Here is a 72,089-nt window from a genome sequence, read left to right as displayed (position 1 = left end):
TCCGCAGCGTTGTCCTCTGGTGAACTGGTAGAAGGGAGTGAACCGGCTGCAGCAGAGTCGTCTCCCCCCGTATCCAGGACTGATTCCTGGCCTGCGCTGGAGAACAGGCTAGCGAGATCTGGTACCACAGACTCTGTGGCCACAGCTGGAGGGGGAACCTCCGCTGGCGTCCATGCCTGGGCCTGCTCCATGACCCAGGCATCATCCAGGGGATCACGACTTCGGTAGGGCTTTAGCTGGTCGTGGTGAACTACCTTGACTTTGGTCTTTGGATTTTTCTGGATGCGATACACCAGATCATCAAGCTGTCCCAAAACGAAGTAAGGTCCCTCATAGGACGGAAGGAACTTCTTGACTTTGTTCTTGACTCTCTTCGTGCCCTTGATGAGGTACCACACGGCATCTCCAATGCAATATTGAGTGCGGCAGCAATTTTTGTCATATTGTCTCTTTGCGCGTTCTACCGACTCCCCAAGTGCATCCCTAGCTATCTGGTGTGCCAGCTCTAGTCGCTCACGGAGACGCTGGACATACTCTGGGGCAGTAGGAGCGTCTTCTGGGTCAGGAGGAAGGCCGGTCACCAGGTCTGCCGGCTCACACACTTCCCGGCCAAACATCATGAGATTTGGGGTAAGTCCGGTTGCACTGTGCCGAGTGGATCTGTAGGCCATGACCGCGTATGGAATCATAAGATCCCAATCCCAGTGGCAACGCTCAGCAGTCGTGGCCAGGATCTTTTGTAGGGTAGAGTTGAAGCGCTCCACCTGGCCATCCGACTGTGGTCGGAACGGGGTAGTTCGTGTCTTCTCGATTCCAAACAGAGCGCACATCTTCTGGAAAACTTCAGACTCGAAGTTTCTACCTTGGTCACTGTGTATGGTATGTGGGGCACCAAACCGGCATACCCACTCAGAGGCAAGTACTTCGGCCACTGTCTCGGGTCTTTCGTTGGGCAGAGGGAAAGCCTCCACCCATTTTGTAAAATAGTCCTGGATCACGAGCACATAGGAGTTTCTGCGCTCGGTTTCATTCAGTGGTCCCATGATGTCTAGAGCTACCCGCTCCATTGGGGCTCCGACTCTGACAGTTCCCATTGGAGCCTGGGGTGTTTTACGGGGCCTGGCTTTGGATGCACAGCTGCTGCAAGTGTGACACCAGAGACTGACATCTTCCCGCATCCGATACCAGTAGTATCGTGTCTGAAGCCTCGACACCATACGTTCTGTTCCGAAGTGCCCACCAACAGGACCTTCATGCATCTGTCTCATGACATTCGACCGAAAAACTTGTGGTAATATCACTTGAGGGTAGAACTGGGCACCATCCAAGCAGTAAAACCGCCTGAACAAGATGCCCTCTCGGACGAAGAGGCGCCTCCACTGGCTCCAGTAAGCTTTGGTCGCTGGGCTATGTGATGAGACAGTAGTCCATGAAGGCCGCACTCCACCAGCCTCCAGCCATGCCCTGATAGGAGAAATGTCTGGGTCAACCTCCTGCGCCTCTTGTAACTCTTGGGTGGACCAACCACTGAACTGTGGGATGTCAGGAGATCTGGCGTCTACCCGCACTGAACTCGCTCTTATGATTAAATGTTCGTCCACCCCCACTGGAGTTTGCACTGTCTGGATTTGGACGGGATCCAAGTTGCATTGTACGGCCTGATGGCGGACATTCTGTGGATAAGGAGATGGACCAGGCAGCTGACATGGGCATGACTGCCTACAGGGCTGGCGGGAGAGGCTGTCTGCATTACCATGCAGCCGGCCTGGACGATGGACGATGTTGAGGTCATACTCGCCGAGTCTCTCGAGCCACCTGGCCAGCTGACCCTCAGGCTCCCTCATCTTTGTCAGCCAACGGAGACTGCTGTGGTCGGTGCGGACCGTGAATGACCGTCCCAGGAGGTACTGGCGGAAATGTGATGTGAACTCGACAACTGCTAGCAACTCTCGGCGTGTTGTGCAATAGTTCTGTTCAGTTTTAGACAGACAGCGACTCCCATAGGCCAGCACATGTTCTCTGCCTAGCTGCACTTGAGAAAGTACAGCACCAATGCCAACATCACTTGCGTCTGTGTCCAGTACCATGTTCCCTTGGTCTAACGGGTAGCCCAAGACTGGAGCGGTGGTCAGTAGACATTTCAGTTGGTCGAACGCTTGCTGACACTCCACAGTCCACTGGAACCGAGCATATTTCTTGGTTAATGCATGGAGGGGTCCAGCCACTGTTGCGAAGTCCTTGACAAATCTTCGGTAGTACGACGCCAACCCGATGAACTGGCGAACTTCTTGAACCGAAGTGGGCGTAGGCCATTCCTGTACCTTCTGTATCTTGGCGGGGTCCGAAGCCACCCCTTCTTCGGAGACAACGTGCCCCAGGTAAGCTACCTGTCGCCGGAAAAGGCAACATTTCGCCGGCTTCAGTTTCAAGTTCACTTGCAGTAGCCTATCGAAGACTTGACTGAGACGGTGCAACATTTCGGGCACGTCGCGGCCTAGCACTATTATGTCGTCCAAATAGACAAGACAGGTCTCCCACTGCATGCCAGCCAACACCCGGTCCATTAAACGTTGGAATGTTGCCGGGGCGTTGCATAACCCAAATGGCATGACATTCCATTCGAACAGTCCGTTTCTGGTGCAGAAAGCGGCAGCTCGGCGGGCTCGTGGTGTCAGTTCCACCTGCCAGTATCCAGACGCGAGATCTAGTGTGCTGAACCACTTGGCAGTGGAGAGGGTGTCAAGGGTGTCCTGGATACGGGGCAGCGGGTAAGCGTCCTTAATAGTGCAGTCATTCAGTGCCCGATAGTCGACGCAGAGGCGGTAAGTTCCATCTTTCTTACGTACCATCACGAGTGGCGAGGCCCAGCTGCTGTTGCTGCGACGTGCCACGCCGGCCTCCAGACCCTGTTCTATCTGCTGGTCAGCATCCCGTTGTTTCTCCCAAGCCATGCGACGTGGATGCTGCTTCACAGCAGCACCTGGCCGGACCATGATGTCATGTTGCACTAGGCTTGTGCGGCCGAGGTCGGTAGGCCCCGTTGAGAACACCGTGCTGTACTTGCGTAGAAGCTGGGCGAGCTGGGGCTGCTGTTCCTGTTCAAGCTCAGCGGCACTCTGGTTGTAAAGCTCCCGAAGATGCTGGGGAACGTCACTGTGCTCTGGCAGTTCGCCCATGGCCGTGGTGGTGCTGGGTGGTAGAGCGTGTGCGGGCTCGAGGACGCCAACGATAGCACCCTTCTTGATGGTGACAGAAGTATTGCCAGGGTTAAATACACGGAGAGGCACTCCTTTAGCATGTTGGGCTTCAAGCAGCACACGAGCAACTAGCACTTTGTGTCTCCCTACGAAACCCCTGGTAGGAGTGAGCATCACCTCCCCTTCCAACCGCCTTTTAAACGGAATTTTGCCTCTTACGACATACTCCACCCCGGCCTCTACCACCACCGTCCGAGAAACTCTTACAGCCTGGATCTTTGGCTGGCTCACAGCGTGAAAATATGGCACTTCCTCGCCAAACAGGATGATGCGGTTGGTGCCAAAGTCAAGGCGCGCCTGGGCTTGAGTGAGGAATGGATGGCCTAGGAGGGCCTCTTCGCCAGCGATATCGGCCACAAGGAAATTCACGCTCACCTGCCGGTTGTTAAGCTGGACAAGGAGCTGAACCTCCCCGATCACTGGAACATCTCCTGGCCCGACCCCCAGCAGCGTCTTCACAGTGGATGGCTGAAGTGCAGGCCTAACATCCGGGTGAATGGCATTGTAACAGCGCAGGGGAAGCACGCTCCTCCGTGCCCCACTGTCCAGGACAGCACAGATATCCAATTCATACACCATCAGATGGATGTTCATTTCTTGACCATGGGTTTTGAAATGGAGGACAGTGGGTTCAGAGCTCTCGCGGGAGGTATTTGTGTACTGATGAGTTGCCCTGTTTGTTTTCCTGGGAGAGGGACAATTTCTCTTCATGTGCCCAATACCTGAGCAGTTGTGGCAGCGAATTTCCTCCCATTTAGTGTTTTTAAAGGTTTTCCGGGGAGCTGCTTGGTGAAATTCATGGCTAACCGGTCTATTGCTGACCCCTGGGATGGCCGTGAGGATATCAGTCTCCCCTCCTTCTGCTCTTTCTCTGACCATAGCTGCGGTAGGGGGTTTTCGTTCGGGAACACCCCGTGCCCCTGAGTGCATAAGAGTGGTGACATGTGATGCTGCTCGCTTAGTTGTTTCATAGCGGTGGGCAATGTTATAGGCCTGAGCTAAGATCTGGGGTCGCTTCTCTAACAGCTTTTGCACAACCTCCGCGTTTCCTATGGCATGGGTGAAAACTTCAACGGCTATTTTGTCTTGCTCTTCCTCAGTCCTATCACTATATGCCACTGACACTTTGCCATATATGTCATCCCTTAACGAATGGAGAGCTTCGCCAGACTTGCGAATGCGTTGTCTTAGTTCAATAGCAACAGCAGCTGCATGCTCTGATGAAGGGCCATATGCATTCTCAACTTCCTCCACTAGGCGGCAATAGTCCCACTGAGTGGACCGGGGGTTCTTATGCACAATTGCCCCTGCTGCGCCAACCAGACAAAACTTTAACTGGATGGCCTTAGTCTTTTTAGTCCAGTGATTTGCTTTGGCGCAGCTTTCAAAACGGTGTAAGAACTCTGTCCATGGCGTGGTGCCATCATATTGGCCAGGACGGAGGGTGGGGATTCTTTCCCTAGCATCATCATCATCCTCACTCTCTGAGGAGGGTTGGTAACGCACAGAGCGGGGGCGACGGTTATGCTTACAAGTCTGGCGTTGTTCACATTTTGGGGAAGGTGATATTAATTGCATAACAGGACTGTCATCTTGTAATAAATGTGTTTGGTCAGTGTCTTTAGATGCTTTAACATGGACAGGGTGGGGCAATGGCCTCGACTGGGGGTCGTGACTGGATATGGGAGTGCTATGGATGAAACTCGCTGAATGAGCAGCGGCAAAGGGGTTTGTGCTGGGGTATGCAATGGCGGCTGCGAATGGCGCCTCCACCTGTCCTCCATCAGTGTTATGCACATGGGTGCAGGGTTGTTTGCATCGCACGACAGCCTTATGATCTCTCTCCACATCAGCCTTAAATGGATTAGTATCCGACAATTTCAGTGATTGAATTTGTATATAACTCGTTGCACTTGCATTTACAATTCCTCCCTCACACGAGAAGGGATTACTCTGTGTGTTGTGAACATATTGTTTGCTTACATCCATTTTTATTTCGTATTCGTTCGCCGTAGTCATTGACATGGCTGGATTGGAGTGGCTGGTCACATCGCCGCGTTTATGTTTACATTCGTTCACGTGCACCTGACAGGGGGCCGCCATGTTGTCTTCTTCGTTGTTAATAAAGTACCGTGTAAAGTTAATACTCTGCATCTCCGGTTTCCTGAGCTATATTCCAGTATGCTCACCAGTGTTGCATGTGTAGTAACTGTCCCTTCGTGGTCGCCAGTGTTAACCTTTCCTGATAGTATCCGGACCGTGGTCAGGAGATCAGGGGAAATTGCCGTTTTCCAGGGCCGAAGAACGTGCTTAACTTCGGGGTTAACTTCCCTACTCTCGTAGTCTTTAAACAACAAGAGGACAGCTCCACAGGGCTTCGTGTAATCCTTTTATTCCAACAACAGTAGAAGAACAACTGCTCCGGTAGCCGCCTGACTGCACACACACATCTTCTCCGTCTCCTCTCTCCTTTTCTCTTCCCTCACGCCCCGCCCACACATGCACACATCGCGACTTATAGCATATCTCGCAACACTTGTTTGCTTGAGTGGTCATTGACTCAATGCAAAGGTGGGGGGGCTGCCGCAGTGGATACCTAAATGCTCCGTTCAGCACCAAATGTCCAAATTGTGATCAGAACATCTATAATTCACCCCAGACTACCTAAAAACAGGGCTTAATGTGCAAAATGGCGAACTACCCCTTTAAGCTGTCAAAATATTGCATTTAAAACATTGAGTTCTATCAAGGCAAGGCAAGTTTATTTGTATAGCACAATTCAACAACAAGGTGATGCAAAGTGCTTCATAGAGACATTAAAACAGTAGAAATAAAAAGCACGATTTAGAATTCAAACAAACAAAAAAAAAGAAATAAGAACAATAGATAAAATCAGATAAAATCAGTAGTTAAAATGTGATTAAGTTTTTAAACTCGAACTTCAGATTTGGAGCTTTTTTCAAAATGCAGCTGAAAAAAGGTGTGTCTTAGACCGGGACTTAAATACAGTGAGTGTTTCAGCTGATCTGAGGCTTTCTGGGAGTTTGTTCCAGACATGTGGAGCATAGAAGCTGAATCTCCCTGTCTGGTTCTGACTCTGGGAACTGATAAAAAAAACCTTGATCCAGATGACCTGATCTACTGTCATCTATTTACATCTCTTTCATTACGCTTTTGTTTTTCTCTGGTCTCCCCAAATTTGATAATGATAGACCACACAGTATGGCGTTGATTTGGTCAGGCCTTTATTTTTCTCATCTGGAAAAATTTTGTCGACAAAAATGAATTTTAGCTCAAATTTTAAGAGAGTTTGGCTAACACTAGTACTCTTTATAATGAAGACAAGTGTGGATCATTGCCTGAGGGGGATGAGGCAACAGAATGACAAACAGCATAACTCACAAAGTGACTCCTGTGAAACCAGTCATCTTTAATGTATTGTAATGTATTCATGAGGTTGCGCAGTAGTGATGGATCGGCCGAGCTTCAGAATGTGGGAGACTAATAAAATTTGTTAAGCCTTTATCTTCTTTTACTATTGCACTCAGGATTCTTCACAAACTAAAGCTCAAATAATGCTACTCAGACATAATGATTTTTTGCAATCACATCAAGATTTAACCAAGTTCAACTTTTTTTTAGCAAGTTATAAAGCACTGTTGTGCGTGTAAAAGGTGCACAGAGACCAAAGTTCATGGCATGTGGAATTATTCTCTCATACAGAAAACCCAGCCTGAAACATCTCTGCAGCCCAACCTTTCATCTGTTGCTTGCCCTCAAACAAATCTAGTTAGATTGATCAGCTGCCTCAGAGTCTGCCATTATTTTCTCACTAGATCCGCTTTTGCTAACTCTACAGAGTCTTAGCCATGAGCAAAGCACAGTGAATGGATTGTTTTTGGAGACAATAGCAAACACAATCATCGTGGTGCACTCCTAGCATCAAAGTAACGAATGGCCCGGTGGACTGCTTTGTTTCAAATTGTAATATTATCACAACTACAGGAAAATGGCAGATGTGTTGTTTTCTTCCTCCGGCTGCAGCTCAGGAGGAAGAGCAGTCGTCTGCCGATCGGAAGGTTGTGTTTGACTCTAGGCTTCTCTGGGCCGCAAGTTTCCCTGAATGTTCTCTACTAATGTGTCCACATATGAATGTGTGTGAATGATTAGAACAAAAAGCACTGTGAATGGGTGAATTTGACATGTACTGTGAAAGCGCCTCCCTGTGTATGCATGGGTTCTCTCCGGGTACTCCGGCTTCCTCCCACTGTCCAAAAACATGCATGTTAGGTTAATTGGTGTCTCTAAAATTGTCCCCAGGAGTGAGTGTAAGTGTGGTTGTCTGCCTCGTTTGTCTCTGTGTGGCCCTTTGATGGACTGGCGACCTGTCCAGGGTGTACCCCGCCTCTCGCCCGATGACTGCTGGGATAGGCTCCAGCCCCCTACAGTCCAATCACCATGATGTTTGATCACGTGCTACCATTCCAAAGCTGGCTCAAAATCAAAAAACTATGGAAACTTAGACCTATCTGAACCAAACAGATGTGGAGTGAGTGTGGGTTACACTTTCATGCCACCTTTTGTTTGACAGAACTTTAGCGAAGAAACATTAGCTTGGATCTTAGTATCCCACTCCTTTCTGCTAAGTGTCTGTGGTGGATCAATACTCGGCATTGGTCTTGAATACAATTTCAGAAATGATAATAGAGTTGTCAAGGATTTGTCCAAACAGCAAAACTGTTTGGCAACTATACTGAAAAAAATAACTCATAAGATTTACTTAAAAAACCCTTTGTAAGTACTTGCTCTCAAATGATTTAAGTAAGATTTAATGCTACAATATCAAATAACACTCACTGGCCAGTATCAAGTCAATTTTACTTACCATAAAACACAACAGTTGTGAAGATACTTGTGAAGTAACATTTACTTAATTACATCTAAGTTTGAAGTTATATTTATTTAAACATATTAAGTAAAGTCTACTTGTTTTTCATAGGCAGGAACATCATTTTACTCAAATTTTAAGTAAATTTTATATATCTGTAGTATTTGCTGTTATGAAGTAATTTAGTAGATTTTAATTATTTTCTTGTGCTTGACATTTTAATTTACTTGGTTGCATTACATTACATTAATCACTAAATTTAGGTAATCATTGCCATTATTCTTTTTATAAATGTTACCAAATAAATTTAACCAATACTCTATACATTTAATATATATTTATCACATATCACACAACTAAATTACAATGCAATTAAACTTTTTATTTTCATTTTAAACAGTTTAACAAGAACAGTCAAAGTAAATCCACTACTAATGTGGATTGAATTGCTCAATCTTTTATGGGGCAGCCATAAGTTTAACATTGGCATGACTGACATGAAAAGAACAGACACTGCATCCAATATACACTATTGGGACAAAATATTAGGAACACTGTCAACATAATGCACTATAATGGTAGACCACAACTTCAGTAATAAACATAAAGTCCAATTATCACCTTTCTGACAATGTAAATAATAACTGAGCATGTAGAAGCTTAACAAAAGCAGAAACTGGCAGAGCTGTGTACTGGAAATAATTGCATTAGGTTGTGTAGATGTCCCATTACTTTTGTAAATGCAATACAGATCTGGAATAGTGTTTTCAAATATGCAGTGAAAAACTTACAACCCTCTGAAACAGAGTTTCAACATTCATTACAGAAATATTATACTTAGATATTCAAGAACATTTAACCCACACAAACATGCTCAAAACAACTTCTGAGAGATGGTCAGGAATAAATATTCCTACTGTAGTCACAATCTTTAAAAACACAATTCACAGTTTCGAGTCCGGAGGTGTTCTAAATATTGCTTCTCTTTTTTAAAACTACATGAATTACATACAAGACATGAAAATTAAACTATCTGCCCTGACTGTTGAGTCTGTGTATGATTTCTAGACAAATGTGCATGAAGTGCCCCCCAACTTTTAAATAAACAAGGACAATCTGAGTACAAGCAGGGTAGTGACCGGCCTTGACCAGTGTGTGGATGCTTCAACCTATGTTGAATGTTTTATGAGCTCTAAAAGTTTTGATGACCTAAAATTGCATCTTTTGCACGGCCATTTCATATCACAAGAGGCCTACTCTTTCTCCCTGATGAATTCCTCCTCGACCTCCTCTTCCTAGACCTCAACTCCAACTGTCCACAAAGCCCACCGGCTCCTCCAAAGTGCCCCCTGAAAATGAAGAGACACAATTTGTGGTATTAAAACGATGGGCTAAAACATTCAGCCACAATTGTAATATTACGTTATAATGGATGAATAAGGGAAAATAACAAAACAATATTACATCATGCAGTCATTATTTTCTACTTGCCTGAATGATGAGAATAATGTTCTGTTCTGATTTGCTTCCTGTTGATAGAAAAATATTTAAAAAAAGACTTAATAAGGGGCTGTCTGTGGCGTAGTGGGTACAGCAGACGCCCCATGTACAGAGGCTATAGTCCTCGTGCAGCTGGCCCCGGTTCGAATCCCGCATCGGACGGCCCTTTGCTGCGTGTTATTTCCCTCTCTCTGCCCCTTGCTTCCTGTCTCTCTTCACTGTCCTATAATAAAGGCATCAAAAGCCCCCCCAAAAAAAAACTTAATAAGAAGCAAGGCAATTTTATTTATAGAGCACAATTCATACACAGGGCAATTCAAAGTGCTTTACAGCTACATAAAATCACAAGAAGGCAATAAAACCATTAAAAAGGAATAAAAAAAATAAAAGAAAGAAATTAAAAAAGAAAGAAATTTAAAACCCATTAAAATAATCATTAATTCATTAAAAAGTGAAGAGTGCAGATAAAATACTTTCAGGTGTCATATGCACAGCTAAATAGAACTGTTTTCAGCCTGAATTTAAACATTGTCAGAGTTGAGGCCTGTCTCACATCTTCTGGAAGACTGTTCCAGATGTTAGGAGCATAAAACTGAAACGCAGCCTCACCTTGTTTAGTCCTGACTCTGGGCACCAGCAGGAGACCCCTCCCTGAGGTTCTCAGAGCCCGAGTTGGTTCATATGGCTCTAACATGTCAGAGATGTACTTTGGCGCTTGACCGTGAAGAGACTTGTACACAAGCAGAGCTGTTTTAAAGTCTATTCTCTGAGCGACAGGAAGCCAGTGCAGAGACCTGAGCACTGGACTAATATGGTCGTATTTCCTGGTTCTAGTCACGACTCGAGCAGCAGCGTTCTGGATGTACTGCAGCTGTCTTACAGCCCGTTTAGAGAGCCCAGTGAGCAGGCCGTTACAGTAGTCTAACCTGCTGGAGACAAACGCATGGATCAGTCTCTCTAAGTCTGGTTTAGACTGACCCCTGGGGAACCCCACAGGTCATAGCCATTTGGTCTGAGACACAGTTACCAATTTCAACAAAATATTTCCTGTCCTCCAGAAAGGACTTGAACCAGTTTAAAGCACGACCAGAGATTCCCACCCAGTCTTCTAACCTCTGTAATAAGATCGCATGGTCAACTGTGTCAAAGGCAGCACTCAGGTCCAGCAGAACTAAGACTGTGACTGTACTTGCATCTGTGTTCAGGCGGATGTCATTTGTCACCTTGATCAGAGCTGTCTCAGTGCTGTGGTGGGGCCTAAAGCCTGATTGGAAAGTATCAAAAGCATTGTTAGACAGGAGAAAGTCACTAAGCTGTTGGTATACAACTTTTTCTTGGACTTTGCCTAAGAATGGCAGGTTTGATATGGGCCGGTAGTTGTTCAGTACTGTGGCATCAAGATTGCTCTTCTTTAGAAGAGGCTTAATGACAGCAGTTTTTAAGGCCTTTGGAAATGTTCCAGTCTGGAGTGAGATGTTGACTAGATGAGCAAGTTGTGGTAACAAACTGCTCAGCACAGACTTTAGGAATCTAGTGGGCAACTCATCAAGGCAGCACGTTGATGAACTCAGACTGCAGATGGTCTCTTCGACTGTTTTGTCAGTAACAGGTGTGAAATGTGTCAGCTCTAGGTGTCTAGCTGGCTGCAGAGTGGTTATTTGTGTTGTGGAAATTATTGCATTTTTAATGCCTTGAACTTTGTCATTAAAGAATATTGCAAACTCATTACACTTGGATGTAGAAATGAGTTCTAAAGGCAGTGAAACTGGAGGGTTTGTTAATCTGTTTACTGTAGCAAACAGGACACGAGAGTTGTTACTGCAGTTTTTGATGATTTCAGAAAAATAACTCTCCCTTGTTCTACGCAAAGTCTGGTTGAAGACACATAGCTTTTCTTTGTAAGTCTCATAATGAACCTGGAGCTTTGACTTGCGCCATTTCCGTTCGGCTCTCCGGCACTCCCTTTTCTGTGCCCTGACCGACTCTTCTTTCCTCCATGGCGCCCTTTGCCTACTTTTAACCATTCTAACCTTGACAGGAGCAATGGTATCCAAAACATTTAAGAGACTTGATGTGTAAGAGTTCAAATAAACTGTATCACGAACAAACGTAAATGAACATTTTGTTTTGTCTAGCTAAATAAAACAATTAACACATGACAGATTTATTTGCAAGTAAAAACTTGTAATGAACAATCGATTCTGACATTTAACTACAAAAACATGAATCCTGAGTAAAATGATAACCCCCCCACACACACAAACTCACACACACACACACACACACGCACACACACACACACACACACACACACACACACACAAACACACTTACAGGCCAGCACGGACCAATATGGCGTTATGCTAACTTTAGATTAACTTATGAACAATGACATATCTTGTGTCAAACTACATGCAGACTTACATATTATCACAAGATGGGATGAGCACCAATCCTGTTGTACTATGCGCATGCGTCGTGCATGCGTTTCAAAACAATACACTTTCAGAGTAAAGTTTATGTAGTATTTCTAGGTTTATGTAGAGTACATACAACTATTAAACATTTAAATTGTATGAGGAAACCTAAGTATAACTTACTCTTCCCCAATAATTCATGTATTACGTTAATAAAATGTTTAATTTTACTTAAGAAACTCTAGTTCTTACTGAATCTTAAAAATACAAGGTAGAAATGATGACAGTCACTCAAATAGAGTTTACTTCACCAAAAAGTCACTTTTTTCAGTGTACCGATGTGTCCACATATGAATGTGTGTGAATGATTAGAACAAAAAGTTCTCTCCGGGTACTCCGGCTTCATCCCACTGTCCAAAAACATGCATGATAGGTTAATTGGTGTCTCTAAAATTGTCCTCAGGAGTGAGTGTGAGTGTGGTTGTTTGTCTCGTTTGTCTCTGTGTGGCCCTGTGATGGACTGGCGACCTGTCCAGGGTGTACCCCGCCTCTCACCCGATGACTGTTGGGATAGGCTCCAGCCCCCTACAGTCCAATCACCATGATCTTTGATCACGTGCTAACATTCACAAGCTGGCTCAAAATCAAAGGGGTAATCAGAAACTGTGGAAGATCAATCTGAACCAAACAGACGTGGAGTGAGTGTGTGTTACATTTTCATGCCACCTTTTGTTTGACAGAACTTTAGCGAAGAAACATTAGCTTGGATCTTAGTATCCCACTCCTTTCTGCTAAGTGTCTGTGGTCAACAGATCAATACTCGGTATTGGTCATGAATACAATTTCAGAAATTATAATACAGTTGTCGAGGATTTGTCCAAACAGCAAAACTGTTTGGCAATTTGATTGTATGGAAGCCATGATTACAAAAAATCATTGTAATCATCAAAAATAAAAAATAAAAGAAATAAATGCAGTTCAATTCAATTGAATTCAGTTCAGTTCAGTGCAGCCATGTCTCGATGAACAAATCACCTTCCTTATATTCCTGCTGCGTCCTCATAGGGGGTCCAAGTTTGTCCATTCCATCCACCAGTGATCCCACACTTCCCACAACATCCTCCTTTTCAACTTATCTTCATTTGGGGTCTTATTCCAGGCATTACTTCAGTTTTGGAAATCTCAATTAGCTGCTCCTAAAGGTTAACAACTTCCCTGTTGCCATGGTTATGTAACAGCTGTAAAAAAAAAAATGCCAGAGATACCAGTATAAGTCATTTTAGCAGCAGAGCTGCACCCAAACCAGCACAGAAAAATGCTCCATTTCCTAAGCCCAATAATCCTCACCACGCTCCTAGAACTTTTTCATCTAGATGCACCTACTAGGTGCTTTACAACTGAAAGGAGAACCATATGTGATGTAAGAGTAGAGTGCTTGGTCGATAAATAAATGCAGTATAGAAAACGTTCCATTTAAAAAAAACGGTGAGTATAAAAACAATAATTTATACTGTTAGTCCCTAAAACCTTAAACAAAACACAAAGGAATGGATCAAAAGCCTGAGATTAATCAAGTTTATATGCTGACATGCCAGCTGGTTGTTATGTTTCTTTAGTGGTCTTGAAGTATGAATACAACCAGGGGAAAAGCCTGTGAAGCTATGTAGTCCTTTGGGGAGCTCCCCAGTTCCATAACCCTCAGATAGCCCCTTGAACGTTTTGGTCAAAATGCACTTGGAAAGTCTGGGGCTAAACAAAGCATTTAGAGCAAAAGAAGTGCTGCTTTAATATAAAATGTGGGAAAAACATTGGTGTTTTGTGAGCACACAAACCAAAGTAACATTATGAATCTGTAAGTCTTGTAAATGAGCACAATAGAACTCTCTAAAGGCCAGTTCTTACAAAATACTTTTGCAACAGAAGGCTATGAAAGGCTATGAAACCAGCACAATCAATTCACAACTTCAGAAGCAATTTGAAGCCAGGGGTTTATAATTAAGCATTTGTGGGGGGGGTTTCAGTTGAATAATACCGCTTATATAAACAACCCAATAAGCAAAATATACACAAAAGACCCTAAATTAACCTCATCATCACACAGTGAAGAGCATGATTGCAAACACAGGCAGCATTACACAATGTATTCTTTTTTTTAAAAAAAGGAGCTCTCACAGCTGTCTAAACAGGATGATTGCTGCTGGTCTGAAGGGTCCTTCAGTAAGAGGAGCTCTGAGACACAGTAGGAGGCAGCATATGTGGGAGGTGCCAAATAAAACATCACTGATTAACTTGTTCAGTTCTGAGCAGTGATTGTGTGTTTGTATTGTTGTACTTGTGCATACAGCTGCCTTGTGTGTTTCTACATGTCGTCATCTGGCAGACTTACTGCCGATTTGAGCAGCAAGCAGCGTTCATGACCAGGTGAACGACAGCAGCATCAAGGGAGGGCACGCTTTGTCGAAAGTGGCTGATCGAAATGATCCTTTAACAACATGACGATCTAATTATCACCCCATGTAGCTGCTGATTACGTAGCTAATAGCAAGCATTTATCAGTACGTACTAACAGAAGAAGACTACTACGGTTAATCACTTGTCATGTTGCCTATTGTTATGTGGCACATTGCTCTTGCACAGCCCAGTAAGGCTGCTGTTTTCTTCCCAAGCATTTGCAACCACATGATAATCAGTGCTTGACACATTTAAAACACTAATTCATGTATTTCAGAGGCATATCAAAGCTTTTTGAGCATTTTACAAAGCTCACTGTTAACCAAAGCAAAAGCAAAATGCATGGTAATGGATCTTTTTTTTCCCCAGGAAAATGATTAATTTACACTTTTCTGTGTTACACACGTTTCTTTTTAAATTTACTAAGTCTTAACATTTGCCAAAAAGAAAAGGGATGATATTTAAATGGTTGCTCAAGGGAGTCTACACGTTGACAGTGACATTCTGGTAAGTTCTGTTTTACAGTTCTCGTGAAATAGTGGCTCCAAATAAAGTACAGGGAACAAAAGTAAGACTCACTACATCACCAGTTTACTGTACGTGTTGTTTTCTGTTCCTGACTTATGGCAATGCCATGCAATGGATGATGGGACCATAGACTTATCAATAATGCATAAGATAGTGAGAGAAATGACAAGCACTCTGCTGGTAGGTTCTCTCCAGAAGCAAGCCATAAATTTGCAGGGCAATAATAATGACTCTTCTCAGGGAAATAAAGGCCACCCTCTGCTCCCCATAGTCATAAACCTGACTCACTCTTCCATTGGCTGGAAGAAAAATGCTTCCTCTCCCACCACACAGGAGTCATACACAGGAGGTACTTCAACCAGCCAACTTGATATGCAATCATCTCTCTTTACAGAGGAAAGAATACAATTTCAGTTTTTATATTAGCTATTTTCCTATTATGTCTGTGGAGGTGGGGAGAAAGAGTGAGCACCGTAATAATGAAATGAGGCTCACTTCGACAGTTTTGGCAGTATAAAAAAACCCAACATTTTTAGTCATTCTTTTAGTTTTGCAAATTTTCTCATCATGTTATGTAGCATGCCGCGTGGCAAAGGTTTGTCGTTTATCACGTTTTCACAATAGTTATTCATAGTCTATGTTTTCATTAGGCACAGGGTTGCAAACATACAATAAGTATTGTATTTGTATGATAATCTTATCATCTGTGCAATGTGTAATCACGATGCCGAAAATCCTTTTTTTTTTTTTTGAGCCTTAGTAGGTGTAATCTGTCTTCTCAATGTCATTTTTTGCAGTGTAAATATGGAGCATCTGTGTCTATTGATCAATTTGCACAGTAGATTTTGCATGTTGTGATGATGAATTTGATGACCCATCATTTTAATGTGTGGTAAAACCTTTCAAACCTTGTCTCACGGTAAACGAAATAGTTATGAATAATGCCATGTTTGGCAATGATGTTATGTTTTTTTTTGTTGTAATGAAGACAAATTCTACATCCAGTATATTTGGCTTGTTTTGCCAAGGGGGGTGTAGATCAGCAGCAAGTTGTCAGGGATAGGGATGTTTTAATGCCACGCATCACTCTAGCATTTGTTTTATTGCAAGCCATGATGTGTTTGTAACCTTAAGCAGTCAGTAAAAAAGCAAATGAATTTGAAAATGGCATTTTCAAAGTAAAGCCAGCTCATATTTCTTTAGAATTGATCTCATTCTTTGGCTGCCTCTGTCTTCATTAGTCATTGCAAATAATGACAGACACTATTCAGTAGCTGTGTGGCTCACTTAAACAGATATTTTTTTTGTGCCATTTTCAATCACTTTTTTGTTTACTGCAACTATTAAGGTGTGAGCTGCCCAGTCTTGTTAGAAAAACAACAATGCAAAGGAGTGCCAGTCCTGTGATTAAAGTGCACGCAAAATGTCCGACCTAATTGGTGTCAGCACCAGCATCTGAGGTAGAAAAATGTTTTCTCTTCTTACCGAGTCAATGAAGGAGAAGCTTCTTTTCTTTTCATGACCTGAAAACAAAATCCACAACTGGCATCAGTTCACTTTGAAATTGCTTTGCTGAATAACTCTCTCTGACTCTGGCCCGAGACTGGTCCCCTCTCCTGGCAACGGCTGCTGAATCTCATGAGTAAGCCAAGCCAGTTTACAGACGCAACATGATTTCTAACAAATAAAGTTGCCACCATTAAAGTTCTGCCAGTCCTATTTTAAATGTCTAACACCTGCACTGGTCGACAATACCAAACTTATGGGTTACACAATGAAGGCTGGAAAATTGTGACATGGCTTCATTTATTCTATTTTTTTCTTTTTTTTTTTCCAGTTTGCCTATATTCACATCACATGATTATTAACTTACTGTTTTTACAGATAGAAAAACATCCACAAAAAGGCTCCGAGATTAGGAGGTAGAGAGTGTTGGTGGTTCAGGTCACGGGACTTTCAGGTTTGCGATTTCGTTTAATTTTTTAATTGTGGTTCGTTGTCATTTTACCTTGCTTTGTGTTATCAATGTGTCTATAAGAATTACATTTGAACAAATTATTGCATCATTTTTGGAGTTACTGTTGTTTTTAATCCTCTTACATTTTCATTTAGACAGGATTTACATGTAACAGTCCCACCTTTCATTTCCTTTGAATAGCCTGATATTGCAGATGCATGGATTGTGGGTACATTTTCCCTTTACAAGCATTGCTCGAGGTGAAAATGAGGGAAAAGTTCAACTTTTCAAGCTGTTCCGCAGATCAAATTATGGCTGGCGCATCTCTGCAATCACAAATGTCAAGCACGCCCACGATCTAGCACTGCCACGTTGTTTATGTGTGAATCCTGCCCTTCGGTTTATCTGAGTTTTCAGTTACTATTAGGAGTGTTTAACTTTAGCCAGTAAAACTACTTCATTAGATTTGGGGGAAAAGGGTTTCAGGTTTGAATTCAGACATACCTTTTCACAGTGTTAACCATATGAGACAAAGTTCCATTTTAAAAGCAGTCTCTCAATATTACAGCTTTTAAGTGAACATTCAGGGCGGCATTCAGACATCGCAGTTTGATGTTAAACTTAACTGAAGATATCAGTAGAGAAAGAAACCCAAATATCAACACTTTCAGGGCACAAATTCATCATTCAAGACCGTTGTAGGGTGTGCTAAGGAATTTATTTTTTATAACAAATACAGTGAATACTGAAGACCAAACAAAAACAGATGATAATTATAGATTTCTCAGAAAAATAAAGTTTAGCTGGATTTATAAATAAAAGATGTTATTTGATTTTACTTGTGCGAGAGAACATCACAAAATCTTCCCAGAAAGTTCTTTTTTCTTCCATTTTTTTTAGCTGACCGCTGCCAGTGAGGTTATTCCAGCTGTTCAAGTCATATTCAGTCAGCAGTGGCCCAGAACAAATACTCTGGGATGGAGAGTGCCGGGGCAGGAATCCATAATCAACTCCACTGAGCTGCCTTTAGAGTGCAAGCAGCAGGTATCAAACAGTTTAGGGTCCATTTGTTGTCCTGAGTGCTTTCCACAAAGGTTGTATGAGACACTCTGACCTTGTTCGGGGTTGGACTGAGGTTTTTGCGAAATTCCTTTCAGGCTGCAGAAAAGAGCAGCAGCGATGTGACATATCTCTCTCTCTGATTTCTTCCAAGATTATCTATCTTTAGTATGCTGCGACGGAAACCCATCAAAGAAAAGAGCATATGTAGCGTTAGCTTTGAAAGAGTGAAATTACTTTTTTAAAAAGCTTTTTGTAGCTTTTTTGTAAATGTATCTGCTGTGTGCATCCCTGACATTTTGATCGTTACAGAGACATGAATGAAAGTTTACGTCCGTGGCATTAAGGTGCCAATGTAAACACCTGAAGAAGAAATGCGATTTCATCTGTGGAAATGAATAGAAAGAAGACTGGCAATTTCAATCACACGAACAACCACAATTTTGGCTTGACCTATGATATGATTGAGCTGGCATGACTTCACTGTGTCATTTTAACCACATGAACACAGTTGGACACAATAGAGGCAGAGAAAATGATTAATTGTGACTTTGAGGAGAAAATGTTCTCCTGCGAGATTTCTATCCTTTTCAAAATCCCTCAAGAAATTATAATCTCCCCTTTTCCAGTTTTTGTATCTGAGGACCAATCTTTGAGGAAGCAAATACAAGAATCATGCATCACATATGCTACATACTGTACGTTTAATCTCAATTATGTACAGAGCCTCTGCACTTAACTGGGATAATAGCTGACTGCTGATGATTTTCTTATATGAAAAGGGGGAAAAAATGCTCACGTTTTTTTTGCTTGTGTTTTTCTTCACCTGGATGGCATAAGAGAGAAAGAGCAGACTGGTACAGTAGCAAATCCCAGGAGGCAAAGAGGCACTTACTGAATTGGAACGGTGAAGCCCAGAGCCAGAAGGCAACAGCATCTGCTCTCTCTGGAGACTGTCATCAGCAGTTTGGGCTAAAAGAATGGCTACTTATGTTGAAATGTCTACATGCTAGCTCTGGTTTCTTTTTCTTTTTTTTTCTCTGACACAGCTCTCTTTGTTAATTTGAAAACTTGATAGCGTGTATGCAATGACATTTGATTTAATGGTAGGATCAAATAGGCATAGCTCCTGGTAAATGTCAGTCAGACTCAGGAAATGCTATTGGGGGCTGGGGGGGTTGTATTTCTAGTTTTAACTCAAAGCTTAAAAATATCACAGAACAAGACGTACATTATTCTTGCAAGTACAGTCCCTGACAAAAGTCTTGTCGCTTAGGTACAAGTTGACCTTAAGTGCCCCTCAAATATATGTCTAATCAATTTTTTTTACAAAAAATGGCTAATTTCAATCCCAACAGCTTTTGAAATAATGTTTTGGAGCCAAATGAAACTGCTGAAAAGCATTCTAACGTTTACAGCTTGGTAAAGCCCACTGAGTCAGTTTTTGCAAAGACAAAAGTCTTGTCACCTTGTCATATGATGTCCCCAATCCTAGATTACAGCCACACCTGTGATCAATAATTGATCAATCAATTAGTGGGTGTGTATAAAAAGAACCCCAGCACACCAGACCTTCACATCAACTGCAACTTGACCTCTGACAACATGCCTAAGATTCACCCTGAGACCAAAGCGTTGATTATCAAGAGGCTGAAGACCAGATCCACTGCTGAGGTGGCTGACACCTTCAATGTGTCTCAGCGTCAAGTACAAAGAATAAGAAAAAGATTTGAAAAGACTGGAGATGTTTTTGACAAGTCCAGGTCCGGCAGACCCCGCAAGACAACTGCTCGGGAGGACCGTTTGTTGGTTCGAAAATCCAAGGCCAGCCCCTTTTCCACTGCAGCAGAGCTCCACCAGGCCTGGTCACCTCAAGTCCCTGTGTCAACCAGAACAGTTTGTAGAATTCTGTCTCGAAATGGCCTCCATGGTTGAGTCAGTGTCCAGAAACCAGCACTAAACAAAAGGCAATTAAAAAAAACGTGTGGCCTTTGCCAAGGCCCACAGCCTGCTAAAAGGATGGACGCTGGAAAAGTGGCAGAAGGTGGATTTCTCAGATGAATCTTCGGTTGAATTACATCACAGCCGCCGCAAATATTGCAGGAGACCTACTGGTGCCCGCATGGATCCAAGATTCACCCAGAAAACAGTTAAGTTTGGTGGCGGAAAAATCATGGTCTGGGGTTACATCCAGTATGGGGGTGTGCGAGAGATTTGCAGGGAGGAAGGCAACATCAATGGCCTAAAACAGAGGTCTTCAACAGGGGGTCCGCGACCCCCAGGGGGTCCGCGGAGGTACTGCAGGGGGGGTCGCGAAATCTTTGGTTGATTAGACGATTTTTTTTTTTTTAAAAATAAACATTTAAAATTTTTTTTTTTTTTTTTTTTTTTTTTTTTCCAAACAGTTTTTTCTCACAAATTGTGTGCAAACATGTGCCATCCACAGATGGTTTGAGGATTCATTGTCCCATCTACATGCAAACACTCTGGAGTCTAAAACCCGCCGGCGGGATTTTTTTACACATCTCCAAAAACACATCTGTAACTCTGTGAGTTTTTGTCATTGAAACATATACGTGACACCATTAAAAACCTTGAAACTTCTAGTTTTCAAATATATATATATTAAAATAAATTATATAGGTGGCCCTTTTTAAAGAGAGTGAACACAAATCTTTGGATTTTCTGTAGTCTCATCTTGCGACCACACGGCAACGCGCTGCTGTAAAGACTCAGGTCCAGACGAAAACGGATGAAAACGATGAAACGATGCAGTACACACGCCACTGTGTCACGCCACGCTGTGAGACAATAGAGAAGTGTTAAAATTGGCTCACAGCGTCAACGTTTGACTGACGCAAAAACGTTTTAGCTGTAACAATGGAAACGAAACGACCTCATTTTCAAATCTTCCCACTCTGGAACCCGTTCTCAAAAACTATCGTTTTGGGGTAGTGGGAACGCCGGCTCCGTGTGGCCGCGACAGCGAAACGATAAGAAAAAGTATCGTTTACAGTGAAAAACGTTTTCGTGTAGCCGCAGCCTCAGACTTCACATGTAAAGTACCAGGTGATTGAGTGGCTATTCACAGGTGAGAACACGCCCCATTCAGCCAGCATGTGGGGGGAGGCAGCAATGTCCTGCCAGTGACAGACAATTATCACATGGAGAGTGACAGGGGGGTGGGGTGGGGGGAATCAGGGGTGTTACACACCCATCTAAGGCTGCGGCTACACGAAAACGTTTTTCACTGTAAACGATACTTTTTCTTATTGTTTCGCTGTCGCGGCCACACGGAGCCGGCGTTCCCACTACCCCAAAACGATAGTTTTTGAGAACGGGTTCCAGAGTGGGAAAGTTTGAAAACGGCCTCGTTTCGTTTCCATTGTTACAGCTAAAACGTTTTTGCGTCAGTCAAACGTTGACGCTGTGAGCCAATTTTAACACTTCTCTATTGTCTCACAGCGTGGCGTGACACAGTGGCGTGTGTACTGCATCGTTTCATCGTTTTCATCCGTTTTCGTCTGGACCTGAGTCTTTACAGCAGCGCGTTGCCGTGTGGTCGCAAGAATTTTCGTACCCGTTTTCAAAAAAAACCTCGTTTCGTTTTGGTGTAGCCGTAGCCTAATTTGTATTCAACTCTCAGAGACAATGCCTGGAGTCAGAATTACTTTTTTACAGTTTGTGTGAAAACAAAAAAACATTTCTGACTGCACTTTTTACTTTTATGCAGCCAACACTTTTGTTTACAAGGTTCAACCTTCAAAAGTCTTGGCTAGATATATTTATATATTGTTGTATAAAACTTGTTTTTTTGTACAGTTGTGTTTCCCCTCAATTTAAATAAAACTTGTTTGAACATTCACTTCACTCTCATATTGTTTTTTGTTAGGCTTTTCAGAACACAACCATATGTGTCACTTTTGCATAGATGTTTACAGTTAGTTGAAATACTTGAAAATGTCAAGGTGGTGACAACTGCCTCAAAGTCTCTGAAAAGGCCTTAGACCCCAGAGGGTTAACCCCCTGGAGTATTTGAATAGCTCAGTGTTGTATGCAAGATGTTTGTTTATAAAAGGCAGTGGCACGGCCACCCTGTACCTTGCACATGTTTAAAATAAAAACATGAATATATTAACCTGTGTATTATTTGAATAGCTTAGTATTGAATGTCCAATAACAGAGGACCTATGTTTATACACGGCACTAGGCCCCGTTAAATATAAAACACAATTGTATGCCATATAAATAGTAGGGGGGTCCCTGCTCCAACTCTCCATCAGTTTGGGGGTCCCTGGCCTGTAAAACGTTGAAGACCCCTGGCCTAAAATATCAAGAAGTACTAGCTACCTCTTACATTCCCAACCATAAAAGGGGTCAAATTTTGCAGCAGGATGGTGCTCCATCGCATACTTCCATCTCTACATCAAAGTTCCTCAAGGCGAAGAAGATCAAGGTGCTCCAAGACTGGCCAGCCCAGTCACCAGACATGAACATTATTGAGCATGTCTGGGGTAGAATGAAAGAAGAAGCATGGAAGACCAAACCAAAGAATCTTGATGAACTCTGGGAGGCATGTAAGACTGCATTCTTTGCTATTCCTGATGACTTCATCAATAAATTGTATGAATCCTTGTCGAACCGCATGGACGCAGTCCTTCAAGCTCATGGAAGTCATACAAGATATTGAATATGGATCTCACAGCACCACTACTTAATTCACTGATGTTATGCAACATATTTTTGTATTTGAAGTAAATTATTTGTTCAATTTTCACATTACTATCTGTAGGCGACAAAACTTTTGTCTTGTCAAAATCTGACCTTTCTGTGTTCATTAAATGATCAATCTTTCTTCAGTGAAGTAAATTTATTTTAGTATATTAAACATTATTTGGGAGGGTTTTAGCTTTCATATGAGCCATTTCTAAAACCAATGGATTAATTAAAAGTCAGGTTATAAGCTGTTGTTTCTACAAAATGGATAAGTGACAAGACTTTTGTCAGGGACTGTAGTTCGTTTTTCTGCTTTTCACCTGAGTTTTCAAATCACTCCTCAGGTTTGTGTCTGGGAAGTTAATGAATTGTTTCGCTTGAGAGAAATATGCCTCAGTCTTATCCATAACAAAGGCATAATGGAAAAGATTAATATCCTTAAAAGAATCTATTAAATGTTAAGATCGACGGGTGTAAAAGGTGACTCTCTCAATTTCCATTAAACATGAGGAGCTCAGCGAATTGGAAAAACATCCCACTCAAGACTTCGACAGTTATTCTAATAGCAGACTGGGCAGCTTCCACCAAGACATTAATACTCCACTGAATAAGATTCAAAGGCCAGATTCTCACACTACCTTCTATGGAGTTAATCTTATTTCTTACTCCACTGAACTTGAGAGTTGGCTCAGGAAGATAAAACAGACACCAACTGTTTCCCATTGACCTTTCCATTGAGGAGCAGTAGAAGGCTTCCTAAAACAAAAACATTCAGTGGAAATGCAAATGAATCATTCTTAAAGCATTCCTCCTCGTTTCACTGTAAGACATTTACTGGCAGTGATTTATTGATCTCAGAGAAAAGAAATCTGCCAGTGTTAAACCAACAGCAAGATAATATCTCCCCCCATTATTGAATCTTTGAAACTGTTGGCACACCACTTGTCTTTCTTCCGTCGGGGCTCTGCAACCAAGCAGTTTGTGCATGGGAGGTTTCTCGTGAAATTATAGCAGGAATGCCTATAGAAGTATATGATTTTTATCTATAAGAATCAACCAATGTTCCCACTCCCCACCCCGTGGTGATACATGACATGATCCACCATATGACATCCTCTCCGTGTCTGATAGAAATCCTCCTGGGCATGGTCATTGTAATCAGCTGTAATATCATCTTAAAATGTCAAAAAAAAATTTAAAGGCGGCTAAACCTTTTGCGATTCATGTTATGACAAGAACAGGCACAGCTGAGGGGGAGGCTAAATAGGAAACTTCTCCATTGGTCTTCTTTAGACATCTCCATCTCTCCCACCCTGAGCAAAACAACGATTTATTGACATTTTCACTCTTTCCCAGCCACCCTCCAGACACAGAAGCAAAAAAACACCTTATCTTGAATGCAGCTTGGAAAGGAAATTTGACATAGACTCGGACAGGCGTTAAGACTAGATCTATATTGCTGCCATTACTGATAAAATACATGACTTTATGCATACTGTGAATATAGGATTAAGCATATTGCTTTCTGTAAGTCCCTGCAGAACCTCTTCTCTGTTGGTGTGTCACATTCAGACCATAAGCCCGTGGGATCTGCCTCTTGGCCATATCTGTACACACCCTTTTAAATTTAGAAGACCACTCTTGCGAACTTTGTGACAAATATTGTCATTTTTCTTAGGGTTACTGTTCAGAGAGCAGCCGTCAGAACCAATTCAGGGAGGAGTCCGTAGAATCAGCCGTGCATGAATCTTCTTCAGACAGAAACTGGTGGTCCTCTGGTCAAGAAAAAAATATTTTTGATTGTTTTGTTGCACGGTAGAGATCATAAATCTAAAATGCTTTTTTTTTTGGTTTAGTTTTGTTTTGCAACAAAGTTTCTGTTGGTTAAGAGATGCATTGAAATCATGGATCTGTATAAAAAAAATCCTTCAGATGCAAAAAAAATATATTCTTGATTTTGTGACCCACAACAGTGACCCACAATCATTCTACAAACATCATCTGATTTAATCTAATCCCTCGTTAACATCACCGAATTCAGCTGAATGCATCCATGAGTCAGCTCCATCTATACTGTAAAACCTTCTGCTGCCACACATGTTCAAGAGTCAAGAGTGCTAATTAATCTCCGTCTAAAAATAGTACCTGGCATATTCACCTGACATTTCCTGAAAGCAGTGGCCAGTTGTTTCAGAAAATTATCTGTCAATAAAAAGAAAATCTTCTTTAAAAAATGAAACAATGTACTTGCAAAATGCTTTTGATTTTTTTTGTCTTTTGGGGGGGAGAACCAGTGGGTTTTGGGTTGAATCCCACAGATGGCTGAAAGAAATGAATGAGAGATGGATTTATAGAGGGTTGGTTTTGTGGGCTACAAGTGTTTGGGTTTCTAACTGACTGAAATGATCCCTAAATGATCTAAGTGGAAGCCTGGATAAGAGCCAGATTTATTCTCTATATTCTCCAGGAAGATGCTTTAGTGCATTCTTTGCTGTATCCTTTAACAAAGGAAATACAGATAATCCTTTCCATAACCATGTAGTTTTCTGGAACTGTCCAACCAACTTTCTAACAAGTAGCGGTAACACTATATTTTTAACTCATTATCCTGCTCACTTGCAGGTACAAGGAATCATGGGACGCATCTGCATGATATGGGAACACACGTGGAGACAAGACCTCAACGTACTGACAAAGAACAATGTAAAAAGCAGTAATTGGACAAGTTGAACATTTATTCTGGAACTGCACTGTTTTGCACCACAGACCAATGCAGTATGATACATGATACACTGCACACAACATCTTGATGAAATTGCACAGAATGACATATCTAATGTGCTTCAAGTGGTTTAGTCGTTGATTTAGGAGCAGTTCCTAAATCCTCAAAAATAACACATTTCTTTAATAATGTGATGTCAAAGAAATATTACGTAACTAAACAAGAGAGACAGTTTTGTCTCTCTTTAGTGAAGTTTAGAGCAGTTATAAGAAAACCATCTAACTGTATCAGTATGTATAAAGCATCTATTGTTATTGTATATGAATGAATCGGATTATTTTTTAATTAATTATGATTACAATGAATTGAACTCCAATTGGCTTGAATTGGACTATATTATTCAAGTGCCTTGAGATGACATTTGTTGTAATTTGGTGCTATATAAATAAACTGAATTGAATTGAATTAATTTGGCATTGGAAATATTTCAGTCGCAGTGAAAGAAATGCATGCAATTAAATAGCAGCAAATTCTGCAAAGAATGTCACTTTGTTTTTTTAAGAAGATGAAAGTTGGAGATGGAAAGACAGGTGACTCTATAACAGGATATTGACCCTAAATAGATTTCAAAGTCCGCAAGAGACTACCTCAAGAAAGCAAGCTGAAGGTTTTGCCGTGGCGTTGATCATCCCACAACATGAATATCATCAGCAATCTGTGGCAAGACATCAACACGTCAATAAGACAGCTGAAGAATGTCTAAAACAAAGTTACTTGAAAAGCTCTTTGCTGGCATAAAAAAATGTTTCCATACACACACACAGGTCTCATTCCCAGCTCACTCACCCGGTCCTAATAGAAAACACAAAGAAAAAAGTTTATCAAAAAGAAAAAGAAAAAAAACAGCTCAGGATAGTTGATGTGTAGATGCAAGAAGTAGAAAAGGATAAGAAAGTGAAAAAGAAAGCAACAGGACATCATCCCAGGCCATCAATCCAATAATCTGTCAATAAAAGATGACCACGAGTTAATATTCTTGCTCTGAGCACCGTGCATACTGGCCACAGATTTCTCAAGTTTGGCCAGATCTATGACTATATTAATCCATTGTTGTTGTGACAAAGCATGGGGAGTTTTCCATCTTTGTGCGATTATTTTTTTTAGCGGCAGTTAGGGCTACCAAACACCAGCGTTGATGCATCAAGGAAAGGGCTAGCTCAGTAAAATCGTTCAGTAGCAAAATCCTTGGAGAGCAAGGGATGGTACTGTCAAGAATAGAGGAGATCTTTTTAGAAACCATTCCCCAAAATGTTTTTACCCCAGGGCAGTCCCAGACCATATGTAGAAATGTTCCTGTAGCTCCAAAGGAGCACAGCTCGCATGTCGATGATGATTTTCTTTTCATGTAAAATAATTTAAGAGGAGTAGTATAAAGTCTGTGAATAAAGTTATAATGAATCATCTGATGGTTAGGGTTACGTGTGTGTGTGTGAGTGGGGGGGGGGGGGGGGGGGGGGGGTGCTGGTATGGATGTTGATTGTTGTCCATTGTCGTTTCATGTGTTGTGTATTTGTTTTGTTTGTTTGACACAAAACACAATAAAAAATTTGATCACAAAAAAAAAATGTTTCCATGTTATGATGTTCACTAAATAGCCTATTTTCTCTTAGAGACATAGAATTATTAAGTAAACTTGCATGAACTGTTGAAGAAATGGACCATCTTTCACATTAGACTTTAAAAATCAATTCACATTTTTTATCTCCTTGGTGATTAAGACTTTACAGTTTCCTCAGCAGTTTGTTCTGATTTTGTGTGGTTGCACTATAGTAACTTCCAGAATTATCTCAGTAAATCTGCCCAAGCAAATCTTAAAACTTGTCTGTATTTCATGTTGACACAGAGAGCATTAAAAACAAATGGATATCTACTGTGGCATTAACAGCCTTCGGTTACCTGTTTCCTTTTGGCTGTATGCAACTGTTAGTATTCTGAGTAATTGAGTGAGCTGCATAGATAAAGACAAATAAAATGATTGACTTCAGCATTATCTGTTTGAGATTAAGTTGCTGTCCTCCAAAACATTTCTGAGCAAACTCCCCCTGTAACGGAAAGCTTGAATAAAGTTGTCCCAATGTGTCAAAACAAAGGGACTACATGGGACACTGGGATCTATGAACAACGGACTGTTCCATCTCTGGAAAGTATTGTACCACTAAAAAAAAAAAACACTTCAACAATTTATGCTATTTGGCTTCCCAGAGTACACTGTGTCCCCATCCCCTCCACACATTAACGCTGTGTTGTAGTGTAGTTTCATTCTTCACTCCTTCCTGAACTGGGGATGCACCCTGTCTTCCTGAGCAAGCATCAAAATAAAATCCAAACGTCTTTATGCCGTGGAGATGGCAGTGTGAGCTGCAGGCCTTGGGCATGTTCTGCACGCAAGTGATAAAAATTAAAAAAACAACAAATCCAGAGCAGAGCTCACCATGCGCTGCAGGTGGCGGATCGAGCTGTTTCCCACTCATACAGCATGCCGCTTAGCCCATTTACTCCAGATAACAACACTCACCTCCCTGTCTTTCACAGGGTCATCATCAGTCCCCACGATGGACTGAGAAACTCCCCCACGTGCCTTCCGCAGAATGGATATTATTGTTTCTCAAAACAATCCAATGTCAATTGTCCTTTCTGAAAACATTCTCAGTCTCCCAGTCTTTTTCTTTAATGCACCTTCCTGCAACAACACCAAGGCAAGCAGAGGGTTTCATTATTTCCCCTCTCACATTCTTGTATCAGGTAGGCCTAATCACATCTTGACTTTCTGCCTAAATTTGTTGGATTGACTTCTAATCACTCAAGAGCATGAAAACACGTTTTTTTTTTTTAGTTTTCTGAGTGGAGGGCGGCGTATAAGAGGAGAAACGGAAAATCAATTCTAAATGTAAATAATTGTTGATCGTGTAGTCACAGCACCTCCCCTGACTTGTAACTGTTGCCAGAAGCACATGATCAGACGGAGTCCCACAATGCCGTCTGATCCAGAGGCAGTCTGGCTTTAAGACATGTGATTCAGTTTTTAGACTCAGCCAGGCTGTACGGGAACATTTGTCTCTGAGTGCTCGCCGAGGAGGGACTCAGCAGCGAGAGCTGTTGCTCAGAGGCTGCCTCTTACTGGAAGGATGCGGACGGTGAAAACAGAGATTCCACAGCAGTTAATTAAGGGGCACTCCGCACGTGCCTGTAGATGCGCGGGGGCAAGTGAATTCAGTGTCAGCGGGGGCAGCTCCTCAAGGTGAAGTAGGGATAATTCAGAGGTGGAACTGAAAGAGCTGTACATTTATTTTCCTGACTCCGGCTTGACGGTTATTTTTGAATCACTGGACTGTTGCTGTCAAAGTGGGGAGTAGGCAGAGTCCGCGGAGTTTCCTCCTCGAGCCAAATTCAGTGTTACTGGATGGGATCAACATAAGCAGAATTATGGATGGATATGTGGCGCTCTGTTGAGACATTTGTACTCAGTTTGTTGGGTTGTTCAGGTAAGAGCTCAGTCTTTCTACTTTTGGGCAAAAATAAAGTCTGACACTGACAAAAGGGGTTAGAGAAGATTTTTTGTTGTTGTCATGTCACCCAGGCAAATCACACATTTACTAAACTAAGGCAAATCAAATCAAAACGAAAACTCAATGGCACGTTGAGATTTGAGCCAATCAAAATGCTCGCGAACCAGAAATCTTTCTGATCTTACTCCCACTTTAGATTATTCAAAGCACAGTAAACATCAGGAAAGGTTGGATAAAAGTTCCATGCTGTCTAAAAATGCAATGTTATGTTGAAATCAGAACAACAGACTGGCTCTGATGTGAAGAAGGACATCTGTAAAGAAGACGTATGATAATACAGTTTTCTGCTCTAAACAGTTTCAGGGTTGAAGCATCTTTTATTTTCTCCTTCACAGATTTCCCTCCCTTTGACCAGAAGCAATCCTCGCTTTACACCCCCCCCCCCCCCCCCCTTTTCCTCTGAACAGCATGGTGAAACATTACAAGCCTTTTTGATTCCTGTTATCGCCATGTCACTGTCACATTATTCTGACAGATAGAGAAAAGGCTCGGCAGCCAGCTGCTCTCGAAAATCTTATCTTTCTTTAAGTTGGATTTTTGGTTTTGAGGCTGGAACACTGCTCAGGAGTTGAAGGGAGTCAGCCTGTCAGGGGAGATCTCTGCTGCATGGAAAAAAACTCCTCAGGGATCTCTGCATATTTGCTGCGTTGTGGCTGAGGGACAAAACAGGGCAAACTGGGAAGAAACAGTGAAGGAATCACACTTATATAATCATGGTAATGATAAATCCTGATGACTAAAAAAACGCCACTGTGGGGCTTTAATCCAATTACAGAGACGTGTTTGTAGAAAACGTTGACATGTATTAATTTGAATATGTCTGTGTGTCACACCCGAGATTCTTTAAGCATTTGTGTGATGTTTGGTTGTGGGATGGGGGCACGAGGTCACAGGTTCAGAACAAGATGTATTGACAGTTGACTCCCCCTCTGCTGGTGCTTAGCAGATGTGTCCTGTCATGTCCTGGCTGCTCTGCCTGTGCCTCTGGGTCAGTGTGACTGCCATGCAGCTGTGTCAGGCCACTTTCTACGACACCATTCAGCAGAATCCTGGGACGAGGCCTGGCCGAACCACAGTTCATATGATCGGTAAGTCCCTCTGCGCTTTTTTCTTTTGCTCTGGCTACCAAAAATTCTCCCAAAATCTGAAATAAAAAAGACAGATTTTGTCTCGTCTCTGCTGTTGCAGCCAGCGTTATTGTACCGCTGAATGCTTGGCTGAGTTGCTTTGTTGGACTCTTGAAAGCTCAGAGAAAATAAAAACACACCTTTTTTCAGTCTTTCATTTATGAGGTCATTGCATTCATTAATATCAAAGCAGTTACTTAAGAAATTAGTTCGCAGTCACACTTTGCAATGGCGATTTTCATTAAGATTCGTAGCTTGAGAGTTTTAGCTGAGAAGATCACACAGATACACACTGAATGCCTCTGTGCTTTCCTTCTGTAGCCATCACAGCTGATATTCATGCTAGACTGCTCCCCTTCAATTTGATCTGTGCGATTGTGTTCCCTGTGAAATTGCACTGAATAGAATATGACCGAAGCATTGCGGGTGAACTTTTGTTTTCGTCGGGCGGATGTGAGCCTTGGTTATGGTAAATAATTATGATCTCAGGATTCAGCAGAGGGGAGGAAGCTGAATGCTGTTAGAACTTCAAAGGCAGAAGTAGCTGCATGTGAGGGCAGGTCCTCAGTGTCTCTTATTTAGCACCTCAAGCATGGCAGCAAGGGGTCTTTTCAATACTCCCAAAATTGTGAATCAGAAGACTTCCTATTCCAACTCCTTCATTTCATTACGTGGGTCAGCACGTGTGCGTTAGGGGAGAAAAGAAATGTAATGAAAAACAAAAAAAGACACTTGCGAAAATGATATCTTCCCTAAAGTGTTCTCACATCAACTAAAGCAAATGGAATTAATGTTTCAAATATGCATCCAGGCTTTTTGGAGAAACCAGTTTCACGGAGAAGAATTTGAATCCTTCAGGACCATCTGCTACTAAAAGTGTAAATGCCCTGTCATTCCATTTCCCATAGTTCTCACTCCTGGATAAATGAGATGCCAGTTTTATGAGAGGAGGATGGGATGCCTGTCTTGATTGATTCTGACACAAGGACATTTGTTCTGTGCTGTGTGTTGTGTGCCTGGTGGATTGGTGGGAGGATTGGGGTTGACGGGTCATGAATTGGTGGCAAGAAGGCCGTTGGTTGCAGACCATCGGGCCAATCATTAAAGGCAGCAAAATGCCACAAGTTCACGGTGACTGGTATTACCCGAGGAAATCGAGATTACAGAGGGCGAGAGATCAGTCGTGTCCTTGACAATAGAAATTTAGATCTACAGGGAGATGAATCAGAATCCTTCCTGTCAAGTGTTTTTGGGAGCAGGTAAATTATGACCTCATCCGTGAATCCCGCAAACAAAGACAGACTTTGGATACAAAATTATTAGTAAATAAAAACACCTGTAGCGTGAAGAGGCATCTGAGACAGAAAGACAGCGATTTATCAGCAGAAGTGCCTTTCTCACTTATCTATTTCTCACCTAATGATCTATTTTGACAATGTTCACGGACCTGTTCTACCTGTGCACTGACATATTGGCAGCCTTATTGCAAAGAAAGTGTGTCGAGAAGTCCATTAGCTAGATGACCCCAGAGTAGGCGCTTGTGAATGCTCAGTGATTCGGACAAGGTGCCCTGCTTTTCACCCTACAGCCTTGCTTACAGATTGCTGCCTGCCACTCTCTTAGATAGGCTCAGGGCTGTTCTCTGCCTCCCTGGTACAGGCAGTGTTGCTCTCTGCGGCATGATTCATAAGGTGCTGCATTTATTTGGTGCAAAGAGCGTGAACGGTGCTCAAAAGAGAACAGATTATGTGTGTCGTGCATTCACAAAGTGCCTGGCAGAGATGTTGCTTTTGGGGTCGCGCATTTCTCGACCCTCGAACATGGCCTGAGGAAGCCGCAGATGGGCAATTTTCCATGTCTGAAACACTGACTTGCAAACAAAAATAGACTCCTACATACAAGGACTTTAAACCTCAATCCAACTACTAGAAATATAAAATATACTGTGCAGGGATGACAAATCACACTTGAAGAGGAGCACATTAGATGCTGTATGATATTTGCTAAAGAGAGAAATACAGTATCTGCCTGTCTGCTGAAAAAACAAAGGTATGTTGAATGTGTGGAGCAGCAGTCTTTTTTCAAGTGGAAGAAACTGTTCTATTGGTGATGCAGAGCATCATGTGGAGGTGTTGGCTTAAAGGATGACAAACAATAGTGGCTGCCTGAGGTGGCCTTGCTCCCTCGCAAACTCACTCCCACCGACTGTTGGCTTTGTGGGGTCAAACTGTTCATAACTGAAAGGTCATTGATTCTCAGCTCAGTGCAGATAATCTCCTTCCTAGTGGTTGCTGTAAAGCGTGTAGCTGTGAGTGAACATGCATAACGGGATGAGAGGTACAGAGAAGCCCAGTCAGGGATACAAGAAGAAGTAAGTCACTCCAAAGTGTTCTCCGTTGTTTAGATTTAATTCGCAAATACTTGACTGTGTCATATAAGTTTCACTGTCTTCCTCTACACCTGCTCCAATGCCCACCATAATAGCCTTCCACTGCTTTAGTGCCTTATAAAGGTGCCTCTTTTTGACAAGAATGAAATGTAGACTGTCTTAAAAATATTAAATATGATTTCTCAAATATAATATGCAGCGTTACTATAGTTTTGTTTTTCCTAAAGTGCGAAAGCCACACGATTCCCTCATGTACCCTTTTCTGGAGCTTTAGTAAGAACTACAGAATCAGCCCCCCCCCCAAAGTACTCCAACAAAAGAACCACTCGCGGGTAAAGCTCAGACTGAAACAGACATGAAAAATGGATTTTCGGCTGTCACAAACAAAGGTTGTATCCTCTATGCAGTGTTTTAGACACTGACAATTTAATAGCCTTATATAATGCATCCTGGAGGCACATTATTTTTGACATACATATTCCCCAACCCCTCCCTGAGCCCTCCTTTCAACCATGCTCTCACTGGTGCCATCGCCGCTCCGCTGCAACGCCAATGGGAAGTGGCGTTCATCCTCTGCCCAAAGCCTCTCCACAGTTGAAACTCAGCAGACCCATTTTGTTCTGATTTTGTTACATCTGTTACTGTAATGCTGACGGACCTTTAGCCACTCAATAAGATACCAGAAACGCCTTCCATAGGCTCTGAAATGGGCTTCCTGCTTTGATAGCCAAAGCACGTTCAGCTGCGTTGTATCACATGTAAGCAACAGTAAAGAATTCATATAATTTCTTTGGCTAGGCCTGAAAGAAAAACGTATTCCTAATAAATTAATCGAAAGACAATCAGTGGCTTAATTATTACTGTATGCTCAGAGCTACAAATAGGTTTTACATATGCGAGTATTTCCCGATTACTCCCTCTTTTAGTTCATGAATTATTCATGAGGCAGAGCTCCACTAAGCTTGTGGTTATTTGTTTAAACAGCATGTTTAATTGAAGTCTTTCAGCCAATTCTGTGCTGGGGCTATGGGTTGTGGTCACAACGCTTATGCGCAAAATGAATTTTTGTGGCCCACAGCGTAATTAATTAGCCAGCTTTCTCTTTCTCAGACTACACCAGCTGTTTCTTACCTCGGCCAGAATCCCAATATATTAATAACAGAGGTGTTAACGGCACGAGCAGCTCATCAGCTTATCAGCTTGATAAAGATTGCAGTGTTGTAGGTCACAATGCTAAATTTCACTTCACTCAAACCCCTTCATATGCAGAGCTTTGTAGGATATTGAGCTATAAATTTTATTTACTCTGAAGAACAGTGTTTTTTTTGTAAATAAGTCCCCTTCATTTTTTTTCTGACGACTTTTTTTTTTTATCACAGATAGACAGATAGCAAATGTTTCATGGCATTCATGGGTACATATTGCAGATACAGGATACTGTAACAGAATAATTTCTCATTGGAGACCTTAGTAGCAGATAATGAATGCATATCAAAGGCATCTTGAGGTCATTGCAAAAGTCTGCAGTTTTACTGTGAAGCTCATTATCTCTGAGTTGGCATTGTCAAAGTCATATCTGACTGATCACCCGACACAAAGATACAATCCATGTCATCACTCGCTTCATTAATGTCTTCTTTTTTTAAGTTGTAAAGTCATTCAAAAAGCCCCACTCAGTATCAAACTAAATTAACTGCCTTGTACTATGCCTTTGCTACTCAGTCAGGTGTCAGTTTACACGGATGTCGGCCTTGACTTCTGATGATATTGAAGCTGGATGTATTCTTCAACATGAGATCAATGTTGAGCCCATTCCATTTGCCTACATGACTGACCTACATCATGAGCTTTCACACCCCTGCAATTTTGAGCCTGTATGGTCTGCAATTAGACTACAAAAACGCCCGCTGAAAGTGGGGTCACTGGATGCAACTACAGTTCTATGAGGATGTGGGAGCTAATATGTTTGAACAGCACGCACTTTGACTGCATCTGATTGTGTGCATGACCATAACACCTTCTATCACTGCACAGACTAAGGTGGGATTCACATGGACACAATCTGATAACACTCAAAGGTGGAATTGTGGCGGCAATATGTCACGACATCAGACATGACATCAGACACATGATTTTCAGATGGGGGATTTCTTTTGGCTGGCGCTTGTTCTTCCATTTCAAAAGTTGGACTCAAGTTCTCAATTTTCCACCGCAAGCTACGCTAGCAAAGCAATGCACCTAGAAATCCATTCAACAATTCAAGATCCCCCTTCAAAGTGAATGAGAAGCAAAACCGTCAGTGGCTGGGAATTCTGTCAAACAGAGTTATGAACAAATTAATACTGTATGTGCACAGTAACTCCTGCACCAATCTAATCATTAAGCAGGTTAAAATGTCAGACGTTTGTGTGAAACGTTCTAGTAATTAACTAATTATTTAATGAGTTCAAGCCAAAAATTTTGTTTAATAAGGTCGCGGTGACAGTGACTGTTGAGGTTTGATCACCAGATTTTAATCACTTAATCATTGAGTCAAGTAGAGATTTGTGCAAGAGGTAAGAAAGTTAATATCAGGGATTCTTGATCTGTAAGAATCTTGCTCTTGTGCATTCTTGAATGTAGTAAGTGTATGAATGGGAAGGTAACCCAAAAAAATAATGCCTTAGGCAAGCATGGAAGCATAAAAAGTGTTCCATCACCTCAGTTTGACAAGAAGATATATTAACAACGATATTACATTCCCTGTCTGCAGACACTTGGGATGAGGCAAAACAAGGCAATGTATACTTGGTGATATGTGCGTATATATATATATATATATATATATATATACATTCAAGTGAATTTTATTGAATGAAACATTTTTACTACTGAAAGACAACAGACAACAAACCTTTCAGGGGAATGACTACAGTCCTTTTATGCTTTCTTTTTAAACTAAACTATGAGTCAAAACATCAATCTAAACCTGGGAACAAATTCAACCTCTTATTTGTTTGATTTTAAAACTACAATGATGCAGTGTCAGGGTTTCAGTCCAGTCAGCTGCGGCATCCAATCACATCTACAGATTTCTAATAAAAGAGTGTCTGGAAGTAGAGTTTTGCAGAGGACAGTGTTGTGTAACCACACTTACCAGAGTTGCAGAGAGGAAATTCTGACTTAAGGTGGCTTTCTCTTTGATTGCTCCTGGTCGATAGATTGGAGATTCTAAGTTCCCAGTTGCTATCGAATGCAGCATAAGGTAATGAGAAGCCCTCTGGCTTGAGGACTGGGGTGTCAGCATTTCTTTAAGTCTGTTTGTTGAGTCAAATCTTTCCATTGCTTTTCTTACTGCAAAACTCCCAAGTGAGGAAAAGTTAGTTTTTTTTTTTTTATACTTAAATCTAAAATAAAGGTTAACGTGTATGCGTTTTTAAATAAATACAATAAATTGAGTCGTTACAGTGTTTGATAATTCCCACTGCACTGTCTTTGGGAGCCAATGCTTCAACCTGTGTTAAGGATTTAGAGATTTTGAATACAGTTCAACCCAACAATTGCTTGCTAATACACCAAAATGTCAAGAGCTTAGGGGTGGAAGCTAAATTTGAATGATGTAACCTGCAAGCAAACAGTTTGTGCAATCAGCAAAACAGTTCCTTAAGAATAAACAGCGTGCACTCCCCAAATTAGAACATTTATGTTAGAGCTTTGCTCCCATGAAACATAGCCTCTGGCCAAGTGCTTCTGTAAGACATCATTAAGACAGCATATATACAGGAGCCCTACCATTTAAACTGCTCTGAACACCGGAACACATTTTGCCTCAGTCTGACATTATTAGTTGATTGTTTCAAACCACTCTGTCTCCCTTGGGTGCAGGAAGCAGTGCATTCTCTCGGGGTCATCTGCTAGTCTTTTTTAAACCCCGGATTTGTTTGTAGTTAGCAGCAGTTTTCTAAATATGTTGCTGTGACGGCTGACACAGCTCAAGGATAGTTTACGCTCAAACCCTGAATCCTGATGAAAGTGTTCACTTTGCTTTAATCCAGAAATAGTCCCAAAAAAAAGAGGCTCAGCTATTGCAGACGCCACCCTCGGTTTTATGTGCAAACAGCAAACTGAGCGAGTGCCGGTGCTCATTTGAATGTTCTGAAAAGTCACTTTGCCAGCTCTGACAATTATCTACGCTTGAAAATTAATCAGCGGCTTCTTAACAGGGTTTATGGATAACATTAATGTTTCATATTAATTAAAACATAATGATAATGTTTGGTGTAATTAGCATTAAACTTTAATTACACATGAATTGCACAGCAGCATTAGAGCAGGAGCAGGTTTTAATGGGTAAGAGCAAAGGTTACAGAGGTAAGGACTCACATTTGTTAAATTAATGAAAATATGTTAAGAATTAAAGCTCTGGGTGCTTGGCAGTGATAACATCATTAACTTTGTATAATAAGTTAATGCTACATCAGTTGTAAATATTTCATAATGAGACTATATTGATTAATAACTTTCTATCTTCCGTAATATATAGCCAGAGACTGCACTTCAACAGGCACCTTGACTAAGACTTGTAAGATAATATATACAAAATTTGAAAGCCACTCAAAACAGCTGGTGGTTGTATGCCTTGCTTGGGGTGTCCTGGTTGTGGCTCATTTATTCTTTGTAATTTTGTGTCTCTTTTGAGAAGTTTTATGCGTTATCTGGTGAAGGAGCCCTGAGCGTGTACCCTGTCAGCTCACTCTTTTATCACACAAAGAGAGGAAAGTGAGTACCACTAATTTAAGAAACTCCGAGGCTTTACAGTTGAACTGTGCATTTATAGCGACTTGGCTGCCCCACTTTGAGACAAACCCTTTAACCCACTGAGTTGCAGGATAAGATGCCACAGTAGAAGTTTTTCAACCGTGACAATACTTCAGATTTCTCATAATAACATGACAAAATTCCATTCAAACGTTTGTTGCTGTGGCAGAGAATAATAATTAAAAAAAAAAGCTGCAACACTGGAAAGGATTCCGCCATCACCTCACTTCACAGCAGCTCCTGGTGTCAGGGGCTGCACGAGCTTGTGTGGATTTATGTGTGAGCACTCTTGCTCTTTAATTCAACATTTTCCCCTTGGAACAAAAGCTGCTGCTGAATTAATGATGGCTTATGTTCCCTCTGTTTGTAAATATTATATCAGAAAGTTAAGATCTTCTTGTCTTGTGTGTACTGAGGATTGTCCCGGCAATTGTGCTCCCTGCCGGGGTAAAAACGCTACCCTAGAGCCTAGTTTTCCTGTTAACTGGCATCATATGGAGATGTAGAGATGGGAAGTTTGTCACAAGGCGTTTTCTCTTTGTCCTTGTGAAGGATTTTCAAGGTGTGGCAGGTCTTTGATGGATTTGCAACATCACTGTTGGCCACATGTGGTGAAATGTCGATGTGATTTGAAGAATGTTCACACCCAGTGGACCCACTGTTTATTTGAATCTGAATAAAAATAGGTGTGAGTTATCTTATCTCACCATCCCCTAACTCTTACTCAGAAAGCATCAGCTTCAGAGGAATTACTGCTATTAATTCATCTGTTTTGTTGAGATGAAAATGGCACCCCATTTTGGATTTTCTGAATGAGTGAAATACTTGTTGCAGAATCATACTTGAAAGATTATTTCATGTGGTATTGCCTTTTGTGAAAGCCTATTTCAAATGCTTGGCAGGAATCTGAAATTCATTATCATTACTTAGACCTCATTAAACTGAAAAGAAGCATCTCAACAAACTAATTGGTTCCAAGGGGGAGGGTAGCATCAAAAATAAGCAGAGTAATTAATATTGGGTTTATCAGGCTCTATGGCAGATTTCAGTTTTGTTATTTTTGTTTTTTTCATACTTAGTGCGCCATCATTCTTCTGGCATATTTACACTACAGACCCAATTACCTTAGCGGCAGAGAATGTATTGTGCATGCGTGAATATAGGAGACAAAAGTGTCAGTATTACATACTGCTGAATATGAAAAGCATGATGGAGGGACTGAATGAAAGATTTTAACTTCTACATCCTGTAATTAAGCTAGATTTAAGGAACGAGAACATATTTACAAAGTCAATTGAACAATCTAAAGTATGTATATGTACTGAAATATTGAACTACTGGACACCATCACAAGTTATATCTATAGCTAGAATTGATCATGTGACACAATCTGCCCACTAATGTCTTGCTGAATAAGATATCTGCCATGTTTCTCCACTTATCAGCATTCTTGCATCATAATTGCTGCTGTCTCTTCAGACTGCATGACATACATCATAAAAGGTCATTAAGCCTTTGCATAATGCATATTACACACTTTACATGTTGCAGCCGCATTTGTGCTCAGCGTTGATTGTCTGGTCGCCAGTGACAGGGCCGGCAGTCACATCAGAGGCGAGCAGCCACTCTAAAGGCTCTGTGGCTTTGCTGTCTGCTTCCCTTTCTTCCAACTCAGTGTATCTCTTTCATCAGGCCAGGCAATCTGAAAATATGAAATACCAGTCATGGACATTTGCCAGTCAAGGAAAAGGGCTAGATGGAAGGACAGGAGCAGCTTGACATTTAAAAGTGAATGACATTACACAGGCAGGAGACATATTTTTAAGTTCCAATTTTTCTTTCGTTTCCATTTTCAGAAAAAAATTTGTGGTAAACAGGACAATGATTCATTCAGATAGTGTGCCTTTGTTTATTTGTGTTAAACAGACATGAAAGCTGCTCTTAATTATCATACTCAACAAGCCACATCTTCACCATGAAAACCAAATAACTTCAGGCATTTTTTTATGCGTGAGTTCCACATGTTGAGAGTCAAAGTAGCATTTAATGCTCTTGATCAGGACCTGTCTTGCAGTGTCCTGGGCCTGTGTTATATGTGACAACATGAGACGATGGGCTTTGAGGCTTCCATGCAAATGAGAAACCCATTCCCTATCCAAGTACTCGCCGATTCCTCTGTGGCATGCAGTTTTCATGCATCTTAAAACAACGCCAGCTCTGCTCTGAGAGTAGTCATTTTTGCATTTCAATAAAGCATCAGCCATCCCTGGCCCACTGCACAGGACCAATCTTACGGCCTCCTTGTGTGACATGCTGTCAAATCCACCAGCCATATTTCATGAATTTCTGCACTTTTATTTGTCATGGGCACTGCTTTTTTAGAGTCGCAATTGGTCGTTGTCAATGCCTGTAAATTGTTTTGAATTCTCTTTCTGCCACGCACATGCGCACCAGAGAACAAACTTACGTGTGTACTTTGTATGTACTTTAGGACAGAAACCCTCAAGTGTTGATGCCTTTAACATACAGTGCTTTCATGAGACACTGTCTATTCTCAAAACGCTGAAAAATCTCAATTTTGTTCTTCTTTTTAATAATTTACACCAATACACAAGTGCTTGAGTTTTTTTTTTTTCTCCTGCCTCAAAACAATGTCACTCACTTTCACCCCAACATTTACATCTGGAATAACAACAGTGCTGCAGGGATTTCAGACGTTTTCATAGTAGGCAGGGGGAAAAAATAGTCCCTCAATTTGACACCAGGCAGTCACATGCTCCGTGTGTCTCACTGTCTTCCATCTGCATTAATTTGACATTCTCTAATCTGGCACTCCCGTTTTCTGTCAGCAGCAGAATTGCTGTGCCCTGCTGGCTTGGCTGTCTGCACAGGGCATGCACAGAGAAAGAAGAGCCTGTTATGGGTCACCTTGGTTGCATTTTCCATTAAAAGGTGACAGACATCGTGCTCTAATACACAGACTGCTGTGGTTTGGAGATCGGGGCCCGCTGTCTCTGGTAAATGACTTTTAAGCAACAAAAATAATTAATGACAGGAGCCGCATGTGTTGCAGTGACTTGCATGTGACATGGACTCAGCTGTGTGTCTGTTTGGAAATATTCAGATGTCACACACTTATCAAGATATATTGTCATGTGGCACTTGTCTGTGAGCGCACACATTCGGTACAGGGTGTACACACGGTGTCACCGGCTGCCAGTCATGGGAATCCATAGTCCCAGGAGAGAAACTGGTTATCTGCTAAATTGAGTCCCTGAGGCTTTCCATTTGGAGTATAACAGAAACGACTCTGAGTGCTATCCTCTCAGTTATAGGCAGTGTTCATTAAATCCAGATATTTCACTTGGATTAATTAGGTTTTAACCAAGTGATAGATGGTCTTCAGAATCCTTAAATAAATTGCTCTTGGTATTTATTTTTTTTTTCATGTATACACGGTTTTGAGCTACTGGAACAGATGGCAGAAGAGTGTTACCATTCAGGGTATACTTGCTATCAGAGTCTCCAGAGACAGCCACATAGTCTGGGCTCATTACAGTAGACAGCGAGTCATTGCATACTTATTGCATAGTGACATTTCTATTGAGACAGACTGACCATTTTCCTCTGCGCAATGGCTGTTTCATCACGTCTGAAGAACCATTTACAGGTCCCACATGAACCCCGTTCACATTCATTAAGCAGGCAGCACGGCAGAGCCACAGAAATGCTGGACCGGTGCTACGCGTTCATGTCATGCATGATTTGACAGCATTTGCCTTCATCTAGGCTCGCTGTCCATAACTCATCAGATTTTGATGCAGGGTTGCTGGCTTCCAGTATCACACTGTGCCCGGGTGCCACGCTTGCTTTGCTTCCCACAGCTGAGACACATCTGATGGCAGGTGTTGTCATTTGTGTAGATGCTGGTTTTACTGTGAAATGCTCTGACAAACTTCCATTTGGTAAACTTGAACTAAATAAATGCTTATCTGAGAAGTTACTTTGCAGGCCAAAAATGGTTGTTTTGGATTTTACAAAATCAACTTTACTTTAAAATGTCAAATCTATTTAAGTGTAACACAATGCAGGGCTCAAGACTAACTTTTTGCACTGGTGCGCCCAAATTTTTTCTGACCGTATCGCATTCAACACTGCAGTTTTACAGGCCCATTTTTTTTTTAAAAACATAGCTGCCTGTCTTTTTAGGCAATATTAACTGGTAAATGATTAACTAACAATCTGGTCAACATAAAGTTCTTACAACATAAAGACCTCAGTGTTAATAGTGGCGCCAATACGAAAAACCACAATGCCGAAGGGTTGCTGCGGGGCATATTGTTCATCGAACAACTTGAAAGAGACCAACAACTGCAATTACTGCAACCCAAGGGTGGTACGGTTTGTCAGTTACCCTCCATGATGGCTTGACCTTTGTTATCAAAATTACTGTCTGAGCACAGGGTCTGTGGTGTAGCACCTCATCCACCCAGCCATCGTCATTACATTTCTGAGCTGCCAGGGACCTCCAATTCTTCTTCAGGGTTGCTGTGTAAATCCCTAAAGCCGGGCGGATTAGTAGTGTTAGATTTGTTTTCTTCATAAAAGTGTTCAGTGGACATAAATTTTGCATTTATCAATGTGATGAATTAATCTTGCTTGTAGTTTTTTTTGTTGTTGTTGTTGTAAATTCTCTTTTAAATGTGTGTGCGTGTGTGTGTGAGAGAGAGAGGGAGAGAGAAGTTTGATAATGATGTGTGACAGGAGTGAGTACTCAGTTTATAAGAATAAATTTGATTAGATTTGAGCAAATACAAGTAATATTTACATATTTATTGATAGAATGATGTCAAAAAGATGGCAGTGAGTGTGTGTGTGTGTGTGTGTGTGTGTGTGTGTGCGTGTGTGTGTGAGAGAGAGAGGGAGAGAGAAGTTTGATAATGATGTGTGACAGGAGTGAGTACTCAGTTTATAAGAATAAATTTGATTAGATTTGAGCAAATACAAGTAATATTTACATATTTATTGATAGAATGATGTCAAAAAGATGGCAGTGAGTGTGTGTGTGTGTGTGTGTGTGTGTGTGTGAGAGAGAAAGACAGTACATTTTCACCCTCATTTAACCATAGGTGGACAAAGCCTTTTTCTGTTTGTTTTGTTTCACATTGCCTACTAAAACGGCAGTATATTAACAACAGAGAAAGTGATCGTTGGCATAGGCCTGCATTACCTAGATAGATAGATTATTTATTTGTCTTTGCAGAAAATTGTTCTGTGCCATTGACAGTGCGTACAATTACAAAAAACAAAAATACTCAATAAACAAGCACCCCCCCGCCACCCACCCCACCCCCACCCCAGGACAAAAAAGACAGGATGACATAGAACAAAGAACAAACCCCTCATATTTTTAAATAGAATACAATTGTAAAGTGCAGCTGGTGATTCAATGAGGTAGGAATAAATGTCTGGTTATGTCACCTCTGACCACTGAGTGGGGTCGTTTACCCACTTCTCCTCCGGTAATCTGTATGGACAAACATTCCCTCACTCTTTGATTTTTTTTCCATATAACGTTGCAGATCCACGTAATATAGCTGTCTGCCTGACTAACGTTAGCCATTGCAGGAGGTTTCAAGGCCGGTTAACGTAAAAAAGGCCAAATCAAGACAGATTACGGTGGGATTTGTATTTAGCGCCAGTCAAAGCCGGCAGTTTGTTTTCACCGGAATGGGGGCGTGGCCTCGTGTCTTCTGTAGTGATAGCGGCGCGCCAGATAAATTTATATACAGTACATACTTTTTTCAGCGTGAGAAATGTGTGGTGGGAGTACGTGGCAAAAGACAGAAAAGCGTGACTGTCCCGCTCAATGCGTGAGACTTGAGAGCCCTGGTTATGACTTTCAGACGAATCGGGCCTGAATTTAACATTCTTCACGAAGAAGTTGTCAAAAGTTCTTTTCATCTTATCATCTGCGACTATTTCCACTCTAAATCTGATGGGCCTAGGCCACTCACCTCTATCTGACAAGCATTTTCAAACGTGCACACACGTGTACAGGAATATCTGTATCAGAAGGGGGTCCGCCCTTCACTTTCTCTGATTGGTTTAGACCACGATATGGGCCTATTGTCTGTCTGTTGTTGAACCAAAGGGAGGCTTTCAGAGTCGCTGGTCGCACCGGTGTGACCTCAGATTTTGTTAGTCTCACCGTTGAGAAATTAGTTCACATGAGAACTGGCAATGTTACAGCTTGATTTGCAAACGGACAAGAAACTGTCGGTAACTTTTTTAATTGGTATGGAAATAATGGCGTAAAGGGTGTAATGTCATGGACAAGAGCTGAGCCCAAATTTTATTTATACATTTTTATCTTTATGGACTGATGTGAAACTCTACCACTGTTTATTTTTCTTTACTTTCAACGTTTTGCAGGCATTGTAAAGTTCCAAAGTCGGTAGTCTTACAGTAAGACAGAGGAGGCTAACTGTGAGCTACTGCCGTTTCAAATAACAGAGTCATGAGACACTGTGTGAAATCTGCGAGGAAAATCTATCGTCCATAGGCATCGTAATGTCTGGGTGTCGGGGTTGCAGCTTCCAAAATATTTTCAAAATAGCCCCGGGTCGCCAAACAGAAGAAATGACCAGACAGCTAATAGTTAATATTGAGTGGTCGCTCAGTTGTGTATTGGACATTAAAGAAGAATATGGTTTTTTTTTCTAAGTGAGGAGGAGGAGTTCAGGCTGGAGGAGATGGAAAAGGAGTTGATCCTGTTACTGTAGCAGCAGGATGGCACTGCTTCATTCATCAATGAGCACAGGTTGGTGAAGAGGTGGGATCTTTATCTAGCTTATCTCACTCAAGGGTTCCCAAAAGTATTTTCAACATGAAACATCATTCATTCAAACAAATATTTACAAGGCACACCTTTGCTAATAATTGGGCCATAGCTTTGAGGGGGACCTGTGTCAAACTGGAAATGTTGGTACAGTTAAAAACAGTAAATGGCAAATATTCACTATGTCAAACAGCTCACGACGAAGAACATAAAAAACGTCAATATAGTTGAAAATGCACACCTAACAGGTTAAGCTATCAGATCAGAAATAGCAATGAATTTGATAATTAAGCATGTAACATATCTTAGCTTTTCTTTAAGATCTAACTCATCAGGTCAAAAAGTTGAGATTTGATGAGATTCTGGTTGCTTTATGAGCAGATCTGAGTGATGAATAGTGCAGCAGGTGGATTGGACACCATGGGATATGGATAGGTGAGGATTAGGAAGGTATCAGGTAAAACAGAGTTAACGTGGTTTGCCACAGGTCAAAAGCCTAACCCTTGTTACACAGTGGAAGCAGAAACTCTGAGACATGAGCTACAAATATCAAAATATAATATGAGGAATGTAATAGTATAACTCTCATTAAATGTCAAGGCTTCCATTTCCTTCTAAATGCTTTAATCCTGCTAACAATAAGAAAAAGCAATGAGACTCAATTTTTATACTTCAATTTTATGTTTGAAAAGCCAGCCGATAAAACACCAGCACAGCACATTTTAGACTGATTTTAATCTTAAACAACTTCAAATAATGCAACATAATCCAATGATTTGACTGAATGTTTCAAGATCCCTATAAAACCCTTTATGTCATCCGTTCCTAAACCTTGGAATCAACAACTGACAAAATTATTTTACCATGACCTGGTGTAGATATGTTTGCACTTTTTCTCATCTGACTTTAAAATAAATTTACAATTTATCTGCTTGACAAAAGAATTTTTAAAAATGTATTGATGTACTGTGCAGTTGTTGAATTACAACTAGTACATACAAAAGAGACCACCACGCTTTTTCCTAGCCTTCATTAGAGATGATAGATTAAGAACATTAGTGCATGTCCAACATGTAGTAGTCCATGACAAAATAGTTTTCTAACCCTGACCATGTTTTCTTTAACATCCAAACATAACCCTGAACATTAATTCTAACCATGACGACTAGTGGTTGAGAGCAAAGTAGAAAAGCAGGTAACAGCAGTACAATACAAGTAGAAGAACTAAAATTCTGTGGAAAATACTGTGTCGAACATGATTTGAACAGTCTCTAGCTTTAAGGGGTTTTACCACAAGCCTATAACCCCGCCCTCCCTCTTATGGAATCATTGTCCTCGTCAAGAGTGGCTGCTGTCGACAGCACTTTTAGTCTTCGAGCCACGTTCATCCACTCACACACACATTCATACTGCACTTCTTGGTCTATACAGCCTATAGGGTGCATTTTTTCCCCTCTATTATACACACACTCAGACAACGATGGTTCATTATCCTGCCCGAGGACACTTTGACATGTGAACTGCAGAAGCCAAAGTATCAAACCATTGACTTTCCAGTTGGCGAACAACAGCTCTTCCTCCTGAGCTGCAGCCACTCATGGTGTACTGCTGTGTCCACCCCACAGGAACTGAGTGGCTTTGTAGCACAAAGCACTACCCAAACAGGGATTTTTTTTTTTTAGGTCCAACCACTGAGCAGGTGCGCTCCCAGCTCAGCAGGAACTATCAGTGACATTAACATAATAACATTGATTGAGAACCTGAGTGTAGCACTGCTTGTCATAATTATACAATATCAGCATGAACATAAGCAAAATGTTAATTGTCTGGTACACCCCCCCGCCCTCAAAAAAAGAGAAATGACTGGCAGGGGAGTCCAGCCTTCATTTAGCCTTTAAGGGACAGGGAATATACAAAGTTATTTTGTCTTATCTACCATCTCCCATCTGGTTCTTATGTCACTGCAGCGTCCCTATCAGTGGTGCAAATGCACAGAGGAAAAGCCTTGGAAGGTATGTCATTCTAACAGGAGATGCACCAAGTTGTCCCAAGTTACCATCCCAGAACTGCTTGGGAGATAAGTGAAAAATATTAGCCCCCAGGTACAATCTGTAGCTCTCTTTCAACCTTCAATCATATGACCCGAGTTTCTGATGTTAAGATGAATGTAAAAATGTAGAAAAACAACAACAAACAAAGCTATTGTGCAGCTGGCGTCGTTTCCCTAAAAACCTGCGTTTGTGACAAATGAACACACAGTGTAATAAGTTCTCAGTGTTTCACACTTTGACCTATGAAACATGAAAGTAAAACGCAAAGGTGCTTCATTTGAATAATAATGAAAAAAAGGAAACTCAATTTGCATATGAACTTGAACAGTTGGTTTAGACCTCGGATATAAACTAAAATGACTTGAGACGATGGTGGTTGCTGCTCAGTCTGCAGCTGTGTAACGGGCTTGCTCACTTTTTTGAGATCCAGGCATGAGACAACGAGCCTCTGGACACAGACATGCAGAGGGCCTCCCACTCAACCTGCTGAGGACTAAGACACCTTGACTGAGAGAGACACACATTGCCACTAACCATGCAGAAATAATTTGTTGCTGGTCTCCAGCTGTACATGTAATAGATGCTTCGTTTTATCTGGGAATAGTTTCTTGATATTTTCCACATCTTTGTTTTTCATTTTCTCGTTCTCAATTTTGGTGGCTTTGTATCTTTAATGTGGGTGTTTTGTGTCCCTTTTATTGGTATTTGTAAAAGTGTGTTTAGACTGATTTGTTCTTTTATATCTCTTTGTCGGGGCTCTGTCTCATTGTAGGGATTGCAATTTTTCATCTTTTTATAGCCATTGTGTATATTACTGGTCATTTCTGGTCTCCTTGTGAACATACATCTCATTATTTTATGTCTCTAAAATTTATGTCTAGTTCGAAGAAGAGTATTTTGGTTAAATATATGGAGAAGGTTGATGTTAAATGACACCTATAACCCTTGAATTAGGCCAAAACAGTTTCAGGAAAAGACAGAGAAATCAGGACACTGGACTGCATCACTAATCAGCAGATGCTCTTTTTGTTTTTTTCCTAACAGAAAAAAAAAAGAAACTTCAACATAGAAAATAAATCAACATAAAATACCAAACCACACAATGAACAAATCACCTCAAAAACATGACAGAACCTCCCACCATATATAGCACAAAGTCATGACTTTTCGAGCTCAGCCAGAACTTAAAATGAGCTGTGCCCTGTTGGGTGCAGATTGTATATGTGGTCACCTTCTTGCCTGACAGCCAGTGTTTCCCAGCTCAGAGTAATGAAGAGGCAGGCGAAGGAAGCATGACAACAGAAATAGGGCAGTTGTGACCCTCTGCTTCTGTGCGACTTGTGACCTTATGAATGACAATTTCTGCATGACCCTTGTTCCCTGTCAATCAAAATGTTGCTGGAAAGGCAACACAAGCACACATGCTCCCATACACTCGCACCCAGAAGCCATTTGTTCTTTGGGAGACTGACTTTGTTCATTGTCCCTGAGAATGGGGGAAATGGAAATATAGAAAACAATTATACCCATGCATGGTTCCAGCCCCCACCTGAGGAGAGCATTTGCATCCAGCCATGTCATCCTCCGTCTTCCTCTGAAATATTTAGAATGCAGAGACAGGGAGCATGACGCGTGTTGCACTTTTGCAGGCTGAATCCATGGGTGAACTTGAAGAGTGCTGCTCAGTGTTGCATTGCTCTTGTGTAAAGGCACCTGATACACCTGCCGTCTGAAAATACCACGCTGATTTGCATTTTTATTTGATTTTAATATATTCTTTGGGGGTGATGATTTCCAAATATAGAGAATCCCGGTTCTTTGCTCCGTTTGTTTGCAACAAGCAATGCAAGTTAATTCTGTTGAGTGGTGTGTTTTTAATAGATCAAAGAAGAAATCTGGGGCTGTCTTATACAATTAAGGAGATGCATTAAGAAGAACAAACCCCTGCGGGCTGTTGTTTTCAAATGATGCCCCACTCCTTCCACTGCTACATCACCATCAACGTTGTGCAGACATGCCCTTTTGTTGAGTGCATCAGACAGCTTGTAACATTCTTGCCGACTGACAACAAGATCAGGAAATTTTTCAGTTAAGCCAACAGCTGTAGAAGTTTTATGCAACTCGGAGCCCGGAGTCAAATAACTTTACAGAAGTGAGGAAGACATATTTCTTGATTCTACCCTTCGCCCATGCGTTGGAATTTGGCTTTTAATTTTTATTCTTAAAACTCTCTTATCTAATTAAATCCTTGAAAAGGAAGATGACAGTATTGTTATATAGTTATATAGTATAGTTTATTAGTACTCGTCAATTATTTCAGCGTCCACAGACTTACAACCAAGCGCTACAAATACACTGAAAATCCATAGAGGAGAGACACTGAAGCTCCAATTAATTGGAATCAAGTTTTTCATAATCTTATCGCTTTTACTGCAGTGAAGTCAAATGAAAGCCAGACAAGCCCTGTGATCTTTTTCTGTACGGCAGGTCGTGGGGGGGTTGTGTTAATTAATCCCCACCGGAGCTCACATGATGGTCCACAAATCATGTCTTTCTCTTTCCTTTTTGAACTTAAGCCACTTTATTACTGCCTTTGACTCCGATTTGGAATTGTGCTTTAAAACAACGACTCCCTGCTGTGATCTCAACAGTGGCAGCTAATCAACATAAATTGTCATGCATCCACACATTTGTAATCCCAGCACAGAATATCACATCCCCATTTCCGTTTAGCATTTATGGCCATTTATTGTTTGACGATTTCGTCATTTCAACAGATTTGAACGTCCGGTTTCATGAAATGACAGGTTTAAATGTCAGGTTGATGCTTTTCTTTGAAATGATTTTCTGATTATTCGATGGCAAAACTATTGAGCAGTAGATCGAGAACATAATGTGCATATTTGTTAATATGTAAATTAACTTTTAGATGCGGTTTGAACTATACTAACAGCTGTGCAATCACATAGTTATAAGCACATAATCCAAATTGTAAGTACTTATTAACTCTTTTACCCTTAAAGAATTAAAGCACTTTAGCAGGTGCTTGAATCTTCTGTCTTTGTCTTTTAAAATTCTGGATTAGAGAATTAAGTGCTTCGCTTAATTTCAATGATGAGAATATTAAGTTTCAGTATGGATTGTTTAATATCTCAGCTTTATATTTGCTTTGTCTTGGCAGAAAAAAACTTGATGTCCTGTTCTGTAAACACCAATTATTTTCCTTTATTCAGAATATTGTACCCAGTGTAATCTTGTCAACATCAATGTTTCTCTAAGTGGGTCAAAAGATGAAAACCTCAGTTGGCTGGTAAAATACATGATGTCATGAATAAAGCTACCCAAACTCTCAACAATTTGATTCTGAACCACTCGTTATACAAACAGTGGGACAAAGCATCTGCTATCTCTACCATGTGGCCTAGCAACTGACAGATCAGGGCTGCAGAAATGGGTAATGTTCTCTCTCTCACTCTGAAGAAGCCTTTGAATATCCAAATAAGGCAAAAGTTTCACATTGAAAAGCCCAGAATCTCAGCTTTACTTAACTTTGTAAGGCATCTGGGTAGAAAAAATTGGTTCAAATGTTATTTGTTATTTTAGAACAGCAGCTATTTCATCTGTGGTGAGCAGTATAAGCCACTGAGGGATACAGACACTCAAAATGTGTTTAAAGTCACTTAAGAGATAAAAGCACAAGACTTTTACTTTTTCATTTTTCCTTTAAGTGATAGTTGCAGTCATGATAAACAACAAACACAGGAGGAGAGGGAGGATAAAAAGCAATAACAGTTCAGATCCAGGTAACGCTGGACTGCCCAAACAATTCCTTACGCTAACCAAGTGTTTTTTTTCTAAACCCAGCCATGTAGATTTTTGCCCAAACATGACCATACACATGCTGAAAACATCATTTCAAACGATGCTAATAAACCTAGCCGAAGAGGGAATTAAAATGAAAATAACAGCAGTTTGCAAAAACAAAAAAAATTGGGAAATGGAACGAAGAAGGTTCAATTTATTTTTGACTGATCAGGTTGCTGTGAAATGATGTAGTAGTTAAAACACTGTATATATATACGTGTGTATATATGTCCTATATTGTTTATTGTTTATAGTGTTTATGCTGTTATTTTAATTCCTTTACTATTTTTTATTTTTTTATTTTTTTTTAATCTATTGCTACTGCTGTGGGACGAATAAAGGTATTCGTATTCATCTATCCCACCTGCTCTGTGCTCACCACATCACTCCCACATTGGCCTGTTACAAATAAGCAACTCCTCAGCCTCCTTTTTGCATCGGGAAATAATAAAGGGTATTCATTTATGCACAATGCTGTCAATTTCTCTGGTATATTGTCATTCCATTCCTTAGTTTTTATAAAGAAAGAAAACGAAAGAATCTCAGGCTCTCCACAAGGAACAAGGTCTCTCTGTGTTATGTGTGCTCAGATTGTATCGGAACACCACTCGAGCAGAGTCTCAACCAAAACGCAAAGTAATCAGCCAGTCGTTTCTGCTCATCATCCGATCAGCTGCAGTTATTGAGTTCAGTTTACTTCTCCAACTACGGATGGTTTTTTTTTAGGATTGTGCACAAGGATGCATTTTTTGCTCAATAGGCCCTTACAAACCAAAATATTCAAATGTTGTAAAGCGATATGCAAATGGAGCCTTGATGCATTTCACAAACCCACAGCTCATTGTCAAACATAACTTCAAATCACTTGGCTGGCAATATACCAGGTACTTTTCCCCTCTCACCGCTTCTGCTCTCTGCTCCCACCTTGATCTTGTGTCACGCTGACGGCTGTAATTGTCAGATGGTCCTTTGCAGCACAACTCTCATATGTTGAGAGTCTGACAGAAGTGTGTGGGGGAGGCCACTGGCTCAGAAGGGTCACGTCCATTCGGTCTAGTCCTCTGATCCTTCAGGACACTAGCAGTAGTTTGGTGATAATTGCACGGTGGATCACATTGAGTCTTCATATTCATGATGACCCTGAAGCAGGGCCTCTCATCCCTCAAATAGATGTCTTTTGTCTGTGCACTCTAACACGTCTATACATCTTTACAATCAATATGCTGCTTGTCCAAAGAGGTGAAGGTACGGGAATAATTATTCTGTTTTACTGCAAACTTGAATGATGTTTCACTGTTATTTTGATGCTTGAATATGAATATGGACGAATATGGACGTCACAGGTTAGGCATGTGATAGATGAGGTTAAGATGCATTTTTTTTATTTTAAATCATCAGCAGAATTTCCTATTGGTGGAATAATGCAGCACTAAAATAAGTATTACAAATAAAATTCCTTTTTACAAAACCATCAGTTTGGAACATTTAAAGTCAAACCGTCATTTTGCAGTCAATGTTCCCAGCGACTGATATATTCATTATATGTTATGTAAGACATTATCATACTGTAGACACTGAGCCCTCGGTGGATACGCAGCTATTTATTGTTATATATGGTAAAGCCACTTGAAACTATATTTAGGTAGAATTTCCTGTGGGATCAACCTGGCAGGGTGAATGTGTCTTTAGTGGAATACATCTGAAACTTGACAAGGTGCCATGACGAGACCGAGGTTTTGTAAGAGGGGTCACAAGCCAGAAATGTGAGAAACATTGATTTATTTCAGGCAATAATGCCATAAAAGAGTTAGTCAGAAAGCCCACTGGCCCCACAGAAAAGAGAATATTGAATTAATCAGATAATTGATATAGTTTCAATGTAATGGAGCTAAAGGCCAATCTTTCCTTCCAAACTGCAGCAAATATTTGTATGAAACTGTGATACTAAAATAAAAAACCTTGACAATGTCATTTCAGTGCTTGAGTGAAGCGTTCAGAAAGCAGAAGTTGACTTTTAACAGCGATGCTTGTTTCTTTTCTCCTCACAGAAGGGGGCACGTGTGAAGTAATTGCTGCTCACAGATGCTGTAATAAGAATCGTATCGAGGAGCGGTCTCAAACAGTGAAGTGTTCCTGTCTGCCGGGGAAGGTGGCTGGAACCACCAGAAACAGGCCTTCATGTGTTGACGGTGAGTATCGCAGAAATATAAAACAAACAGTGCTTTTATCGCAGTGAAAGTCTGATGTCCTTACGTTGACTTTTGTTAAATTCCACAAAGCATGTTGTGTATCGTAACTTTGAAAAAAAAAAGAAAAATCATGCCGTTTTCTCAGAGATTTCTTCACATCTCTGAAAAAGCCATGACTCCACTTACATTTGTCTGCAATTACATTACAGACGTTGTCTGCAGGGCTGAGCTTTGCTCCAAAATTAGGCAAAGACAACTACTGAATCTGGCACACCTCAGCCATGAGAAAATTAGAGAAAAAAAAAAATAGCGTAATGCAAAGAGACACAGACAAAAGAGATGCAGTTCACATCTTGATAGATATATGCACGCTTTGACAAATATATGCGACACAGCCTCAGTCCTTTGCAAGAGATGGATTTGGTGCGCGGGTGTGTGTGACACAACTAAAAAACACATATTGGCTCTCGGAAACCTCTCACCTGAAGCTTTTATCTTAAATCCTTTTGGAAATATTACTGCAATCTTAGAGCGGACTGGGGGAATTTGAGGTCTGTCGATGTCAGCTCTGACAGATTATTTTCCTCTATCACACATTACAAACCATTTACTGTCTACTTACCCTGTATTTAAAGCAATTTTCCCTCTTGATGGCAGGAGTTCGGTGTGCATTAAAGTCAAGCCTCAGTCACACCTACCAATCTTTTCACTCAATGAAAAGCCACAGTTTCAACCCCTACATTGATACTTACTGCCATGCATGAAAGAAACCGCATTCCACTGTGCATTTTTTTTTCATTGCAATTGATTTTGTTCACTTTTCTGTTCAAAGGTTAATCTATACCATCAAGAAATCCTGCTTTTTAGAGCCCCTGGGGATCATTTATAGAGCATCAGCCATTTTTATTTAAAGTTGGTCTGATCTACAATTTAAATCTATTAAATTGTGTATATGTGAGGGTTGAAAAAGGCAGTTTGGAAATGTTATGTTGTGTTTGGCTATGAGTTTGCCTATGGAATCAGATAAGCACTTGGTCTGTAAAACCCTACGAATTAAAAGCTGCATACCAAGTGGTGTAGCTTGTTTGTGTTAAAGACTATGGAAGGAGAATTATTTAGTCAGTGGGAGGTACTACATCTTACTTTTAGAGGAAAAAAAGAACAAAACAAACTCCATAATTTGAGGAGGGAACTGTTCATGGCCATTGTCTCTAAAGAACTAACCTGTGCAACCCAGCTTTGCTCTGATTTAAGGTTAAACGTGCCTGCAATGCATTTTCTTTTGTCCTTGTTGCATATAGCATCCATAGTAATTGGGAGATGGTGGTGTGAGATGGAGCCTTGCCTGGAGGGGGAGGAATGCAAGACACTCCCTGACAACTCAGGCTGGATGTGCTATGCTGGGAACAAGATCAAAACCACAAGGGTAAGGTAACCTCTTTGGACTGCAGGAGTTAACACTGCCTGCACAAATATTAGACGTGCTGGATTCTTTAGGCTTTATTTAATTTGCAGTAAGCCTTTGGTCCATGGAGTTGGTCTGTCTGTTGATCTGTTCTCAATGAACTGTCGCAGAAGCAACAGTCGCAGTCCTCTATGCCTGTCAGAGCCTGTAAAGTATTTTCTTTTTCTAACTGTAAAGCTTGTGTTTTAGAAGGGCCCATCAGTTCTCAAAAGGATTTATAGGAGACATATGACGCCCTTTTTCACAAACTCCGTAATGGAGTTTGTGATATACTTTGGTCAAAGTACCACGGACAGGTAAACTCTTCTCTCACTCTTGAATTTACGCCTCTGTTCATCACATTGATTGTACAGAGAGGAGTTAAACACTCACTCCACTTCACCCTTTTCTTCTGCAGGTTCGGCCTCTTTTGAGTTCAGTGCTACTCAATAACCCTTGAGGCACATCATTATCATATGACAGAGCATGTAATAAATAAGCTTACAGCTAACACTAACACTCACAGCAAACCCAGCTCAGACTACCACACACCAAACGAGAAAAAAGAACGAAAAATACTTGACTGGGAATTTCACTCTCAAATACTCAATATTTTCCTGGTCTGAGTTTTGGCGACAGACAGTGAGTTCTAACCCTTATTTTAGCTGCACTCTCATCCTGTGTTGAGCTGGTCCAGATTGTTAAAACACAGCACCACAAAATGTATTGTCTATCCTCCAAATACTAAAATAGAATGTGATCATTTTCCCCAGCACATATTGGCTCCATAAACTCTGTGAAACTGCTGAGCAAAGCCGGAGAGAAAGAATGTTTGCAGAAAAGAACGCAACTGTCTCTGACTGAATGGTGCAACCATATCAGTTTGAACCGGAGTCCGAACCTGTGCAAGAGGGAGCTCCTTATGTAGTTCGACCAGCAAGGCTTCAATGGGAAGCAAGTGAGCAGTTAGCTTTTGTATGTTTGTACTTTGGATAAAGACACACTGTCACGGTCGTACAACCCTCGAGTTTATATCATGTGGTGTGTTTTGGTACCTGTTCACAAAACGTGGACCTCTGCTATACAATTTAATGCAATAAATGCAAACGTAATGAGGCAACACTCAAGCTCTCGCTCTATATGTAGATATAGTTACATTATTGATCTCACAATATATGTTTTCTTTTTACAGTATAAGCTATAGGTGCCAGTAGGCAATGCTTTGAACAGTAATGGACCAACCTGGAGATAAACCCAACTCATAGTAATGCATGCAGCATTTAAAACATTTTTAGATATTAATGCCTTTAAATCATTGTCGATTTTTATTAAAAACATGCCAATGAATTACTCATGCAACATTAACATACTGAGAATGGTGCATAGTGTTTAAAGTAGTGAGCAGAAGACCAAGTGCGTGTGACGTCGCTCAGTGTTACAGTGACGAGAGCTTAATGAGGCACACTATCCTCACAGCTTTAGGTTGTTCAAATTACAGATTATAACTGCTCAACTACTAAATATTCAAATGACATTGCATGGTCTAATGATGATATTAATATTTCAGAAAATTAAGTGTTAAAGGCAAAGACTAAATGGATTAAAAAAAAAGAAAAAAAACATCAAGCCGAATTAAACATACATTTCCTTTGTATAGTTCGCCCCCAGAAAGCTGGAACTGATCCCTATTTGAGGCACAATCTCTTTACAAGTTCATCGTTGCACTGGCCTAAGCTCGTGAAACAGCATGAAAAGTGGTTGCTGCACCCACACAGTCTTCTGCAAACTCTTGCTGGAACATTACCCTCAAAGATAAAGTTGATCCACTCTTATATCCTCTGAGGTTGGTGTTGAAATAAGACGCCAGCTGCTCAGTACAACCGACGACAACTTTTCCTTGTGAAGCTGGATTCATCGGTTGAGAGGGTCGGATGCAAGAAAGAAAATGAAGGCTGAGCTCAGAGGTCAAGTCAGAGCAGAGGTAGCAGGGTGAATCTGACATGTGGCATAAGTTTCAACTGAAAATCTGAATGGGTTACTGAATCGGATAGTTTCAAACCTAGGGGGAGCTAAAAGAAAGTGTCAGCTTTGTGTTTTTCAATCGGTAGTGACTTCAGTCACGCAAGTATGTGCTCACAAGAACAGAAAAAGTATTCTCTTTTTCTGTTCTTACTTGTTTTACCCAATAATATGTCCCTTTTAAACTTGTGAATTGTGTTCAGTGCTGTTGTGTCTCACCTTGTTCTGCTTGACACCTGAGGTGGGTTGCAGCTGTGGGAAATGGTGGCGTTGCATGCAGATAAAACTGCTCCATTTTACAATTATAAAAGTTCAATCTTTTCTGACTCATTTTACTAGAGGTAATGAAGCTTCCTAATAATTATGCACACCTTAATGTAAGGTGTTTATCACTTTAGGCCAATTCCTAATTACTTGAATATATATAACCTGAAAATGAAGCAAGAAAGCATTCAAGTTAATATGGTTTGGAGCTGAAGATTACTCAGAGAAATAATGAGTAGGGCAGGGTACTCACTTTCATAATAATTGTACATGCAGCGTTTAGCTGTGGGAGAAAAAATATGCAGCAACGTGACACTTCATGTGGTTTCAACAAAGAAGCACAGTTATTGGTATTGCGTTTCCCAGCAAATGAACTTGTGAACAACACATTCTAACCCTATGTTTCTTTTTTCCTTTTTTTGTCAGAACACTCAGCCATACACAACATCAACATATTAACATTTTTGTGGCGAGGATACAAGGGAATACCTCTGGTTCAACGGTAAGCCTTTTCATATTTGCTAGAACACCAGTAGAGTAATTAATTTTTTCTCAATTGCCTTAATTGCTTGCCTCTGTAAAGGGCCAAACAGAACATGCATACACATCTCTGTGATCTTAACGTTGTTTTCTAATTTCAGTGCTGTCATAGGACCGATTATCACAATAGACAATGAACTTATTGTTTCTTCAAGAAATGTGAACACTTTCCAAATCAAAGTGTAAAAAGATGTAGAATACATTTGGAAATCTTGCTCAAGGCTCCCGAAAATGGCGGCGCTGCTAGCAGCCTGCAGGGAACTTCATCATAACCTTGTAATGAATCTAGTATCATCCTTTTTTTCCAACTTTGAGACGGAGCATGACTGTCTGTGCATTTGGATTAATATTTGGAGAGTAACCGACGACCCTCTTTAGACTTTAGTGAGACTGAAGTCTACTGCAAATCACCAAACGGGAAAGGAATTTATCAAAGGACATGGAATGAGCAAGCGCAGAAGGTGACCGCCCTCAGGATTTTCTTTTCTCCTTTCAGTATCGTCGGAGGAAAAAACTTGTACATAAACTGTTTGTCCTTTCCAGTGTACATGAACTTTATTTGTGGTGGTTGTGAATCTTCCCTCCTCTTGCACACGAAACCCAAGGCAGCCCAAAGTCGATGAGGTTGATTATGTGATTTTAAGACGGAGCAGATGCATTCTGAAGATGTCTGACAAATAGTTTGTGTGTCTTGACACAGTTGTTAGTATGGTACTTGTAAACCTTTGAGCACCTCGTAATTTGGCTTAACTAATCTTGTTTGGTAATATTTCAGCCACCTTGGAAATGATTAATTCACCAGAAATGTGCAATGAGCAGGTTATTTTCGATACTTGAAATGCCTTATTTGTGTTAAATCATTCAAGTGATGACAATGTACATAAGAAGCCATTGATTGATATGTGCTGAATTCCATTAAAGTCATTGTTCCTGTTACTTCTGTTAGTGCCTCTTTCTTGGACAGCAAAATCTGAACACACAGACTTGATACAATTATTTAAAATTCAGTGCACCTTGCACTTCCTGAGGATATGATTATTTGTGTAGCACATTAACCACGGGGAGAAAAAATATCCTTGAGTGCACCCAGGATTAATGGCAACAAGAAGTTTTTTTCCAGTTCCGGAACTCGCCCGACTTAACTTTTAAAAGATTTCATAAGTGCCAAAGCGATTCAGTAATAGTTGGGTGTGCATTCATGAGAAACTACTGGTTAATTAAGACTCACTCACAGTTTAACCAACTAAGACTTATCGCAGCCCATTTCCTGCAAACCAGTTTACAGTAAAGAGCACAATTAGATTTTCTTTGACATACGCGATGAACAAACATGTTCACAGAACGGCAAAGAAAAAAGGTTTTAGATTTTCTGTGATACAGGCAGCTTTTTCTGATTGACATTTTTGAGGGATGCAATGTAACATATGTATGAAATCAAAACATGTGCAACGTAATGCACATTGTGTATCTTTCAGTGGCGGGTATAGCAGAGAACATTCTGAAAGGCTGCAAAATTCCAAGATTTGGTTGTGACATTTGATAAACTGACCAAATAGAACCTATTTCCAAGTTAGTTTGAAACAGAACTCATGTGGCTAACTGAGGCTCCATCTGTGAGACAGAGAAGATAGTGATAAGATTATATCTTACGTTTCCAAAAACTGATGTACAGCATAGTTCCTTGACTATACAAACAGGTTTAATGAGTTTTATTATAGGAATCAACCCCAGCTTCAATCTCCTCTGATTTACAGCCGACACAGAGCGGACGGAGAAATGGTCACGATCGTATTCTTTTCATGAATTCAAACCCGCCAGTCGCTGACCTCACCAACAGAGCCGAGCAAATGCAACAGAGCAAGAGAGCTGATCATTAATTAGCAAAAGCAACAATGAAGCTGACAGCAAGTGTGTGTCATCTTGTTTTTTTCTCTAAGCTCTCTCCAGCAGTATGTCTTACTCTTACATTTATCTCTTCTTCCTCCCTTCTTCCTGCAGCTTGCTTTCGATCTCTTTGCTGCATCTGCCACTAACTTTATTTCCAAAGTGACAAAAATATTTTCTTTTTTTTCCCCCTTTATTTAGTATTGCAAAAGTGGGTTGTTGATTCTCATTTATTTGGTGCGCCTCTTGGTACTGTAAAGCAAAAAGGTGTTGTGCTGGTCAGGAAGTCAAAGTTGTGAAGTGCAGCATTTCAGCCATCAGGTGTTCCAGAGCAGTTTCAGGCCAAGTGTGCATAACAACAGTTGGTGTACCTCCAAACGAGACAGAAACACATAGTTATAGGCTTAAACACGCCTCTCATGCTGCTTTAACAATAGTGAGAAACATTATTGTATTTTTTTTTTTACTCACATTTTTACAGAAGCTGGAGAAATCCCATACATGAAACATTTTTAATATCATTATCTCGAGCTCACAAGTTAATAATCTCATTATTTTGAGATAACAGGGATTGATTTTTTTTGATAATGGATAAATTTGCATCCTTATTTTAAAATAATAAGGGCTGTTTTTTTTTTTTAAGATAACAAATGAACATATTTTGTTAGATTGGACGAGTAAAGATGTTTTCCTGTCGCTGCGAACAGTTACAAACTAAAGCGCAGCTACTGGCTGAATCGGAGTAGAGTTGGCTTAAGTATCATTGACTGATGTCACTCTTTGTTATTTAGCAGACATTTACTAAACTCAGTGGCGGGAACAGAATTAAACCTGCATGCCTAAACTAAATGTCATAGATCCCCCTCTGCTATCATGACAGTAATAATGAATGATGAAATTAGGTTTTAACACAAATCACTCATTTTTGAGCTTATCATATAACCCTATTATTTCAAGATACCAAAGTTTGCTTTACCATAATAACAGGTTACTACAGGTTACTACATGTTGCTAACATCTCAAAACAAAAGGCAGATTTCTCCAGACAGCGCCATAAATGAACTTGTCAGTCAAAAACAAGCTTTGTTACATCGAGCAGAATAAACAACTCAAAAATAAAACATTGCAGGCAAGGCTGCTATCAGCCTCAGTGTATTTTCACTCACTGTTTGGTTACATTTCTGCAACAAATAGGATTAGAAAAGATTGTGCTTTGCTGTAAAATCATGGTCCCACACAAAAAAGAAAATGTGCCTCACATATAAACACTGCATTATATGGTGGTGGCACCTAATGCCACAGGAGTTTTAATACAATCCCAACTCAAAAGAAATTTTGACACTATGTAAATAAAAACAGAATACAATGATTTGCAAATCAAATAAACCAGTTGGTTTTTTTTTTATTCACAATAGACCATAGAAAACATATTAAATGTTAAAAGTAAGACATTTTACTGTGTCATGAAAATTATCAGCTCATCTTGAAATTGATGGCAGCCTCATGAAAGGGTTAGACAGGCAAATAAAAGGCTAGAAAAGTAAGTGGTACGAAACAGAAATGTAACATGACAGAGTGTCTTAGAAGTAAAGTTTTTTTTTAATAATGTTTCTCAACACAGAACTGTAAAGACTCACAGTGGACAAGACTGAAAATCTGCATTGGATGCCTGTGATATTTAGGCTCAAAGGCAGCACCGCAATAAAAATAATCATGATTCTGCCATGGAACCCACTGCATGGGCTTAGGGATTCTTCCATAAACCATTGTCTATGAGCACAGTTCACTGTGACTAACTTAAATGCAGGTAAAAGCTCTATCATGCCAAGAAAAACATGAACAAGATCTGGAAATGCTGCCACATTCTCTGGGCTGAAAGTAATTTTAAATGGACCGAGACAAAGCAGAAAACTGTGGCCTGATGAATCCAAATCTAACATTCTTATTAGAGATCACTGCATCCTCTGGACTAAAGAGGAGAGGGACCAGCCAGTTTGTTGTCAGCGCCATGCATCTCTGATGGTTTGGGGGTGCATCAGTACCTTTGAAATTGGCAAGTTGCACATCCAGATGACATCCTCAATGCTAAACCAAAAACTGCACTGGCTACAACAGCATGGCTTTGAAGTAGAAGAGTCAGAGTGCTGAACTGGCCTGCGTGCAGTACAGGGATTTCATAATTTGTTGCATTGTGAAATGCAAAATATGACAAAGAAGATCCAGGACTGTTAAACAGCTAGAATCCTGTATCAGACTAGAATGGGACAATATGACTCTCCCAAAGGTCCAGCAGCTGTTCTCCTTAGGTCCCAGATATTTATGGACTGTTGTTTAAAAAACAGGGAGAAAGTGGGCCTGTTGCAACATTTATGAGTCTTGTTACTCTCATCCAATTCAAGATGAGCAATTAAATTGTCTCAATTTGAACATTTGATACGTTTCATATCTTCTATTGTGAACAAAATATTGATTCATGAAATCTGCAAATGATGGCTTTTTATTTTTAAATTATATTTTGCACAGTGTCCCAACTGTTTTGGAATTAGAGTTGAATGATAGTGGATAAGTCATTGCTAATAATCACCAAAGTTTTACTTTGTTCTGCACAGTTATTGAACTGCACCTACATAAACCTTTTCTGGTTCTGCTGACCTCTGAAAGCATCTCTAAGCTGTTTCTGTTCAAGCCACATTCACCAAAACATGAATAAAAAGCTTTTGATTCGAAACATGGTGCTCGTTTCTCTTTTAAACACGTATGAACACCCTGATGAACATACGAGGGACATTTGTATGGTTCAGTGTCTTTCCCAAGAACATATCTGATTAGTTCCAATTAGTGGATGACCTGCTGTACCTCTGCAGCCCCACAGTGGATCAGCCGTCTTAGAAAATGTAAACAGAGGAGCCAGATTGATCCTTTAATTAAAAGTGAAAGGAGTGCAGGTGGATAGAATTTGCTGAAATTCGATAGCTAGTGGCACATAGACGTGATATTAGGACTTAATCTCTGTTTTTGTGAGTGGCGGCTGGCATTCTGGAATTTTGCTGTCACAATGATCTTATCGGCTCTCATGGGATACTAACTATTGAGCTTTTGAGCTGTTGCTACAAAGATTTTTTTTTTTTTTCAAATGGACAGAGTGAGGTGAGTTTTCCCCTGTTTACAGTATTTTTTTATGCGAAACTAAGCTAACCAGTTCCTTGCTCTTGCTTTATAATTAGCACAGATCTGAGAGTTCTATCTTCCCATCTAACGGGAAAGATGGTAAAGCATTTTTTCCCAAAATGTCAAAGTATTCCTTTGATATCAGTTATTTCATGTGAAAACAGCTCATTAATCCCCATCACTGTTGCATCTTTTAGCCTGACATGCATTGATTAATTGAAGTCACTCTTGTTCTTTACACAAAAATTTTTTTCAATGATTACACACATAGTTGAATAGGGACCAGGATTTGCTTCTGAAAGTGCAGCACACGGTGGAATACTGGCCATTGCTTTCGCAGTCACAGCCCCCACAGGAATTACTCCTGGAGGAACTCCTTGTAGCTGGTACTCTGCAGAGTGTCATCCATCTACAGAAAAACAGAAGTTTTTTGTCTGGGCTTCACCTTTTGTTATTTTATTTTCTGCTGCTCACTTATAGTTAAGTCTCATAAAAAGCACACATTGCCAGCTCATTCAAATGCGTCAGATTTCCTGTTTCCAAGACAAAGATAGAATAGCCTGATGCTTATTATTCCATTTTTATCTGCTTCTAAAACTATAAATAATTTTTACTCTCAACTTGAACTGCAATCTGCCAGCATCAACAATTTTTGGGTCAAAAATAAAGAGCTGCTTCTTGAGCCTATTTTGCATATTGTGAAAAAGGGATGTTTCTCTCATTGGTGTTGCAAACATTCAGTGTGATGTGTCTATATGGAGCAAACACTTTATCATTTCAGCTTAGAAAAATAGAAATAATGACAACGTTTTTGTGGAAAAAAATCAGCCCCCACAAGGTACGAAAAACGCTTTCCATTTGTAACCATAGGTTACTCTAAACATTATCTACAGCAGGTTGTAACTTCAAAGGTACTTTTGTGATCTCACGGATCTCTTTTTTCTTGAAAAATTAAAAAAGTTTGCCCAAAAAGAAAGAATTGTATTGATTCCATAGTTCAGGGGTGACCACACCTTTAGCAGAAATATTGGAATTATATGCTTGTTTTGCCCAGGGCAGACAGCATATATTTGCAGGGTTAAGATCATATCCTTGAAAATACCACTTGCTGCTAGCCTGGGAATTCCCATGCTGCTTTGCGCTCGATTTCATTCTCACTGCAAAGTCAGCCTGGAAACCACCGACCTTATTTTTGCCTGAGTTTGGGAACCAATCACAGAACGGTGGGGGGGGCCGTCCATGCGCTACACCGAAGCTTGTAGAGTGTTAATCCAACATGACAGCGGACACAACGTTACCGTTCGACGCAGCCTTAGAAAGTGTTTCGGAGTAGATTCACCCTAGGGTCATTTGAACCGTGACATCCAGCCAAGTAGCCCACCCGAAGTTTTTCCGATCTTGGCTGAACATCAGTTGAGTTACTGAGTTATCCCGAATAGCTTAGTACAAGCGCTGACGGACCCTGGCAGTATCTCCAAAATTACCACACTAAAATCACATGCCATGACACCAAACTTCTACAGTTGTACAAATATGGTCTGTACTCACAAAACGATGCATTTGGAAGTTTGTGCATAGTCCAGGAGTTTATTATTATCATCAACACAAGCCTGATAGCTTTTCTGCTGCTAAAGCTGCGTTGACGTCACTTCTGGGAGCTGGGAGCTTCAAAGTAAGATGAGGGTTGATCTACTACTGTAGACAACAAAGCAAGGCTGCTCAATTTCTCCATTATCAAAATTAATTCACAACTCTACAACATAAAAATTCATGTAGAATATAGCATATAGGCCTACTTTGTTGTTAATTTAAGTAGCTTAGAGCACAAGTTTACTTTTATTTTACTTTTTTTTCTTCTTCTTCCTCGTTGAATTTCTGTCGTCATCTGGTATAAGTGATACAATTGGCTATGAATCGCGCGCAAAGCAGCATGGGAAGAACCTGACGTCATTTGATGGACATTCGTAGCGCCCAATAAACGGCTCTAGGCATTCGTAAACCACGCCTCAAATACGAGAAAATGCACACCTAGTTCCCAGACCACCATCTCATCGAGATTGTGGACGCGTCAGCCAGGCTAGCTTGCTGCTGCATAACTGGTATAAAATGGCAATTTGACTTTTCTTTCCAATTCTGCATACTGCATACTTATACAGGACCAAATCAACATCAGAAAATGAAGCACTACTGTGTAACAATAATCACTGAAAACAACACCGAGCAGCAGTATATTGGAACACAAAAATTCACAGATTATTAGTGTAGTGAATAGTACTTTATCCTGCCAAGTCCTTACCAAACAGGGTGTGAATTTGTTACTCTTAAGACTTTTAAAGCTGCAGTCTGCAACTCTTTTTCAAGCAAAATGCCTGGAACTGTCCGGGGATTCTGAAAGTAGTACATTAAATACCCCAATACAAAAAAAAAAAATTAGTTCTCTAGGTCCCCTGGGTCCCTCCAAAGCCAGCAGGTTTGTTTACAAAATTGCAGACCGGACCGGTAAAAGGTAACCAATCAGGTTACGAGCTGGGCTCTGCTGCCTGTCAATCACCGATTGTGCACGTGCGATACAAGGTAGGCTTGTCCCCACGCTTATTTATCTAGACCAGTGGTTCTCAACCGGTGGGGCCCGCCCCCCTGGGGGGGCGCGGACACTCTCCCGGGGGGGCGCGAGTAGACTACAGGATGAGGAAAAAAAAAAATAATAAATAAATAAATAAATAAAAATCGGGAAAAAAAAAATCACGAAAATTCCCTCCTCCAAAATGCAAGAAGTTGGACTATTGTTTGACTAGTTTCATTTCAAATTTACCAGGGGGTAGTATTTTGAGCCTGTGACGTCACGTCACGTCACGTCACGTCACGTCACGTCACGTCACGTCACGTCACGTCACGTCACGTCACGTCACGTCACGTGGTGTCGGGAGGAGGGGGGGCCCCAACTGCAATGAACCATCTTAGGGGGGGCCCCGCATGCAAAAGGTTGAGAACCCCTGATCTAGACTATTGAACTTCATTACGGGCTAGTCTACTTACTGTGTCTTCCATGATCGCAAATGACAGGTGAGTTGATGAATGAGGAGTCGTGTAGGCGCATCTGGCGTGCACGTAGACGTGCACGAGTTCTCATGTGTTTTGATGGGGCGGGACAGGAAGTTGAATAACTTTTTATTTTTCGGTTAAAAAATAAGCATTTCTTGCATTTTGCGACTACGGAGGTCACCGTTTTCAACTTCAAGCGTTCTGATAGATCATGTAAACTCTTAAAATGCCAAAAATGAGGACTTTACGAATGACAACAACAAATCCTGCAGACTGCAGCTTTAATGAGTGGAAAAAGAAGATTTTACTGTAAATCGAAGGTGTGGGTGTATTAGAAATCAACACACATCTGAATAGGATGTATTCAGTATTCATTTGCTGGCAGTTTTTCTGCCCTCGCACATCACATGTTGTTTGTTGGCTCCATCTGCGCTGAAATCATGTAGCAAGACAGATGCCAAATTACAGCACACTGTCCATCATCAGCTGTGCTGGAATTATAACATTAGACAGAGACAGCTGTGGTTGCTACACAATTCAGTATGAATTAATATGCATGCATTTTAGGTCTTGCTTTATTTCCTTTAGGCCACCACGCTTTTAACAAGGATCCGAAATAATATGTCTTGTCCAACATGGAGTTGCTAAATGGATATAATGTGTGCAAGATGGCAGAGAGCAGGATTGCTTTTTCTGTCAGTCTTCAGAGAGGCTCTCTGGGCTGCAGCTGTAGGCTCTGATGTCTCACATCATACTACAGAGCAGGGAGAAATAAGACACAAGTGATGGTGATGTGCCCTGACTTCTTTTCATGACGCACCAGGGACGTCCAGGGATTTGAGGCTCCCATGAGTTTGTTCTGAAGACACATTTCATTCAGCACACCGAGACATTCCAGTCATGCTCTGGTCTCAGCACTTGGAAGTCACTTCTCTGTTTTCATGAATACCAAGGTGCAACTCAGAGCAGTGGGATAAGATGATAAGGTGTTGAGTGGGAATAGCATCTATCAAGATAAAAATCCCCACAGACCACATATTATCTGCCCAAGCAGCAGTCAGTCCCGGGGGTGCCACTTTAGTGATACTTTAAAATCAGCTGCGACTGTTGTGAAATCACTGAATACATATGAATATATATTATATATATATTTATATTTATACAAGCGGTTTACGTTGCACAAAAAGTAATGTAAAAACTCTTCTTTGTGGTTATTTTCTATGGCACCGACCAGTGACCAAGATTACATAGTCTAATCACATCCTGTAACCAAGAACTGTCTCCACCTCCCCTGCAGGACTCTAGGATTTCAAAGTCAAGGTAACATAGACCAAACTGGATTCTAATTAAAGTTGACATCAGGTGCCTCATGCTCCTTTCCCCCTCCTCCTCAGGCTTTCATTTAAATGATTCATGCAGAGAATACCAGGCCTTTCATGCTGTTAGGTCCTCACAAAGGAATAACAACTTGATCACACATAGCAAACATAGATAGATTTACAATGACACCAGCACAGTGTCTGTTGCACTGGCTTATATCAAGTTATGTCAACCCAGTGCAGAGGCACTCAGCTGACATTTAATGTTTTTGCAGAGGTGTTTTTACAAACATTCAAGCTGGCAAATGAGAGAGAGTAAATTAAATCAGAGGACTAAAAATGGTTTTCTAATGGAATCGCACGGCGTTATGAAGACGAAATACAGCAAAATGTTTCCTTTCCAGGTGCGCTAATTTGAATAAGTTGCAACCTGCTGAGAGCCTGATGTGATTGTTTGAAGATGAACGTGACGTGTGTGCGTCCACCTTGTGTTGTGGGATGGAAAACTGGCATTGCAGAAGAGAAATTAGCTCAAGCACTCAGTGTCACTCTGGGTGAAAACACCAGCTAAATGCCTACGGAAACATAAAATTGAATCCCTCTAAAAAAAATTGCCCAGGATAGAGGTAGGCTAAATAATTGCTGAATAGAGAGATGAATACTTGGAGGTTTTATTTTCTTCTCTCTTATAAGTGGGAAGAGGATTTATCTTTGTGTGAGAAAGCCTGCCTTGAATTAAAGATGAGCTTCTTTTGCCTTTTGTCAGGACTTTGTGAACAACACAGCATACAGTACACAATAACTACAGGTATGCTGAAATAGGTTTGATAAAATGGTTTGTGGAGAAGCTGAAGAGTGTGCGACTTGTGAAATGAAGTTGGATTTGGGGGGGTTGTTTGGTCTAAAAAATGGAAAATTACTATGTCTCTATTTGGGACAGAGGATTATTCAACATATTCAGGTAAGGATATTTTTTTGCTTCACAGCATGAAACTGCCTTAAGATCTTTATTTGTTTCTTTGTGTCATGGTGGAAAATGACAAAATGTGAGTGCCATCAGTTAGGGCGAAGGATGTGAAATGAGCAGCGTGTCCTATCCCTCTTCCTGGCCGCTGTTTTGCTGTAGGTTATTTTCTGTCCCCGCCACTCATGCCTTACGCTCACACTTGATTTTAATGGAGACTGACAGCAAATCACAATTACCCACATAGGACACTTTAAAAATATTTAAGGGAATCAGCCAGCAGTAAACTGAACACATGAACTTATGCCACACAATGAGCAGTGTTTTGGTGTAGCCACTTCATACTTCTCCAGGTTTTCGGGTGTTTGTTTGCCCCTAAAGTACTGGAAAAGGAGGATTTGTAAGAATTTTAAGAGTAAGGTTTTGCTTTTCAAAACACTGACTGATATTTAATTTATTATTGATCTAAGAAAAGAAAAGAAAAGCAACACAAAATATTCTAAATAACTCAACTGGCAAAAAGTGAGAGTTGTTTCCATGTGGGAACAGCTGTTTGAGCTTTCCTCAGCCAAAGTAAAGAGGAATAAAACCTCAAATCGAGACAAGTAAAAGAGGGGACGTCTTGGATGTCGAGCAGAAGTAAAACAGAGAGAAAGGGGAAGGAAATTTAAACTGGAAATGTGATATCAGAGGGAAATAAGTGACGTGTGATAGCTGTGTTAGCTGTCAAAACTTCCAAACCTGGTGATGGAAAGTTTGTTTGGTGTGCATGAAAACTATCTAAGACCCTGAGAATAACCCAGAAAAATTACCGAACTGGCTCAGTCCCATAAAAAATAACCCAAGAGTGTGTTAAAGTAGTAACCATCCTCTAATTAAGTATTCTAAAGTTTATTTCCCAAAAAGTCAAGTCAGGCACTTTTTAAATCAAATTTCTATTCAACCATCCCATTTAAAAAGTTTTAATTACTCACTTGTGCTTTTAGATGTCTGGAGAAGGAATGGCATTAGTTTATACACTTTCATTTAATCTTGTGGCAGTTTATATTTCTATGATACAAAATTAGGATGATTATAACTCCGTCAAGACATAATCTCTTAGAGTTTTTCTTTTAAAAAAGCTCAAATTGTTCACATAGAAGCCAAGAGAATGAAACCTCATCATCATTTCAGTGGAACAACGACTGAATGAAATCCAGTGGACCTTTTTATTTACAATACCTCAGGGGAAAAAAAAAACTTAAAAACTAAAAAACTTAAACAAAGACTACTTGACTGGGAAGATACAGCATGATTCTAAGTGCATAACAGTCTCTGTTTCATTACTGCAGCATACAGTTAAGAGGCATGAATGCGTATGACTACATCACACATGGCTGATAACATTAATGGTGTCCAATCATGTCATCGAAATGTAATTGTTAGACTATCTGCTTTAATTAAGCAAAAATATCACCCCTACTCCAGATAGTGGGTATTCATGATAACAAAGCAAACAGATAAAACCTCCGAGCTATGACCAAACTTCATTCACTATTGCTGTGAGCGCCATACTGTGTGTAGATGTCTGCAGTGAAGGACGGCTATTTCAGTTCACATACGTAATATACAGTGTATAGAGAGAAAGAGAATAGTGTTTACATTTTTTATCGTGTCAGTTCCAGATGAGATGAAAGTTGTTAAAGGGTAATAGAACAAGGTTTCCATTATTTTTTTTGTGTGTGCGTGCCTCAGGATACTTTATTATTTTCTTAGTGAACACGAACAGCTGTGCCAAATAGATATCTACTGAGAGGGAAGACGCCCTCCCATATATCAACCAGGAATCTCGTGTCAAATAAGCGGCCAGAAATTATTTGTAGGTCTGATTTGGATTGTGGAAATTAGGTGGATAGTTTTGTCCTCTAATATAATTATTTCCATCTCATTTTGTGGATATCGAACCCACTTTTTATTCATTATTATCTCATGTCATTTTTAGTATAATTGCCTCAGTCATTAGGACTCTTTGTGAGCAGCACCATCTATGACAACCAACAGCTTAATTACCTTATTTTAGCTGCGGTCATCTTGTTTTTAGGGACAGGATTTTTAAAGCCTTGCATTCTGACAAGTGCTAAAGGGGTTTCTGCTTAATTTTGCAAGGAAGCAAATATATAAAACTTCTCCTACTTAAGATCATTTTACAGATGAAAAGTAATCACCAGCACTGTGCGAGTTTCTTCAACTTTTGTAAGATCCTGTATGAGTGTGTACGCATCACAGACACATCTGAAAGTCTCCTAATGAATGTCACACCGGCACCTTTGAAAATTAATCTGAAAAATAAAGCTCTGATCCGAGGTTACTGGTATTTTAGGAATAAAAATCCAAATTTGAGGATGTGCCACGTCAGCTTTGACATAAACCCCAGAGGGGTGTAAAATATCTTGCCTTATTTCTTTTATGCTGCAGTATTCATTCTTGTTGAAGAATTGAACAAATGAAAACATGTTATGGCACAAAATAACACCATAGTCTTATGCATGTGGTTGAACTCTTATGTTTAAATGTACAATTATAACAGTACAATACATAATGAGCATACAAAAATTTGAAAAGAACACTATCACAACATGTCTGTCAAAAAGCAAACACAGTAGTAGATTCAAAGATGATGACATGGAAGTCTCACATCAACTTTATCTGCATTAGATGAAGAAATCCGCACTGACATTCATCTTCTTTGCGTCTCTAAAGTTGCAGCTCCATGCCTTCCTGATCTAACCGAAGCGTTCTTCTCCAGGTCTGTTCAAGTTTTAAGAACAGTTGGGGCCTTTGACTTCAAATGAGCTTTGGGTTTTGGCTTAATATGGGTTCAAAACTATAAGATGGGGAATAGTTCAGTGAGCAGGAACGGAGGTAAGGATGAATGTTGGACTTCTAGAAAAAGCTCATCCAGTTCCTGAGTTAAACTGGCAGTGTTTAGTGTACAGCTCCTCTGTGTTTACACCAAATCAACCTTCAAGAAGCATCTTTATCAAGACAACGTTCACATTCCAACCCCCTCAAGAGGAGAAAAATAAACTGAACATGTTTTGGGTTATTTCATTAAGAGGATTCTATTTCAAGTGACACTTGTCTAAAGTGAGTGCCAAATTAAATCTGCAACTTTAAAGATAGCCAGGTCATGGCTGCAGAGTGTACCTACTGCCTTCCTGACACCACAAAATGGAAAGGTAATGACTTTATCTCATTGACTACAGCGCTGGAATTATAAGTTGTCTAACTGATCTGTTCTATAATAGATACTGGATTAAAGTGGCTTCAGTGCAGGTAGTCACACCCCTTTAGTTTTATTGAACAAGTCAACTAAATAATAGGAGCACTTCCACTTCCTGTTATATAAGCCCTCCCCTTTGCATGGCTGTACACTGTTCTACCATAGAGTAGTTATCATTTTGAATTTCCCCCATTGGGGTATGAATAAAGTATTTTTATATTTCTATTCTATTCTATATTGCTTGACTTGATGAATGATATATTGTTCCAAGTGTCTATTATTGGACCCGCCCTTTATACATGTTGCAGATTGTTGCTCATGTAAAGCCTATTAATGAAGCAGCAAGATGTTTTCTTTCTCCTACTAATGTCAGGTCAGCTTTGCAACAGCCCTACTGCTGTCAGCTGCGTCCCAGGCTTCCTTGGGAGTTTTAGCTACTTTATGACACATATGATGAAGATGCTGCTGACCACACAGCTGCTGAAGAGAATAAAAGTACCCGTTGTGCAATATGCTGTCACTGTATCTACAGAACAGGCAAAGGCGTATCACTCTCAATTACCTCACTGTTTCAGGGGAGGCAAGAACACTGTATCATTATCTCAACCTTAAAATTACATTATTTTACATCAGCTTTCACAGCACTGCTGAGATGTGATAACAATTACAACTTGAATGTTTACAAAGGAAATACAAGTATGAATGCCTGAACCGCATGATAGCTCAGTGAAGAACCTCGGCTCCAGCAAAACAACCAAAATGCATAATTGTGCGATGTTGAGCAAACTGCTTAGAATTCCGCTGCTTTCAGCTGGCACAGCATGTGGCCTTCATACAACTGTGATGCCTAAAATGGAATGATTTGCAGCTGCTATATTTTGTTATTAGAAAAATCTTTCTTCATAGTAAAGGTGAAATACATAGGGGTTTGGCTGAGCTCAAAGGAGATAAAAGAGGCGACCAGGGTGGCTTCTGGTGGCTCCAGAAGTAACATTATGCATATGAAGAGGATGACTGATGAAGTGGAAATAAACATTCTGTTCTGTTAGTGGCTACTATTTGCTTCGAGGCAGAGAAAACGCCCATGTTTCCCATCATTAATATAAGCAGGGTCCCCTCCACAGGAGCACTTGGTTTAGAGAGACAAACAAAAAAGCACAACGTTAAAACTCTCAGCAGTGAAGAAGCTCCTCTTCTCTTTTCTCTCCCCATGATTAGCATTTCAAACAGTTCTTGTTTCGCGTCAGGGCTTCATGCTTGTGTGCATGTCATCACAGCCTTGCAGGTGGTAGCCTGTCCAACCAGTGGAGTTAAAAAGCTGCCTTTCTGTATGTGTGCTTATCTGTGTGTGTGTGTGTGTGTGTGTGTGTGTGTGTGTGTGTGTGTGTGTGTGTGGAGGCATGCTTGTGACTCTTTGCAGTCAGCACTAGTCTAAAGGGATCTGACCTCTATAAAAAGCTGAGAGCATGTTAAAGGACAGCGTTGACTACATATGCTACATACTGTAATCATACATTTCTCAGTATCTGTGGTGCCTTTCTTTGATCCGTGTCGTCCCGAGCCTCTGACTGAGCTCACATTCTGCCACTGGAAAATCCACAAAATCTCTTTTTAAGTGTCTGCCAGCAGCTCCATCCAAACTTTGATTGAGCGCATCACAATGTGCCCAGCATTTCAAGCACAAAAACAAAGACTTTCGCAGGAGCTCTCGGCCTGCAATGGGAAAAAAGGTGCTGCATCATTTTATCTCAAGTCAATTGGTAATAGATTGTCCTCTCCATGGGATTGAAGCAAAACAGAATTG

At 40.8% G+C, this 72,089-nt stretch overlaps 1 protein-coding gene across 5 annotated transcripts; it reads left to right on the top strand.

Moving 5' to 3' along the window:
• Nucleotides 1-28,576: 28,576 nt before the first annotated feature.
• LOC142390339 (chemokine-like protein TAFA-1) lies at nucleotides 28,577-57,561 on the top strand. Of its 5 annotated transcripts, none has more exons than XM_075475745.1 (6): nucleotides 28,577-29,037; nucleotides 30,068-30,209; nucleotides 52,239-52,379; nucleotides 53,681-53,805; nucleotides 56,533-56,608; nucleotides 56,748-57,561. In XM_075475745.1, the coding sequence occupies exons 2-5, from the start codon at nucleotides 30,068-30,070 to the stop codon at nucleotides 56,563-56,565; spliced, it is 441 nt and encodes a 146-aa protein (XP_075331860.1). In that variant the 5' UTR covers nucleotides 28,577-29,037; the 3' UTR covers nucleotides 56,566-56,608; nucleotides 56,748-57,561. The 5 variants fall into 5 exon arrangements, with proteins under 5 accessions (XP_075331860.1, XP_075331861.1, XP_075331859.1 ...); XM_075475746.1 differs by having other exon boundaries at nucleotides 30,065-30,209; XM_075475744.1 differs by lacking the exon at nucleotides 28,577-29,037 and adding an exon at nucleotides 29,607-29,837 and having other exon boundaries at nucleotides 30,065-30,209; nucleotides 57,025-57,561.
• The last annotated feature ends 14,528 nt before the right edge of the window (nucleotides 57,562-72,089 follow it).

The sequence above is a fragment of the Odontesthes bonariensis genome, chromosome 10 (assembly GCF_027942865.1).
Source record: "Odontesthes bonariensis isolate fOdoBon6 chromosome 10, fOdoBon6.hap1, whole genome shotgun sequence".
Taxonomy (NCBI): Eukaryota; Metazoa; Chordata; class Actinopteri; order Atheriniformes; family Atherinopsidae; genus Odontesthes; species Odontesthes bonariensis.
This window is presented reverse-complemented; position numbering and strand designations above follow the sequence as displayed.

Bases quoted from the DNA above. Each gene is read 5' to 3' on its own strand.
- LOC142390339 (XM_075475744.1), top strand. The intron at 30,210-52,238 runs GTAAGTCCCTCT...TTCTCCTCACAG, and splicing joins AACCACAGTTCATATGATCG to AAGGGGGCACGTGTGAAGTA. The intron at 53,806-56,532 runs GTAAGGTAACCT...TTTTTTTGTCAG, and splicing joins ACAAGATCAAAACCACAAGG to AACACTCAGCCATACACAAC.